We start from the raw sequence: 72,089 nt of genomic DNA, 5'->3' as shown, positions 1-72,089 counted from the left end.
ACATTTTTACCGTACGCTTTTTTTTTAATTTCCAGAATTTATTTCGTTTCCGTAGGGAAGGTCGATGTATAAAATCGAGAATTGGCTTGGGTGTGTTTCTCTTCTTATTTCGTCTTTTTTATTTTTATCATAATTCTCCTCAATCCGGATTGAACGATAAAAAGATCAAATTTAATCATATGAAAACTAAATCTTTCAAAAATGAAAACTTGTAAATTTTTTTAAACAAAAAGTTTGCAAGCATTTTTCAGTACCCCCGATTGTCAATTTCACCTGCTTTATTATAGATCGTTATCGTTTCACTCTGTTTAATAAACAAAACTGATGGAAACACTAAATTCTTTGAATGTTTTGATTTTGACAAGACGCCATTTTGTGAAAAGATTTTAAACTTGTCCTTCGATTAATTTCCTTGTAATGTATTCCAAAACAGTAAACCAGTAAACCGGAAGTAAACTTATTTTTCTTAGTATAAGCCTCCTTTAATTAGGAGCACCTCCATATGAAGTTTAACCTTAACCTTAAAAATTATCCGATATATGTACACGTTACAGTATATATACATAAACGATAATAGTGCCATGAATGGCATATTTACAGGGACCTTTTAAATAGAAATACAGGCGGGAAATTTAAAAACTTAAAATGTTTTAAAACATTACACTTTTATTGATTGCTGTCTTGAACTCTGATTCCATCAACAACTGTCAGTCCATACTTTACCAATGCCATATAACCATGCATTTCCCTTTCTTTGATTCTTAGCATAGTTTATGTGCCCTTTTGTTAATCTTTTGCATGCTCTAGGTGCCCTTTTTCATTGGGGTTCCCACTGTGTGATAGGGGAAACACTAATCTTTGAACTCTTTATTCTAACAAAACACAAGCATCACAGATAGATGTCATCAAATAAAACAGTACTAAAATATAATAAACATGATCTTCTTTTTATTAGGAATGATTGATTCCTCTCTTGAAATCTGAAAATGGTTGATGTACACTTTTTGAGGGAGGGTGGGGGGTCTGAAAAAGTGTACGTTTTGTACACTTTGGAAAATGGTTGACAATTATGGATGACCCCTTATGTATTATTCCCGCGTTTAGTTTCACAAAATATATTACGACCAAAATTATCCATGTTATCGTATGATACTGATTTCTACAAGACTGATGATCAATTGCATTTTGTAAAACGTAGGTCAGATCAAAGAGTATGCTTTTGAAAATGTTATATAACACGGACTACATTTAATGACAAAGCATTTTATGTATAAATAAATTATACCAAATTATTCATAGCATAGTGTATCTCTTTCAACAAATTTAAACATAAGATAATCTCCAGTAATGCATTTTATAAATCCAATAAGCGAATTTTTTGAAAATTAATAGTTGTAACGGAACGCCTTTGGATTTTCCTTTCATTAAAAGTAAAAATATAAGTTAGACTAATCTTACTTTTTGTGAAAAGAAAATCACACAGAAAGCTTATTCTGTGATGTCATATTATGCCAAAACATTCATTTGAGTATTTCAGTATATAAAGTTATTGGTAGAACGATATTCATTTGACGAATTAGAGAATACGGAAATAAAAGTCGTAGACGTCACAAATTTAAATGCAAACATTGATAAACATCTTACGTACACATTTCAAAAATCATTAGACATGTTAGAGACGAGTTTGAATATAAAAAGACCGTACCAGGAACAGACGTGACGTGACAGGAGCAGAATAAGACACGTTTTTTTTCATATTTCTATAAAACCCAGGGTTCATTTATTCATCGCTATTGAGCCGGTCATATTCAATTGTTTGTACAAAATAAATGAAGCCATTTAGGGATTACAAGCATGACTTGTATTTGTACAGTTAATTTAAACAAAACATAGAAGCCTCTGCAATGATTTGATTTAATGTATTCTGTAACACCAGACCAGTTTTGCGTAGTTCAGCCCACACATACTAACTAATTCACGGCACTATTTTCGAGTCTGATACTTGTTAAAACCAAATGTTTTGAACTATAGGCTATTAGAAAACTAATGTATGAAAAAAATTTAAACTATGTAAACTTTCGTATCAAACCTTGTTGGAAAATATTTGCATAACTGTCGGAACAGGGTAGCACTAATACATGGTTTATCAGCAAACACTCACTGCAATAATGAAACGCAAAACCTTAACACTAGCCCTGTGTGTGCCAAACAAACTGTATTAGCAGTTCGTAATACACTATACTTTGTTTAACTAACGCTGCTGCTTGCTTCAAACATTTTATCAAACTATTTCCTTTCCAACCTAATTGATCTGCTTCATTCAATGTCTTCGGTACAAATGACAACTTTAACTCAGTAGCTACCCACTATTAATACTAGTAACGCGGACCTCGAAGAGAGCATCTTACATGTATCAACAAACGTACAGGTGAAGAGTCTTGTATTAAACAAGGATAAAGGGATGATGTTCGATGCCGTTTTCAACTATAAGAAGACCAATGAGTAAATTTCGAGTGAAATAGAAAAATACATAACTGAAGAAATAATATACATTTGTACTAGTATTCATAAACTGTGAATTCGTTACACTATTTAATGTGCAGATAGAGCTTTCTTACAAATTGACGAAAGGTACGTATGCTTGACGAATCAAACGTAAGATTCGTTTTAGGGATCCTTTATTTTGATATATTTAAATAATAGTTGTGGAACTTCGAACAATTATCGTACATGCAACGACACTTATTAAATTGGATTTTTCTTGAGATATATTTAAGATTTCGGGACGTACGATAGGTTATAATATGATTATTGATACCAGCATGTCGGAGGAGATAACACTACAAAATATTCTAAATATAGAGTAGTCAGACAAAAACAAAATGCCCCCTAGAAAACTAAAAACCGACTCCTCCCCAACTCTTCAATATTACAATGTTGCACTGTTTTACCTAAGAAAATGGCAAAGCAAATACATTGTCTTCTGCCCTAACAGAAATACAAATACTTCCTAGATTCAAAATTTGCAACGCTCAAATTAATAAAATGAAAATGAAGAAAACAAGATGATCTTCATACTATGCCATATGATAATGCTCATTTCATAACTTTTGAATCATTGCCTCTCCACTGGTAATATGCATTGCCCCCCCCCCCCTTAATTTGATATATGATACACCGGAGCAATGGAACGGTTATTTTAGCGTATAACTGCGTTTTGTCTATAGTCCTGAACATTCATGAAATATTAGCCACTGGACGATAAGTGACAACTTCGCGTGATAGACGTGATAAACATTTGTACTGTTAAATCGTCATTATAAAATCCACAATATATATCGTGCAAAATTGTAGATTTATTGTCTTGATATACAAAGACATTTTTTTCTAGAATTATTCAACATTACTTTTTAAAAACATTGTAGCATCATTTTTTTTTAGCAAATCTCGATATTCCACTTTGACAATTTGCTGAAAGTGTATTGTAACAAATAAAAATAAAAGTGAATCTTGTCGTTAAATTTAGACTAACGTACTTCAATAATGTCATTGAAATGTATATCGTGAAACTCGTGCTTAACAAATTCCCGCGGAAATGTGTGTACTCGTGGTTTACGTAAGTAACGTATCGGACGCAAGTGTATTTGACACTATTTTTCTCTGTTTGATTATATTAAAATCGTGTATTATTTGAGATATTATTATTTTTTTAAATAAACTTGATTTAGAAAAGAATGCTGTTTTACTGGATAAAACAAAGACTCTTTTAACTGTTATTGTAGAAATGAAATACGTGCTCCCTTTACGTTCGTTCGTACCTTTCGTCAATTTGTAAGAAAGCTCTATAATATAACCTTCATGGTCATTTCTGTTATTAAACGTGTCTGTATAATAACTGTTTCTGATACTAGTATACTTTCAATATAAAAGCCAAAACTGTAAATACACTTCGTAACCTCGTAACAAAACATTATAACTGGTCATAGTAGGCAGAAGGGAGATCTCGACAATTTGATCATTATTAATTCTGTCATAATTTCGCTACCTATATTTGTTTGGTAGACATAAGCAGTTACTAACGTTATTGGGGCGGTCATGTTGGTGGCAATCAGATTCATAAAGCATAGTTTAAACTAAAATTTAAGAACGGCGATGGTAATGTTTGGTTCTATATAGCCAAATAGTTTAAGTGCCAACATTCACAGACAACGCAATACAAGTAATAACAACAACTAGTTGTGGCCCTTTGATAATAAATTATACATGTAACAAAGTAACATCAATCAACTAAAATAAATGTCAAAATTAAAAAAAGTTGCTTTGTTAGTGTAGAAAAATAAAATAAAGTTATCACAGACTAACATCATGACAACAACGGAATCACAAGTCATTATAGTATACCGTCAAAGAATTAATGTTTACAATTCAATATCCACAACCATTACGTGTCACGTTTTAAATGTCAGCATGTACTAAGTCTACCTTGATACCATGAGATATACAATTTATATTATAATTATATTTCAACAGACAACTAAATGGTAAGCTTGGTATTGTTTCATCTAAAAGGTAAACGGTAAAAATGTTTTTTTTTTTCAAAAACATCTAAACTTTGCGAGTTCTTGCAAAGTCATTATATAAATATGAGTGCCTTTCTTTGCAGTAGGATTTACGGGAATGGAGCCGTCAAAGCTGCACAAAATCCGGATATTCCACCGAAAGAACTCCATGAAACACCAGCAGCCCCAGTCGATTGCAAGATTGCGAACAAATTTCCAGCCCATAGCCCGGCTGCAATTCCATTGAATCCCAATAGTGGTAGGATTGCAGCTCCTACTACCAAACCTCCAACACCAGCTACAGCCATACAAGATGCCTAGCTTATTGGTCCTCCTGTACATACAAAAGCATTCTAGTTATTGAAAACTTTTAATTTTTAAAATTTCGAATGGCCAAAAATCATCAGAAAAAGCATAAATAAATGAGTTTTGTCATCCCTGTAATATTCTTTATTAAAACATTTTGAAATATTATATGTGCATATTTAAGGCCTTAAGCATCATATAACGGGCCTGTATTCCTCTTTCCCTGTTTTGGCGCTTCTTTGTACAAATCGGTGTACAGTCATTGGTTGAACAACCGACCTTCAATAATTTCGTTTTTGGTGTGTCCTGATAAAAGTAAATCGAGAAAAGTCCCTCGGAAATTCAATACGTTTAATTTCATTTTCGAAAATAATTACCGTAGATGCCGCTTCATATCCGTGGTCGATTGTTTTAGTAATTCTATGAAGGTTCTCCCTGTACGTATATAAGCGCTTCCAGTGTGTATACAACTCGATCTATAAATCTTTATTGTTGGGCGTTCTTGATGAAGTCCAGTAAAAAAATACACTTCGGAAGCACTAAATTTATAAAATGTCTCGATCTGAAAAATGTTTTTTACATTTGATACTCACAAATCATTTACATATTACAGGTGGCAACACATACCTCCGACAACTGGTGCAGATATTAACAGCAAGGAACAGACCAAAATAAATGACTTCTGTGAATCCATCTCTGCAATTCAATTAATGTTAAAATCCAATTGTTCAGAGAACCAGAAGTAAGTAATAACAGAGAACAGTTGAAGGTCTTTCCAACCCTTATGTTATATTTTGATTCGAATGTATAAAAATTCGGGTTAAAATGTGATTTCCTGTGTAAAATGATAGCTCAGTGTATGTTGATTCCAAATATATATATGGTTTCTTTATAATTTGGTTTGAAATAAGGCATGTTATTTCTTACTTCCGGTCTCAAAAATGTCACTTCCCATATTATTACATAGTTTATTTGACACTGATTTTAAAAGCATATTGTTCAATATACTTTTACATCAAATGAGTTACAAAAAATAGCTACTTCTGGTTTACACAAGGGCACTTCCGGTTTGCTTTTTCACAGTCATATGGCTGTGTAATCTAATGCACAAAGTCTTATATGGCTTGATAATGTATAAATATCAATAATCAAAGACAAAATCAAGAACGTCAAATTTACCTATGACCTTAACCTCAATTTCAAGGTCATAAACCAAGGACCTCGAATCAAAAGACCCTAGGTTTTTATTAGATATGGTTTATGAATTATATCATCATACGTGTAATAATAACTATAAAAGGGGAGAAACTCCCATTAAATGTCAACGTACCCTTTCTACCAAAATGCATGTGTTACTACATGTCGCAACTAACAATTTAGTAAATACTAGAACACACCCGTGATATCGCGGATCCGTGACTGAATTAAAGTATATAACAATGCGTAAGCCTTATTTTAGTATTGGTATTGTCATCTGATAAAGTCATGCCGATTATAAGATACACTGTTTTCTCTGTTTTAAAAATTTTTCTGTTTGAACCCGTCAACCTGGAACTTATCAAATATTAATACATTTATGGCAAGCCGTTCTCCTCAAAACTATGTTTAAACTATTTTTCGAAAAATTTACAACAAAGGACACTGAGATTTAAAAACTTCAAAACGCACACTGAGAATTGAAAATTACACACTGAGAATTGAAAATTACACACTGAGAATTGAAAATTACACACTGAGAATTAAAAATTACACACTGAGATTTCATAAAGACGCACTGAGATTACAAAAATGAACCAGATGCTCCGCAGGGCGTAGCTTTATACGACCGCAGAGGTTGAACCCTGAACGGTTAGGGCAAGTATGGACACAACATTCAAGTTGGATTCAGCTCTAAATTTGGATTGTGATTAAATAGTTGACACAGCATAGGTTTCTGACACAGAATGAATGTGTTCTAATGAACTTAAAATTTTTGTTTCTCTTAGAGCAATTCACTATGCTGTTGAATATTAATCCTCTCAAAAAAATGTTTGAAGAAATTTTCTTTTTTATTTATGAAATTTCAAATGAGAAAAATTGAACCCAATTTTTTTAATCACATCCCCCTTTCCCTTATTCCAAAACTAATCTCAATTAAAATTTCTAATGGAGTTTGCAACAATAACTACTCATTTAAATACATCATAAAATATTAAGATGTAAAAAAACTGCTTGTTATCACTGAATGGTAAAGATTATTTTAATTTATCAGTTGGTAGTAAAAAGTGAATATACATTGTATATTGTATATAACAAAGATTTAAGTTGATTCTGGACAAAGAAAGATAACTCCAATTAAAAAAAAATCTTGCTATTGCACAATATTTTGCAATTAGATATTTCTTGCTTACTATTCTGGACAAAGAAAGATAACTCTAATTAAAAAAAAATTTGATATTTCACAATATTGTGCAATTAGATATTTCTTGCCATTGCGCAATACTGTGCAAATGAAAAGACTTGCTATTGCACAATACTTAATATAATAATTTTAGATCCTGATTTGGACCAACTTGAAAACTGGGCCCATAATAAAAAATCTAAGTACATTTTTGGATTCAGCATATCAAAGAACTTCAAGATTTCAATTTTTGTTAAAATCAGACTAAGTTTAATTTTGGACCCTTTGGACTTTAGTGTAGACCAATTTGAAAACAGGACCAAAAATGAAGAATTTACATACACAGTTAGATTTGGTATATCAAAGAACCCCATTTATTCAATTTTTGATGAAATCAAACAAAGTTTAATTTTGGACCCCGATTTGGACCAACTTGAAAATTGGGCCAATAATCAAGAATCTAAGTACATTTTTTGATTCAGCATATCAAAGAACCTAACTGATTCATTTTTTGTCAAAATCAAACTAAGTTTAATTTTGGACCCTTTGGACCTTAATGTAGACCAATTTGAAAACGGGACCAAAAGTTAAGAATCTACATACACAGTCATGACAGTTAGATTCAGCATATCAAAGAACCCCAATTATTCAATTTTGATGAAATCAAACAAAAGTTTAATTTTGGACCCTTTGGGCCCCTTATTATGTTGGGACCAAAACTCCCAAAATCAAACCCAACCTTTCTTTTATGGTCATAAACCTTGTGTTTAAATTTCATAGATTTCTATTTACTTATACTAACGTTATGGTGCGAAAACCAAGAAAAATGCTTATTTGGGTCCCTTTTTGGCCCCTAATTCCTAAACTGTTGGGACCTAAACTCCCAAAATCAATACCAACCTTCCTTTTGTAGTCATTAACATTGTGTTTAAATTTCATTGATTTCTATTTACTTAAACTAATGTTATTGTGCGAAAACCAAGAATAATGCTTATTTGGGCCCTTTTTTGGCCCCTAATTCCTAAACTGTTGAGACCAAAACTCCCAAAATCAATCCCAACCGTTCTTTTGTGGTCATAAACCTTGTGTCAAAATTTCATAGATTTCTATTAACTTAAACTAAAGTTATAGTGCGAAAACCAAGAAAATGCTTATTTGGGCCCTTTTTGGCCCCTAATTCCTAAAACGTTGGGACCGAAACTCCCAAAATCAATACCAACCTTCCTTTTGTGGTCATAAACCTTGTGTTAAAATTTCATAGATTTCCATTCACTTTTACTAAAGTTAGAGTGCGAAAACTAAAAGTATTCGGACGACGGACGACGACGACGACGCAGACGCCAACGTGATAGCAATATACGACGAAAATTTTTTCAAAATTTGCGGTCGTATAAAAACGCACACTGAGAATTAAAAATTACACACTGAGAATTGAAAATTACACACTGAGAATTGAAAATTACACACTGAGAATAAATCTGAAAACACACACTGAGAATTGAAATTACACATTGAGAATTTAAAATTACACACTGAGAATTTAAAATTACACACTGAGATTTGTGCGCACTTTTTATGCGCACATATCTAATTAGCATACTTAATCTGAATCTATTACAAGCTTAAAACAACAAGGGGACAGAACTCGTTACTCTTTCGATTTAGTTTCAAATTATTAATAAAAAAACTTTAGAAATACAAGAACAAGAAAAATACCCACTTACTCTTATTACAAAATATAACCAAATGGTGAAAAACTTTATAAAAATTATAAGAAAACATTGGAACAATCTGCAAAAAAATGCAGTGAAATGTTTACTCAAGTGTCTATTATAGCATATAAACGTAACAAAAATATAAAAGATTAACTAGCGAAATCAGGGAAACAGTTGGAAGACTTTTGAAAAGGGACACATGTTTAATTACTGGTAGTAATGATCTGAATTATAGGCAACAAACTTATGAATATGACAATGTTAAGTCTTGAAATTTATTACGAATGTTGGTTGAAGGAATAGCATTTCATTATAATGACAAGAGTTCTTGAGATCAAGATATTAATCTGTTGAATTATTCATCTCATGAATATTCATTAGTAATTTACATATTAATCTCAGCATGTATTTTTGAAATCTCAGTGTGTAATTAACAATTCTCAGTGTGTGTTTTTCAATTTATTTCATCTCAGTGTGTTTTATTAAATCTCAGTGTGTAATTTTGAATTCTCAGTGTGTGTTTTTTTATTTTTTTAAATCACACTTCGAAAAAAGGGTTTACAGTGGCGGATCCAGAGGGGGGGTTCCGGGGGTGCGCACCCCCCCTTTATTTTGGCCGATCAATGCATTTGAATCGGGACATATGTTTTGCACCCCCCTTTGCCCTGGGCTAGCACCCCCCTTTCGAAAATTCCTGCATCCGCCACTGGGGTTTAAACATAGTTTTGACGAGAACGGCTTGCCATATACATTAATTATTTGGAAAACGAAAGGTCATGGATTGGAGTATTTTTAATCAACAGCATTGTCCTATATTACTATTTATAAGTTGAATTCTTTGATTCGATGTTTTACATCATGCCCGCTAACATGTTAAAAAATGTACCTATACGCCTTATTTTGTGTCCAGATTTTTAGTATTCGCAATGTTATCTTAGAAAGTCTTACTGATTAAAATACTACAATAGGGAACAATTTGACAATGCTTGAATTAAGTTGTGTTAACCCAGTTAATTATGACCCGTGTATATAGCAAAATCCTAAACACACCGTTTGGTGGTGCGCCTGTCAGATGCGGAACGTACAGATAAGGTAACAGGTAGCAGGTGAAAATACTATTGGTATCGGTATCAGATTCGACCCGGAACGTGTTAATTGTTGGCAATATTACTTTGTGGAAAACAAAAGGGTCGGAAGTTGTGTAATTTTTAATCGACACCATTGTCCTATATTAGCTATATATAAAATTGAATTCTGTGATTTGTTGTTTTTACCCGATGACGGCTGACAAATAGGACCTCGTTATTTTAGTATTATAAATATATGTTGTCGATATTTTATACGGATTTTGAAAAGAAGTGAAAATAATCCAAAACGTTGACCTTATTTTATTTTTATTTTTTTGGGGAACATGAACCTCAAATCAAAAGACGCTAGGTATCTATAACTTATGGTTTACCAGTTTCGCATGCATATCAAAATGCATAAGGGGAAATAACTCTCATATGGAATCTCTATACTGCTTCGGTTAGAATTAATCAAAACGTCCTGAGGATATAACGAGCGATTTGGTAAAATAATGTTCTCGTTATCTTTTACGGTTGCAAAGATGTAGTACACACAAGAAAAAAAGTGTCTGGGGAGATCATAACTCTTACAAAATATAATATTTGTTTAAGCAGTGTCAAGTAATAAAGTGCATATACACATGTCGATATCAAATACCACAAAATCTAAGCGGCATATATTGAAAAAACAATACAGGAGAAAGAAAAAAATCAGATCAAATGAATAGGTCTTTTCACGGAAAAGTGGAAAGACCTAATAAAAACCCAAGTACAGCCACGGATAGTTCTATCGTATTTATCCTCAAAATTTATCATGCATTTACACTAAAAAAAAAACACTTACCAAGCATTTTTGTCATAAGAGAATATTTACCCCCCCCTTTTTTATGCTCAATAGCCTTTAAACAAAAAAGGATTTTCAGTTAAATCAACAAATCTTAATTACATAACATGGAAACAATATATCTATTCGAGAATTTAATAAAAATGAACGGGGAAGAAATATGCTTTTTCTATCAGAAGATAGAATGATCGAGTAATGTTTTATATAAACTTTGTTATGTACTCCGCCCTTTCCCAATTAATTCACAGCACAAACGGTTAGATAATATATTTGTGTTTGTTACAAAAAGTTTAAACACAGTTTTAAAATTTAATAAACGTGTATTTATGACATTGTGATAATGTTCAAGACATAATAGTCATACCTGTTACAACACCGGGCAGCTCCAACATATACAGAAGAAGACGGCCCGTAATTTGCCTTTTATAATAGGAAAACGAAAATAAAAATAGATTTAGGTGACGTGTGTCTGCTCAACTATTTTTAGCGTTTATAGAAAATACAAAATCATTATTTGAAATGAAAAGTAGATTTTAGAGGATTAAAGACTCTTTTTGTGTATCATGATTTTATGTTTATTTAGGTTTCCCAAAAGTTAGTCTTCAATGATTATTACTGTGTCGTGCATACGGAAATTTGTAAAACATTTTAACTTTTGTTATTATCCTTGGTTTTTAGTGAAATCGTATTATTATTAGATATTTTTGGGAAACTAGTAATCTATTTCAAAACAATTATAATGATTATGCATGTTTTCAAATTAAATACAATGTAGGTTAACTTTTTTTTTAAAACTTTTTGACTATCGATGGACCTTAAATTGTTCGTAAATAATTTGCTATCATATCAAAATGAAAGAGAAGATATAAATCATTATGGATACTCAAAAATCATTACGGAAATGGAAAAAAAACAGAAAACGACAATGATTAAAGCGTTATCATTAATTCTACTCTCTTTATTCCTTACATGTGTAACATGGGTGTATGTACATTTCTTTCTAAGTTTTTGGGTAACCAGTAATGTAAAAGTTTTTATTTCACTGCCATTTACAAAAATTGTCATAGTCACATACGACAATTTGGAAGCATGCATTTCGGCAAGATTTTCAAAGCCTATTTTTGAGATTTTTTTTGTTGAAAAATTAGTATTTTGCAACATTTTGGAAGCCCAGCGACGACATGTAGCTTAATAACAGCGATAAACACATTGATTTACAACAGTTCATATACATGTACTAGTATTCAACGAATTAAGGAGAAGAATGTGTATACGTGACTTGTCACTTGTTTTCCAATCCATTGTACATAGTGTAATTGTATTGTATTTATGTACCTGTGTACGTATTTATTTATCTGTTTCTGAATAAAATATTGCTTACACTAGTATTCAACGTCATCAATGTTGCGCCTGGAACATATCATTTACATTCAACGTTTTTTATGCCCCACCTACGATAGTAGAGGGGCATTATGTTTTCTGGTCTGTGGCTCCGTTCGTTCGTCTGTGGTTCCGTTCGTCCGTCTGTGCGTCCGTTCGTTCAGGTTAAAGTTTTTGGTCAAGGTAGTTTTTGATGAAGCTGAAGTCCAATCAACTTGAAACTTAGTACACTTGTTGCTTATGATATGATCTTTCTAATTTTAAAGCCAAATTAGACTTTTGACTTCAATTTCACTGTCCACTGAACATAGAAAATGAAAGTGGTAGTTTCAGGTTAAAGTTTTTGGTCAAGGTAGTTTTTGATGAAATTGAAGTCCAATCAACTTGAAACTTAGTACATATGTTCCCTATAGTATAATCTTTCTAATTTTAATGCCAAATTAGATTATTACCCAATTTCACGGTCCATGGAACATGCAAAAGGATAGTGCGAGTGGGGCATCCGTGTACTTTGGACACATTCTTGTTTATCAGATATTTTTTTTCACTATCAATGTTGAATATCCAACACATTTCGCAATAGCACACATAAACAAACATTTTAAAACTGTTTACAAAACCACAAAATCAACCGGTAAAGACTTTACTGTAAGTCATCCGATAGGACTGGTATTTTCAAAGTTACTATACATTATGTAAGTCAGCAGCGTAAAGATCGAAAGAACGGTTCATTTTTCTTTTGACAGGTTGTAATTTAGAACTAATATCATCACCATGCATATTGTTCTCGAACAAACGTAAACTAGGAGAGAACGAATAACATTGAGAATGGAAAACGTTTGTGTGCAGTTTTTTTGTTACATTTGCGCGCATTCAATTTTCTACAGGTTAAGTCATGTGTGGCTCAAGGCACAAACATTAAGTCCATATTTCCCCAAGTATTTGTGCATTACTACTATTAATAGAATCCAGACGTACTACAAACGGTCCGGAATCATTTCATGCTCACTACAATGAGCAGAAAAATGTACAGGTCATCTATTTTACACAAGTGTCTTGTTTAAGGTACAATTATGATTATCAGTTGAAACCTTAAATTAAAAAGACGAAGAAAACGATCCTGAGGTGTCGACCCTGATAACCCTGCCGTTGAAAATAATCTATTCATTATACTGCAACAAAGGCATGGACTAGTTTACCGTTCATACCTTTAAAAATATTATCATGATTATGAAACTTATTAGTTGTTGTATTTTGATGTCAAGATAATTTTAAATGTTAACTGTTAGTGGCGGATCCAGAAATTTTCATAAGTCGGGACCCACTGACTGACCTAAGAGGGGGCCCGCTCCAGTCGCGCTTCAGTGATTCCCTATATAAGCAACCAAATTTTTTCATAAAAAGGGGGGCCCGGGCACCCTGCCCCACCATAAATCCGCCTCTGACTGTAGCGTGTGATATTTATTTTTGTGTCAAAGGGTCTCAATGAAAATATGACTAGTTCCTACTGAGTTATCCTATATTATTATAATTTGATGTATATTTGAAAGAATGGCGAAGTATGTATCTAATACATATTTGTCTATAACATGCTCCTTTATATTGTTTAATGACAATAAGGGGACGACCATTTGATATTCTGGGGGGGGGGGGGGGGCAGGAGGATTTGTTTTTGATCGGTTATTTATTTTTGCAAACTAAGAGGACAGATTATTCATTTTCTGCACTATTGAAGCAAGATTATTCATTTTTATTAAAGCAAGGGACTGATTATTCATTTTCACAACTATGTTTTTGATATTCGAAAACATACAATTTTTAAATTTTTTTGTTTATAAATAATACTTATAGTATAGTCAAGTCATTATGTAACATTTAATTAGATTAACCATCCCCCTCTACTGAAATGAATCTTTTAAATTCCCAACTGCATATACACATAGCATTAAGTTTAGTTATAACTAGGCACTTTTAAATGTTTTGGCAAACTTACTACGCCGAGCGGAGCGAGGCAAACATTTTTTTGAAGGGTTTTGGAGCCACTGAAGGCCCAAGAAGCTATAGAACAAATGATGCAAAATCATGCTTTCTGGGTGTTCGGAAGACCCTTTCATAATCTGAAAATGAAGTTTTGTTTTAATAATTTTTTGACAATATTTTGGTCTCAAAGCAAAATGTATAAATTCAGTGTAAGACTGAAGTTTCTAGGGAAAACATCAAAAGACCAATGTGCCTGATAAAGCAAAAATGGAATTTACATAGTTAAGCCTGTGGCTGCTGTTTTTTTTTTTAAACTCATGATCAAGTTCATAACAAAATTACTAGATTACAAAAGGAATGCAACACTAACAGAATACAGAATTAAGGGCAATCAATGAACAAAAGACTAATAAATAAGAAACATTGATCCCGAAAAATCAGGGCTATAAGTCTGAGGGAAAACAGAACTTTCTTCTTGCAAGGCCGTGAACACAATTTGATATGGAGACAAGCGTTTGGTTTTGAAATTTCCTACATGGAGTTACGGCCCTGTTAAAATAAAGGTGAGGTAAGGTTTCCCGAGACAATATACTTAAAGTTAAATAAAACCAATTTTCAGACATTTCAAGTATATTTAAATAATATTTATACTTTTGTTATTAAAAAATTTGGGAAGTGTTTCCCGATTTTTTTTGGGGAAAAAAGATGAATTTATGAAGAATCTGGCGAATCCGGGTCCGTTCGCGCCCATTCACGTTCGCACCCTATCACGTTCGCCCCCTTTCACTTTCGCACCCTACACGTTCGCGCCCAATTTTTATTGGTTTTGTGTTTAATAACTTTGTAATCAAGTTTTGGCTAGTGCATTTCTATAAGTATATATTTTGTTGTCATTGTCCTTAACTAACGTGTGTTTATTTGTGTTGAAAAATAATCTTAATCTTGTTTTGGTTAAGTGTATTGCTAACTTTTATTTAATTGTTTCAAAATAAAGTGAGACTATGACAACATATTTATTTGTGTTGAATAAATTTTAATCATGTTTTGGTTAGTGCATTGCTATGAATTGTTTTATTTCAATACAATCTTCAATGTTTTGCTCATACCAAGCTAAAAACCTGCAGTATGTACATCAAATCAATTAAAAACAACAATCTTCTTTTTTTAATTATTCAACTGGAATTTTATTTAAAATTGGGTGCGAACGGACCTTGGGTGCGAACGTGCGAGGTGCGAACGTGTAGGGTGCGAAAGTGTATTGGGCGCGAACGGACCTGATACCGAATCTGGTGCCATCTTAGACCTGCTGAGTTATTTATTTTCAAACTACCACAGAACAAACCATTTATTTTTGTGATTATCAAGGCTGAGTTATCTATTTTCAAAATCCTCCTGCCCCTCCCCCCCCCGAATATCAAATGGTCGTCCCCTAAAGAGTTGAAGTATAAATATAGTTAATAGCCCGGAGAATTTACATGTCCAGACCGATATGATGTGCATTTTATAAGTTAGGAAGATTTCCGGTTAAAAAAAAATATAATACAATTTCTCATTTTTGGTAAGATAAGCTACCCCTGCATGTTAAAAATACGCATCATGCATGAGCAAGCAATAGTTTTAATTTCCATTGATGAATAACTCCGTAGGTTGTAAAGTAGCGTTCCTAGTCCCATTGACACGTCATGAATTATATATGCTGTTATGTGTAGATCATATCACAGGAGTTTGAAATCCTAACAATAAAAAAATGTAAAAATATGCCAAACTCGACTATCACAATAGAGCTTCTCTCGAAGACTACACAAACTAGGGAAAAACGGGTAGCAGTAACTGTTTCTAGAAATGGCAGTGTTGCATTACAACCAAAAAAAAATAGGGTCGTGCAGCAAAAATTTACTCAAAATGAAGTTGAAAAACGGTACCTAGAATGACCGAATAACACTGTTAATATCCGAATAACACTTGTAATGACTGAATAACACTTGAAATTTTGTAGTCCGAGATTATTCTGATGTCCAACGGCTGTTTTGCCAGACAAGCTGGGGCCGTGGGACGTCAGAGCTCATCCCATATATTTTTTCACAAAGCAATGCGCAGTACAGGTGAAGTAAACTTCAACTTGTTGAAGGCAGTCATTACAGGGATGATTCCACTATATAGTTTAGGGCCGCTTAACGGCCCTTAAATCGGCCAGCGGCCCCAAAAAAAAATGTTTGTAAATATAAATTCCCAATTCAGGAAATTAAAACAAAAATCGGTATTTCCGGAAAAGTTTCCGTCACCGATTACAGCAACTATAAATTTCATAGTTTGTTGTCAAACCGTAATAAAATCCTGATAAGAATGCTGACTATGATCGCATTTTTTAACAACGATTTAATTATGTCAACATGAAGTAAACAATTTTGGCGGCCGGATTCAATTGAAGTTAAAATGTTATCGGAGTATTTGGTCTCGTAAAAGTAGATCGCTCAGCAGGTTGATCAAAAATATGCTTTTTGTCAAAATGGGTGTCAAAACAGACCTATCGGCAAAGAGCAAATTAAAACTTTGATATACCATTGATGAATGAATTTTAATGGTAAGCAGATCGCCCAGCAGAGCCAGTTATGTAATTTGATTAAAACTTGTTTTGTAAAAGAAATTATTTTATATTTTTCACTTTTTTCCCGCAAAAGACAAATGTTTGAGCGTTTTTGAAAATAAGTTGATGATAGACCATTCATGAAATAACTTTTTTTTTAACTTGTCCTGTAGGACAAGTACTTACCAAAATGAACTTGTCCGAATGGAATTTTACTTGTCCGAAAAATAATTGTGAACTTTTTTTTTCTTTTAAAAATATAGTTAATTTTTATGTTAATGGCTTGCACAAAGTGAAATAAAAGAATATAACAGTTATAGTTTATATATTTATTATCTAGTGACATCCTAGTCAAAAATGGCTACTGCATTTAGTCAAAAGGGTTCTAATTATCTAGTTGTCATCAATGTCATCATCAGAGTGAGTCTGTTCCATGTCAGGATCTGGTAGTGCTCTCAATCCTCTAAACTCATGAGGGTTGAAGCCTGGTCTTTTCTGTCTTCCACTTGACCACCAGAGATTGAAGACTGAGTTTGTTACACGTTTGGCATATCATAGTTTTTTATTTTGACTCATCAACCTTCCCATCATCGTCTGTATGAACAGCATATTTTAACCCAAGGAATTCCTCTTCCCAGCTCGGTAAATACGTCCTCTGTCTTTTAAGCTCGTATTCTTTCTTCCTTTCTTTATACTCTTCTTCGTCTTTTGTTTTTTTCTTTTTTCCAAAATGTAGTGAAACCAAATTTTGTTAAGTCTATGATTGTATCGAAGGGGTTTGTTTATGGCCCAAGACCACAATTAATGACCCCGCTTTTCGTTGTTCACGAATATAGTTCCCTTTAATTTAAGTGTATTTCTTCTTAAATTTTTTTCTTTCCTTTTCTCAAACATTTCTTAGCTTTTATAAGGTGGAAATGAAAGAAGAGAGGTGAAATAATTTTTTAGATGTTTTATTTTAACTGATTTTGATATAGAAAGAGTGATTAGGTCAGGTGCAAAAAGGTGATATTTACAGTTTTCGGAACATCTCTTGACTTGTCCATAGGGGTATGGATGTGTATTGGCTAAATTTGTAAGTTGTAAACATGCAATGTCTCTGAAACTTGGACATATTTTTGGACTTGTACTGTACATTACACACACAAAAGATCTGCCAAAAAGAACAGTTCAATTTTTTTTTATGAGACAAAACGTTATAAAGAACTAAGGCCACACCAATTTGATTCCTTGTTCGACGGACCCGCCCGCACCTATTTTTTTCAAAACAGAATTTTTTTATTTTTTTTTTATTCCCGCTTCCCGCATCTGGAAATGTGATCATGTCTATTTCCCGCACCGTTTTTTTTGTAAATATTATAAAAAGATATCAACATTGGTTTCTTTCCCCCTTACTTATATTCCCTATCAAAAAATGCTCGTTGTTAGAATAAAGTACAAAGAACTTCTGAAGGATTTGCCTTCAACTGCAATTATATTATGCTGGCAAAACAAAACTATCTATAGCCGCTGCATGTTTATGCACCTGTCCTGATTGATTCAGGGGCCTGTCGTTCAGCAGTTACCGTTTGTTGATGTTGTTCATTGGTATAATTTTTCCCGTTTGGATATATAAATTAGATCGTTGGTTTGCCTGTTCGAATTGTGTACGCTAATAATTTTGGGATCCTTTATAGCTTGCTGTTTGGTCTGTATCAAAGCCCTGTGTAAAAGGCCGTACTTTGACCTGTGTTTGTTATTGTCAGGTTGAGAACAACCCTCCCTCAGACAAGGGGTCATTTTACTGATGTAGAAAAGAAAATAGAAATACCAAGGATTTGTATAGTTCTTCTATACAAAACCTTTGAAAACTTAGAATTTTGTACTCAAAAAGAGGAGAGTTACATCATATTTTAAACTTTTTCTAAAAGAGGGGTCCACTTATTTTGAATAATATTAAACTGTTAAAGTAAATGTGTTAATTTAACATGGTTAATTAGTCCAGGAATATTACAAAATTCTTGGACATGCTTTGACCATTTAATACTAGATAGATATATAGTTCTTTGAGAAAATATGAGCCCTTTTGTACAAACAAATATATTATAACTTATATTGATCCCTTATAAAACATGTAAAAGGGATATTTATAACATTAAGGGGTTGCCCCCAAACTGATTATGACTTGGATGGAGAATTGTCTCATTGTCAGTCACACATACATAGACCAGATTTAATTATTTCTTGGTGTATAGGGAAAAAATACTTCAGAAATTAAAGAAATGTCAAAGTACAAGTTATAAATCAAGTTTAATTATTGTCAAAACCTACTATTTTATGTTTACAAAAAAAAAATATAGTCGCTCGCCTTTACTTTTCAAGCTTCGCCTCAAAAATTTGCAAATTAAATATTTTTTTATTAAAATTTTCAAATCGCTCGCTCGCCCCAAATTTTTGAGTCCAAAAATCCGTAGAACAAGAAATTAAATTGGTGTGGCCTAATAGAGGAATTAATTGTGGTCTCGGGCCTTATAAAATGTCCGTCTCGGTCAATATTGTTATTTTAATCTCAAAGCTGAGTTCCGTATCTTTAAAGCGCATCACTGATAAAGTTTCTCCACTGGAGGTTGTTCTAAATGATCGGAGGAAGATTCAGTAGTAAGAGTGTCGATGACTGGTTTACGTTTACAGAATGTGTTTTTTCTATGCCGAAGTATATGACAAGACAACAGTTTAAATTTATTATCGATTGATTTTGTAATCTTATAACAGGTCAAATTAAATGACATTTAGAACCTTATTGATTAATGAATTTCGTTTGATCATCAGAGTGGGATTTAAATTATTTTCTACAGATTATTTTACTTGTCCCATCGGACAAGCTCTACGGGGGTTTTACTTGTCCGCCCCTTTTTACCTCTGGTAGCGGACAATCGGACAAGCGTTAATGTCGAGCCCTGGACCCCCCCGCCCCTGTTTACCAAAGTTAAGATGATAGTGCATCATATGCAATGATATTCATGTATTACAACTTCCCTGGTCTGAATCCAATAAATTCTTCAATCAGTGTACAGGTGAAATTTACTTAATATTCATTTTCCGTTTTTACAGGAAAATGATATTATTTCGTCTTAGATTGTATGCATAAAAAATTCCCAACTGGGATAAAAATTCCCAATTTGATATTCAAGGGACCCATTTGAAAACACCTGGAATCATCCCTGCATTATATAGTAAAAGTAGAGATATGCCGGTCCAAAATAGATGCACTGCTTCATCGCTTCTGGTGCCATGCAACTATAGCTAACAGCCTTGGAATTAAATAAATCGGGTATCAATTTGTTCATTTTTCATTTATCTCTACATTTATGTAAGCTTCACCTACCTGCCACCCTTTGTTTTTCCATAGTTTTTACAGTGACCCATTGATTTCTGCATTTTGACTTACATTTTTAAAGATTAAAGAAAACAGTGATGATTTATGAAAATGAGCATAATCTAACACCTCGTTCATTTACGATGCAAGTAAACTAAATGTCTGAGAGCTTCCGATTGTTATCGTGGTCAGGGGCGGATACAGGATTTGACATTAGGGGTGGCGCAGAATAAAATTTCGGCAAGCAGAGCGAGACGAAAAATTTTTGAGGTTAAAATAATCAAAGTTATTTAAATATTCTTCTAGAGTTGGTGCAATGCAGATAGATATCTTGCCAAGCGAAGTGAAGCGAAAAAAATTTGTGGTAAAATGAGCGAGAAATTAAAGTTTCAATCTAAAACCGCATAATTTAAATGACAATCTACATTAACCATAATTAACAAAAAAATCTAATAGTTTCTGTTCATTGACTACCTCTATATATTTACCAGAAAACGGGACTGAACAAAAGTAAAATAGAAACAATTCTGAGTACACAAACTGATCCTCAGGCTTAAATTAAAATATTGTTTGTTTGCCCTTTACCAACCGACCCTATAAATTTGTTCCGCCTGAAAATCTTTTATTTATGTTTACCAGCAAGATTTTTTTTTTTTTTAATTTTTATTATTTATAACTTCCAATTTACAACATAATATACACAAATATAATAGCAATATATAACATATAAATCTATAGATATTATCTAATCAATACATCTTTCTATTAGGAAGCAAATTTTTTTTTTTTTTTTTTTTAAATATACAAATATAAAATAAAGAGTAAAGCAGTTTTAACACCGGAGAGAGAGAGATAGAAAGAGAAAGAGAGTGAGAGAGAATAGTGTGGTGAGTTTTCAATATAATGCATCTAGAAATTGAATTCTATTTTAGTATAGTAAATACAGCATTTTCATTTATAACATGTATATAGATTTTTGTACTTAACTAAGCATGCTAAGTAATATATCAAAAGCATTCCATTCTCTGAGAAACTGATGTTCACATTTGTTTTTCATAGCAATATTTTTGTCCATTGCATACACATATTTTATCTTTTCTTTTACTGAGTTTATTGTCAGTTTTTTTTTAAAACATCTGGAATTATAAATATATTGCTTTATGGTAAGAAAAAGAGTATTTTCTGCATTGCCTTTTGATATTTTTGCAGTGTTACCAAACAGAAAAACTTCTTTTGTAAAAAGTACACTAATTCCATTGGTTAGAAACCAATTTTCAATCTGTTCTAATAATAATTGTGTATGTTCACATTCCCAAAATAAATGTTCTAATGTTTCAATTTCTCTATTACAAAATGTACAATTTGGATTATCATAAATCTTAATTTTATGAAGAAATTTGTTTGTAGCTAAGATTCGATGATTGAATCTAAACTGTAGCCACTGTAACTTAGTATTATTTGTGACAACAAATGGCAGTTTATAAATTTTTTTCCAATGATTTTGATCAAAGCCAAAAATTTCAGTCCATCTCAACTGACTAGTGGGAACACTTCCATTTTTATTCAAAACAATATACATATCTTTAGATCCTTTTGAACTTTTAACAAGTCTTTTAATAGCAGATGGAATTAAAGGTAGTTCTAATTTGTGATTTTTTCCCACAAATGATTTTGATGCTTGATGTATAGCAGATATAATACTATTATATCTCATGAAATTCACATTTATCTGATACATTTCTTCTATCTTTTGATGAGAGAAAAAGGTCCCATCTTCATTTACAATATCATTTATAAATCTTATACCATTTTCAAACCAATCTTTATAAAAAATAGGTTTATTTGCTACCTTTATATTATTGTTAAGCCAGATTGGACTAGCAAGAAAGCATTCCCAACTGTCATATTCATCTTATTCTCTAAGAAGTTGCCATGCTTTCAGAACATCTTGCCAAAATTTATTTTTGATATGTTGCTGTAATTTTTGGATATAAACACTTCCACAACCATAAAATTTTTCAAGTTCTACATGAACATTTGACAAAAAAATATTCTGCCATTTGTTGTCTGTTTTAAATAATCTCCTTATCCATGTACACTTCAGTGCTAAAATAAATGCACTAAGATTTATCATTTTGAGTCCACCATCTTCAATATCATTTTGTAAAACATCTCTCTTAATTCTATCAATTGGTGAACTCCATATAAAATTGTACATAAGTTGAATAACATTTTTTAAAATATCATCACTTGGATTTGGTAAGGATATAAACAAATGATTTAAAATAGGCAATATCAATGTCTTTACTACAGTAATTCTACCAATAACAGTAAGATTTCGTTTTGACCATTGTCTTATTACACCTTTAATTTGTACAATTTTTTCATCATAATTAATTTTTACAATTCTATCAAGATTAACATCAAAGCTTATACCTAGTACCTTAAAACATGTTTCTCCCCATGTAAGGTTTCTATTTTGGCATAATACCTCATTACTATACTTTTTATTTCCTATCCAAATAACTTGTGTTTTAGAAAAATTAATATTTAAACCAGATATATTTCCAAACCAATCTAATTCATTTAATGCTTCATTCAAAGATTCTTCTTTACCATCTAAAATAAGAGATGTGTCATCAGCAAATTGTGAAAGTTTGTGCTCAACTTGCGTAATTGTAATACCATTTATTTTATCATTATTTCGTATTTTTAATGCTAATATCTCAGCACAGAGAATAAAAATATAAGGCGACAAGGGATCACCTTGTCTACAGCCTCGTTCTATAGAAAAAAATTCTGATAAATGTCCTCCCTGGTTTACAGCTGATTTGATATTGTTATAAAAAACTTTAACCCAATTAATTATTGATTCTCCAAAATTGAACAACTTCAAGACACTGGTTAAAAATTCCCAAGAAATCGAATCAAATGCCTCTTCGAAATCTATGAGCAGCAAAAGTCCTGGAATATCTTTTTCCTCAGTAAATTGCATAATATCATAAATTAAACGAAGATTTTTTCCAATATATCTCCCACTAATAAATCCAGTTTGATCGAAATCTATCAGTTTATCTAAAACTGTTTTAAAGCGTTTTGCTATAACTCCAGAGCCAATTTTATATACTGTATTTAATAAAGATATAGGTCGCCAATTTTTTAAGAAATGTCTAGGCTTATTTCCCTTCGGCAGGCATGTAATGATTCCTTGTTTTTGCGTAACAGATAGTTCACCAATCTCAGTACTGTAGTTCAAGGAGTTTACAACAAAAAATTTCAAATCTTTCCAAAAAAATTTAAAGAACTCTGTGGAGAAACCATCAGATCCTGGTGTTTTATTATTTTTCATATTTTTCAATATCAAACCAGCTTCCTCAATTGTTATTTCACCTTCAAGATTTTTTTTCTCATCATCAGTTAGTTTTTTTAATTTTATATCTTTCAATCCTTCTTTAAGTTTACTGAATTTATCTCCCTTTGACTTGTCTTTATTCTTGTACAAATTTTCATAAAAAGATTTTACTTCTTTTAAAATATCTTTTTGTTTTGAAATTACATCTCCATTTTCTTTTTCTACTTTTGGTATTATCTTATTTGTAAAATTTTTTGATTCTAGCCCACAAAAATAGCTAGTAGGTTTTTCACCCTCTTCTACCCATTGTATTCTTGATCGAATTATCTTCCCTTTTATTTTTTCTTTTCTTATATTTTCTAATTCACATTTTTTATTTTCCAAAATCTGTATTGAACCTTCATCTACCTTTTCTTCCAAAATAAGAATTTCATTTCTAAGATCTTTCTCTTGTTTTTCTTTTACCTTTTTCTTATAACTTGAATAAGATATAGTTTTACCTCTAATTTCCATCAACATTGTCTCAAGAAATAAGTGACTATTAATATTAAAATGGAGATCTTCATTATTCATGTCTTCAATTCTATCTATATCATAAATTACATATTGTTTTTTAACTTCTACTATTTTTTCTTTAACAATCTTTATATATTCTGGATCATACAATAATGAATTATTAAATTTCCACAATCCTCTACCTCGATCAAAAGGATTAAATTCTAGATTTAATACAACCATAGAATGATCAGAGCGATAGCTAGGCTCGATATTACAATTTTTCAAACAGCATAGTAAATCTTCAGATAAAAGAAAAAAATCTAGCCGTGCTTGTTTAAAGGGGGTTCTTTTTCTCCATGTGAAACGCTTCAAATCTGGGTAAAGTTCACGGAAAGGGTCAATGAGACACCTTTCCTGAATGATTTCTAAAACTTTCTCCCGAGCATTTGGGTTATTTACATGTAAATATTATAATAGTCTATATCAGAGTTGAGAACAAGATTAAAATCACCACATATCATATAGCTATCATTACCAAAATCATCTATAATTGACATAATTTGATCATAAAATATAGGAGTATCTATATTTGGTCCATAAATAGTTACAAATGTAAAGTGTAAAGTATCAACAACTAAGTCTAATACTAAATAGTTACCACCAACATCTTTTTTTTCTTTTAGGACCTTAAACTCAAAGTTGTTATTAAACATAACTGCTACACCTCTTGAATTTGAGCTATAAGATGAAAAATAACTATCATATCCCCACATAGCTCTTATATTATTTTCATTTTCACATAAGAAATGAGTATCTTGTAAACAGTAAATATTGTAATTCTTTGTTCTTAAATAGTTAAAAACATCTCTTCTTTTAACACTATCTCCTAAACCTTGACAATTAACAGTTAATACCTTCAGGGCACACATGATATGATGTCAGTAAATACACTAGCACATAATATGACCTTAAAAAAATCTAACAGTAATATCTGATTATTCTCAATGTGTGTAAAAATACTAAAGAAAAACATTTCACCAACATAAAGATGCATAAAAATGATAAACAGGATAACTCACCATAAACTAGACCAAAACAAAATGTAATGGAATGATATTGCAGAAATGCAATAATTAATAAAAAGAATAAAGGACTGGAAAGAAAAAGAAAGAGATAAAAACAAGAATTTAGCATCAAAATGGCAGACATTTTTGATTGAATTAATGTCAAAAAAAAAATTCTAGTTTTTTGCAGTATAATTGTTCTTTCAATTTTATATATCCTGTATATGATTTATCAGTTATGACATAGTCAACTATTTTACAAAGTGGAGACAACTTTTATAGTATTAAGATTTGTCCCATGAAAATAAGAAGAGCACTTTTAACATGTTTAAAAAATAAATCAAAGTTCATCAAGACATAATGTACATGTAACAATGAGAGTAAAGTACTAAGTTAACTACTTATTTCCTTTGTCTCAATCTAAGAAAAATGTCATCAAATATATTGAACTTCAGCTGCAGACCATCAGATGTCCTTCCATATACACCACAGTTGAAGTACCATACGTCGCTGAACCATTCAGTCTCATTTAGTCTTTTCATCAGTTCAATGTTCCTTTTGGAAATGTCATCATAGAATCTTACATGGTCTTGTAAATTCTTCTTTTCTCGCATCACTCTTCGTTTGACATCACTACTAAATAGTCTCACAATAAGAGGTTTTGGTCCTAATTTGTCAGATGGAATTCTATGGATGGCGACAACATCTCTTTCCTCAAGTTCAACATTCATGTCCCTTTTCACTTTACTAATAAAGTCCGCACGCAGATCTTGTCGCTCTCGCCATGGAAAGTTTATAACTCTTATGTTGTTTTTGCGAGAATATTGTTCATTGTAGTTGCTGCTGGTAATAGCTTCTCTTGTCAGTCGTTCATTTTGGTGTAGTTCTTTCTTTGTTGCAGATAGGCTTTTCATAGCTACCTCTGCTTTCTCCCTCAAGTTCTCATTTTCTATTGATAATGCATCTATTTTCTCTTGCATTTCTTCTATTACTTCTGATACTTTTTTATCAATTTTTGTCTCTATGGATGAAGTAAATTCTTTAAATAAATTCTTCACTATAGTAGTTACAATGACTTCCAGATCACTTGACTTAACAAGGTCTTTTGTTGCATTTTCAAGGTCTATCTTTTTTAATCCACCCTCCAGGTTTTGTTTAATTTCTTCTATGTCCCTTTGTATACTAATTATACCAGTCAGATCAACACTTGTATTTGATTCATTTGACACTTCAGAGTGAGTCCTTTTTGGTTGTTTATTAGGTTTTTCAGTTTTTTCTTTGTCAACTTTATCTAATTTTGCAGCTAGTAAAGTCTGAACAGTGTTTCCACATTTTCCACTTTTATTCACAGATTTGTTACTTGTAAGGCTGTTGCCTCCAGGCATATTGAATTAAATCCTTTGTTATCAAGTAAATATAATCAATAATAGGTGAACACTTGAATCCAAAAAAATGGTTTTCTGTAAATATCACAAAAGTTCCACCAAATTTTCCCCATAAGTTGGCTTCCAATGATTCAGCAAAATGTTATCTATCAGTCTATCCACTTTTCATCATGCAACAATTCATATAAAACACAAAAAACTGCAAAAAACTGGGAGCTGACTTTTTACAGTGTTTTCAGCTCGGCGGCCATCTTGTTTGCCCTTTACCGACCGACCCTATAAATTTGTTCCGCCTGAAAATCTTTTATTTATGTTTACCAGCAAGATTTTATTTTATTTTATTTTTTGTTCCTACCAAAAATCTTATATTTGTATTTCCCGCTCAAAACTTTTTTACCGGAATTCTCAGGTTTTATCTTTCCTGTATAAGGTCTAGTCCGTTTGGTATCACATGAGCGTTTGACATGAATGAACACTTGCATTTGGAGTTTCAAAGCATTTGTTTGAAATCGATGTTGAAAGCTTTGAAATCATGATTTAACGAACGTTACTCTGTGTCTTTATACATGAAGAGCAGGGTTCATTCAAAAAAAGTTCGTCCAATACTAAATTATCAACGTGTGTACAAAATATTTTGTAAACAGACTTTGTATCCTATGTAGGGATGGCCTTTGGTGGTCCGTAGATTAGGATGATTATGTTAATGATGCCTTCGACCAGCATTGATATATTCTGATTTATATCTGACATGAACCAAAGGTCTGTAAAGGGGAGAATATTTGGCAGTAAAATCGCCAAGTTTTTCCATACAGATCATTTATAAATGCGGTGTAAAATACGTGACAATTGAGTTTCAACTCTTGTAGCATTTTTATTGGAAACACAGGCACACACAAAAATTTAAACACTCTAGGGACTTTTTCTACTAGTAATGTACAATGTATTTATGCCCGGACATATTTTACCAGAACAAAGTTATTTCTTACCTGCTTACAGAAAAACTTTAGGTTTGAACCTTGAAGTAAGCGTTCAAGGTACAGAGTACTATTAGTGCAAGTTAAAAAATTCCAGGTATGTTAATGTTTAAAATATGCCGCACAGCCCTATATTTTGAAATATGAAAAAAAGTTGTAGTGCATATGAATTAATTTCACATTCTACATGATATTTTTTTTTCAAAACTTGGGACTATTATACTAATAGTCCTAGAAACTTATTAGCAAAAGCATACTTAAACAAAAGCAATACAGACAAAAATGACATCATGCAGATTTTGTATCTATAAAATAAAATATTATACCTACCTGCCTACCCATGACAAAAAATGTACCGAGCTAAGTTATTTTTTGGGAAAGAAAAATAAAATATTTTACCTACCTACCTACCCTGTTTCAAAACATAGGGTCGGAAAAGGGCAAACAAACAATATTTTAATTTAGGCCTCATATAAAAAAACTAAACAAATTTTATATCAATGGTTGCTACGAAAACTGGTGCTAACTGATTCTCCAAATAAAAAAACTAAACGAATTTTATGTCAATGGTTGTTATGAAAACTGGTGCTACATTACTATAATTTAATCAAATATATTCTTCGGAAAATGAAGTAGGGACTTCGTATATGCACGCATACAGACAATATTGTGAAATGAAATCGGTTAACTTAAAAATTTCAATACCGAACCAAATATCAAATGAGAATCATATATTGTCACAGAGATATTAAATAATGAGTCAAATTAACAAACTAACCTCTCGCTTGAACCATAATCTTTATCTCTCCTTTAGAAAGAATCTAACTTAGACTGCTTTCTTGGTCGTGCCATGATGAAATAACCCAAATAGCGGGTAGGGCACTTCCACCTTCTTCGTGGGAAAGTGATGTAGGGATGTTTTTGAACTTCGATTATCAAAGAAATTGTTTATTAAAACTGCAACTACAATGTCACAATTGTTTATTCTAACTGCTGAAAGCCTATGATATTTGTCATCAAACGCAGTACCGCCTTTGACACCTTCCTTTGAAGTGTAACATGTTTATAGAACTTAAATAAACAATAGATCAGTTGATTAGTAATCACGTTAAATAATTCTGTTAAATTACTGTTTTATATAGTAATACTTGTTTGAATGTTAAAACAGATTGAATGCAACGACATTAGGCTAGCTTTCGTCGTCTCTTTGGATACTTATAATGTGCGGATAACCCATGCTTTGCAAATTTTAGGGGGGGCGCACGCCCGCCACGCCCCTGCCTAAATCCGCCCCTGGTGGTTGGGACTAAACGTCTAATACCGATCTCCTGTAAAGGAGGTGTAAAATTGTGGTTGTGAAACATGTGATTTCAGAATCACTTCTTCAAGTGATTTGGGCTGTGAAATATTAAAAAAAAATCTATAAACATGATAAATAGACACAGACTTTTTAAAATCACTGAAACAAGTAATATGAGAAGATCACTTCAATAAGTATTTATAACTTTTTCTTGACATTTTTCTCACAAGCTTGATTTTTTTTATAGGTAAAAAGACAAAAATTCCATTGAAAAAACAACAATGTTCATCTAGAAATTGTCTTTTGCTTGATAAGCCTGTCAGTTTTTACAAGTTATTCGGTCATTACAAGTGTTATTTGGATAATAACAGTGTTATTCGGTCATTTGTATTACCCGTTGAAAAAGATCGTCTATTTTTTTCGCCTATTGAAAAAAGCATATTTTTTAATGGCTCAGGCATGCAAAAATTGAAGATATTTCTATACTTTGTAAAATGTGAATATGATTTTCTGCAAAAAAAAAGGCAAACAAATAATTGCATTCTTGTAACCTATAGATATATATATAAGACATGTAAGAGAGAAATGTGCTACATTTTACATGTACATGTATCAAAGTATCAATTAATTGATAAGAAATTTCATTGGTAAGTTTCGGTGGTCAAATTTTTATCTCTTAATAAAACATAATTAGCAAACCAGAAAGAACATTATTAAGCCATGTTGTGACCTCCCAAAACAAACAAAAATCATTTTTCGAGAAGTTAAAGGGGAGATAATTCAAACCTTGAAAATAAAATAAAAAAAAGCCTACACAAATGCATGTAAATTTTACATATAACTTTCATCTTCAAGTAGATAAACAAAGATTTGTAAGTTTTTAAACCCTGACTGAGTGCTCAATGTCATGTTTGTTTGGTTCTTGAGATAAAAGTTGGAACTTAAATTAAAAAAATTGAAATAAAAAAACAACTCCATGTTTGATACACTTGTTTTAGGCATATATACATATAAAAAAGAAGATATGGAATGATTGCCATTGAGACAACTCTTTACAAGAGACCAAGTGACACAGAAATTAATAACTATAATGCCTAAATGACCAAAGCCTATAACGCATAGCCCACATGTTAAAATATTGTGGATCAGATGATGATGTAAGCAATTTAAGGCATCTATATAAGGCCTTCAACAATGAGAAAAACCCATACTGTATGGTTGTCTATCCCTGTTTGACATAATGATGACAAAAATGCAGAACAAACTGCTCATGATCACTGATGATATCTCTTTCATTACAGACAATCACAATGTGTAGAAAATCGACAAAAATGTGAATGTGTACATGGTATAGAGAAACTGACCTACAATGAGTTTTGATAATCAAGAAACAGATAAAGGTTATACAGGTAAAGCGCACTTAATATTTTATTCTGCCTTTTTAACTTGTTTTATTCAAAAATCACTGTTTTTTTGGAGGCAAAAGGCATGTCTAGCATATACAGCATGGTGCTTTAATTGGTTCACATTTTTTAACAGCACTTGGAACACTGCTTGGTGATGAATTTCGTTGTCAGACTTTTAAGAACATCATTTTTGATGTTGTGTAACGTAAAATCATGAAAATCAAAGGGGAATTACTCGAACTTAACTTTGTGAATTCAGATTTTTAAACTAGAATCGTAGTGCAGTTAAGCCATTATTGATATCAACAAAAACATCAAAACGCGGAAAAGAATTGTCAGATGACAACAAAAAAGCTATCATAAGTTAATTGAAAGTGGTCATTGAGCAAGCAGTGTTTTCAAAATGCTTAGGAATAGCTAAGTCCACACTTTCAAGGCTTTTGAAGTGTTGGCGGTTGTGTGGTTATACGGAAAATGTGCCTCAAAGCAGAAGGAGAAAAACTGTCATCAAACTTGCATTAATAATTTAATATATTTATATATTATTACAGTCGATTCCACTTAATTGCATACCGCTTAATAGCATAATTCGGTTAATTGCATACTTTTCTCCTGCACGAAACCATTTCCCAATCACCTAATGTTAAATTGTCCGGTTATATGCATAGCCTTACAAGTGGCATTTCGGTTTATTGCATAGAAAATAATCGCCAGCTAAATATGCTCTGTTAAAACTGACGAGATTTTTGACCGGAAACGGCAATTTGGTAAGTATATTTTACTTGAATGCATCATAATTTTCATTATTATTTCACATTTACTTGTGTGTTATTCAAATAAAGTTTTAAAACAGTATCTTTCGTGTTTATATGATTATAAAAAAGTCCTCGATGTGTACACAGGTAAAGTTTCCCATATTCTATTTTAAGCCTCGAGGTCATAAAAATGTCAATCAGCTGATTGTTGTAAAAACACAACCATTCTATGATCTTCTATCTCAAAAGGTGTTAATTATTGATTGGATTTGAAACATTGTTCATAGATTCCATTTTGGGTGAATTTTTAAAACATTAACGCCTGCTAATTATCGATCATTATCCAATGTGTAATCTCGTAATTCAGCTTGGGTGATCTACATTTATGTTAAATATTACAGGGCTTTTATATATGGTTGAAGAATTTTATACATTAATCTTTTCTTTTTAATATTTTTTAAAAGAAATTTAACTTCTGATTATTATATATTTCTCACTTTCAACACTCGTGTCCAGCAAATAACCCGTGCATGGCCCCATCACCTGTGAACTGCTTTGCATAAACGAAACTAGCGGTGTTAAAGTAACAGTGTCACATCACTGTGTAATCGGTAAATACTGAATATCAAAGGCAGTTCATTGCACAATTATTGTTTACAATGATTATAAACTGTGTAGTATTGTTAAACAGTTTATTTTAAACAAGGTGTAACAATGTAATTTGTACATCTGGGTCATAGAAACAAATCTATTTTTAGAACAATTTTATTTTCGTATCTCAGGTAAAGGAAAAATCGGTACATAAATAAACTAAACAAAATGTGTTTATAATCTTTATTGAAAGAATACACAATGAAATAAAATGTATGACACTAGACAAATAACTTTTATTAGAATAAATAAGCATTCAATATGTTGTAAGTGGACTATGGACGTTCATCTTCCTTCTTTGTTGATCTGCACTAACGATGTTATTTGACTCCGTAATTTGGCATTTCGGATATAAGCATACTCCGCTTTATTGCATAATTTCGTCTGACAAATAGGCTATGCAAATAACCGGAATGTACTGTACCTTGTTATCCAATAGACTGTCTTGTATCATGTGTGTTACATGTATTACCTTGTTATCCAATAGACTGTCTTGTATCATGTGTGTTACATGTATTACCTTGTTATCCAATAGACTGTCTTGTATCATGTGTGTAACATGTATTACCTTGTTATCCAATAGACTGTCTTGTACCATGTGTGTTACATGTATTACCTTGTTATCCAATAGACTGTCTTGTACCATGTGTGTTACATGTATTACCTTGTTATCCAATAGACTGTCTTGTATCATGTGTGTTACATGTATTACCTTGTTATCCAATAGACTGTCTTGTATCATGTGTGTTACATGTATTACCTTGTTATCCAATAGACTGTCTTGTATCATGTGTGTTACATGTATTACCTTGTTATCCAATAGACTGTCTTGTATCATGTGTGTAACATGTATTACCTTGTTATCCAATAGACTGTCTTGTACCATGTGTGTTACATGTATTACCTTGTTATCCAATAGACTGTCTTGTATCATGTGTGTTACATGTATTACCTTGTTATCCAATAGACTGTCTTATATCATGTGTGTTACATGTATTACCTTGTTATCCAATAGACTGTCTTGTATCATGTGTGTAACATGTATTACCTTGTTATCCAATAGACTGTCTTTTACCATGTGTGTTACATGTATTACCTTGTTATCCAATAGACTGTCTTGTATCATGTGTGTTACATGTATTACCTTGTTATCCAATAGACTGTCTTGTATCATGTGTGTTACATGAATTACCTTGTTATCCAATAGACTGTCTTGTATCATGTGTGTTACATGTATTACCTTGTTATCCAATAGACTGTCTTGTATCATGTGTGTTACATGTATTACCTTGTTATCCAATAGACTGTCTTGTATCATGTGTGTTACATGAATTACTCTGATTACTCATGACTACAATTTTTCTTTTATTGTGAAAAAGACAGTTAATTAATTTTCTCACACACAACTTGTTTTTGTCTGTCATGTCTGTGTTTCCATGATTTTATACTAAGTTGTACTGTTTAAAAGAAATTCTAAAATTTTATACTAAGTTGTGTAAGACTTTTTTTTTGAAGGAGATGATGACCATGATAAACAGAACAGAAGAAAGAACTTGTTGGGGAAGAAAACGGATGGAAAGAAAGGACAGAAAGATAAAGGATATGTCATGTTTGATGAGGATGATTCTGACGAGTCACTTGTGACATCAGAGGATGTTAAGTAAGGTTATCTCCTTCATTTGTGATTTACATTTTGACGTGCCCAAAATAGCCAATTTTAAATATCGATTTCTCATACCATGGCCTGGGGTATTGTACATTGCTTATGCAGAGATTTTTAATCAACGGTATTTGGGGATATGATGTATTGATCAGTATTGACCTGTCTTGTCGCACATGTACAGCTTTTGAGCACAAACCCATGCAACAAAATATTTCTTAATATTTTAATACGGGAACCCCAGGAACTTCATCAGTTTCAAAACAAAAAACTGTAGATGAAGGGGGTAATGAGACTAACAATTCCTCCCCCCAAAATGCCAAATACAACCGGGAAAAGTGGAATTTTTTTTATAGTGTCCAAGACAGGAAACCTGCCAAGTCTTTAGCGCGAGACTCACACATTTTCATGCTAATTTGGAAGCATTTTCCTTTGATCTATTGTTTTTTCTCTTTGATCTTTACAATTTGGCCAAAAAAAAACAAGTTGGCAGAACTAGGTGGCAAGGTTGGCTGTTGCTGATGGAAAAAAAACAGACGATGCTCTGTAAAATTGCCGTTAGTGGGCCCAAGCACGCCAAGAAAAAGTCTGCTTTGAATGTGGGAACAACTAAGTTAGGTTAAACACCAACAGAATAAATAGCAGATTAACAAAAAATATAAAGTACAGTGTATAATGTCTCCTTCAAAACAAAGGACACCCACTTTGTATTATGCAGCAAACTCTTGATTTTTAATTTTTAAGGCATACTAGGGCTAGCAGGTCAGTTTTGATTGATTAGCAGTTCTTCCAACAGGGCTAGTGAAATCCTGCTGCCAATAAGTCCTGGGCTAGTAAGCTGTTACAAAATTTTTTAACCCCTGTAGTTCTTATGACAAACCTTTTTTTAAGTGTTGGTATTTATTTTCACTGATCAGAATTAAAAATCTTATCTGAATAGAAAACATGTCTGATACAATATTTTGTTCAATATTCAGGAGTCCATCAAAGTTAAAGAAACCAAAAGGATTTAAGTTTTCTACAAAGAAGAAAGACAAAGACAAGGTATAGTTGTGGTGTTTATACAAATAAAAAAGAAAATGTGGTATGACTGCCAATTCCAATGAGACAACAGTAATCTCCCCTGAAATTTCATTTGGCATCCTAGTAAACAGGGATATTTGAAATACCATCTTGTTTTCGAAAAACAGTAGCCTCACATTCATATATAACATACTATATAAGAAAAACCTTTCAAAGAGCATATATCACATTCAAGAAAAATAGCATCATATTACCATGATGCTAAAAAACCCTTGGGAGAACACTGGAGATTTCCACCAGAGACTAAATGCTGTAGATGTTATCAACTATAGGTCGTCTTAATACAGCTGTCATCAATGGGCAAAACTTATATGACATAGCAATAGGAAACTTTAAAAGGCCTTACATTACAACATTACAAATGTAAAAGAATTCAATTGAGAAAGCTCATGTCTAGATTTATGGACAAAAAAAAAAGGAAAACTGATGTGGTAACAGATAACAACCACTAAATAACAGACTCCTCACTACAGACAGACACATACATAAATTATCAGCTAAAACTAGTGTATAACATAAAACATGCCTTAAACCATGCAATATAAAAAAGAAGATGTGGTATGATTGCCAATGAGACAACTATCCACAAAAGACCAAAATGACACAGACATTAACAACTATAGGTCACCATACAGTCTTCAACAATGAGCAAAGTCCATACTGCATAGTCAGCTATAAAAGGCCCCGATAAGACAATGTAAAACAATTCAAACGAGAAAACTACTGACCTTATTTATGTAAAAAAATGAGACTTTCATGGGTATTCAAGGTTGTTATTAAAATCCTTGTTGTCATCATGAAAAAATATCCAAAATAGATATAGGAAGATGTGGTGTGAGTGCCAATGAGACAACTCTCCATCCAAATAATAATTTATAAAAGTAAACCATTATAGGTCAATGTACGGCCTTCAGCAGGGAGCCTTGGCTCACACCGAACAAAAAGCTATAAACAGTCAAGATAAAACTCTATAGGGTTATTACAGAAAATAACTTGTGTGTGTTATTACAGATACTTTCATGAGTTGTCTACTCTTTATTCCTTAAATTTTCGAAATCTGTAATAACATATGTTTGTTATTTGTAAAATTATTTCATTTATAGTGGGCTCTAGGGAACTCTTGAGACTTTGCGCAGAAACTAAATGCATAGTCTGATAACTAATTCTTTAATTAAATTAATACATTTTTGATTAACATGGTAAATCAATGAGACAAGGTTATTAAGGGATAAACTTAGCTGTGATAATAAGGCTAGGTTCTTAAAGGAATGTAACTTATTATATAAGACACTTGGGAATTACTGAGAAATTTGCGCAGAAACTCATTACATGCTCTGGTCATTATTTCTTACAATAAATTAAAATACATTGTAATTAAGCATGATATATGTCTTAGCAAATCCTTTGAAGTGATATAGAGAAGCTGTGATAACACCCTTCAGTTATAACAGGCATTTTTTTTCTGTAATAACATATATGTGTATTATGCAAAATTGACAAACTATGAACTGTTATATCTTTCAATAGTTAAGTATTCATATAGACAAAAGTAATATCAATAGAACTTTTATACATTTTAACTTAACTATTGATGTATATTGTCCCTTTGAAACATGTAACATACCGGTATGTATGTTATCACAGTTTTTTGATTTTTTAGCCAACAATAACAAATGTATGTTATTTTTCTGTAATAACCCTATAGAGTCATATCCCTGACTGATAAAGGGCCCCAAAATTACTAGTGTAAAACCATTCAAACGGGAAAACCAACGGTCTAATCTATATAAAAAATTGAGAAACGAGAAACACATATAAATTACATAAACAAATGACAACTTCTGTACATCAGATTCCTTACTTAGGACAGGTGCAAACATTTGCAGCGGGATTAAACGTTTTAATGGTTCTAAACCTTCTCCCTTTTTCTGAAACAATAGCATAACATCACCACATAGAAAACCACACGGTAAAATATAAATTGCAAGGCTTCAAAAGGCCACTCAAAGTTGATATTTAGTTTTACAGATTTGACTCACTACAAAATATTTGGAAACTGAACAAAAATATCCCCATTCTGTGAAGACTTACAGAATTTATTGCACCATTTTAATGAAACTTTTAAGTACTATGACAAACAAAATGTAATCTGGAGTATTCTTGACCTTCCCAAACAATTAATCAGTTCATGTTCAGTAAAGTCTGGCTAAAATAAATGTATTCTAGTAAAATCAGTCTTTTTAAAGGAAATGAAAACAAATTCAAATTGATTGCTTGCAGGATGAAAAGAAAGAGGTGAAAAAAGAAGAAAAAGAAAAGAAAAAAGAAGGGAAAGAGCACAAAAAACATAAGAAAGATAAAAAGAAGAACAAACCTGAGGAACAAGTAACAGATACATCTAGTAAGTACACCAAAACCTGAGGAACAAGCAACTGATACATCTAGTAAGTACACCAAAACAATAATAACATCACGTACTAGAGTACACCAATATAATACATCTAGTAAGTACACCAAAACAATAATAACATCATGTACTAGAGTACAGCAGTATAATTCGCCTAAATTTAATTCTTTACCTTTGTTTATTATGTACTAATTATCTGATAAATAGAAAAAATTGTCATCATTAGCCAATTGGCTGGTTCAGAATCTAAAGAATTATGGGTAATTTCATTGTTCGTACCTTAAAATGAGGATAACGTCACGTCATTGGATGAATTTTCATTGTTTATGACATTTTTAACCAATCATTTTGGTGTACACTTTTGAAAATATTACCTAGGATGCATTAGATTCTGAAACAGCGAATCATGAGCAAGGAACAAAATGGTGACTTCTACAAAGAACAATTTTATTTTAGAAGGAAAGCATGTTGTTGTTGTTGTTAAATAGGATTTTTTTTCAACGATCATTTTCAATGCTGAAATTTAATTGTTTTCCTCATTAGAATAGTTTAAAATCAAATAATGAATTATATTCAAGTTCTTTTTGAGTTAGATCGTAATATTTTCTTGAATGGAGCCAGCGGCTATATTGTGATCACCTAAGAAGTGTATTCCTTCATCTGTCAAACAAATCTTTTAGTCACTATTTTCACAGAAACTACTAAATAGAATGACATGATATTTGGTCAGCAGCTTGAAAACCATGAGTTATAACATGTTTGTGCTTTTTGAATCAATCTGACACCTACAACCTGTTTGCTAATACTTTGAACTACTAGTAGGGGTATGCTAAGCACAACAATATGTTCATGTATATCTCTTTAAATCAAAACAGACTTGGTAGAAATGTAGAAAAACACATACTAAAAGTTATCTTTAGAAAAAAACACCCAAAAAGTACCAAAAATCTATATGTTTTAGGTGTATATTATTATTATTATTGAATGATGTATATTTGTAGAAGAACCTGAGAAAGCCATATTTGGAGTACAACTAACCCTGGCTGTGGAGAGAAATAGATGCTATGATGGAGTAGAACTCCCAGCTATGTTCAGGGAATGTATTGACTATATTGAGGAACATGGTATGTTAAACACAATATGATATAAAATGACGTGGTATGATTACCAATAAGAAAACTCTCAACATTTATATATAGACCAAATGACACATAAATAAACAACTATATGCCACCATACATGTGTAACATGGGTTGGCATTATATTTGTGTTATTTTAGCCCTCACTATTGCTTGGGAAAAAATAATCATGAATATAATGCCTACCCATGTTAAAACTACAATAAAGTTTAGCTTGCATCAATTATTTCTTAAATATAAACATAAGATCAATTTAATTGTTGAAATCTTAATAAATGCTGCAAATAGATAATGGTATAAAACTTTAGAATTATACTTTTTATTTTACACCTATTCCATTGCATTTTCACACTAATCTACTAAGGAACTGTTTGAGAGCCGTGGTGTAGTGGTTAGTGCATTGGACTACTATCACAAAGGTTCCTTGTTCAATTCCCGTTTAGGATGAAAATTTCAGGGACTGAATTTTTGGCTCTCCATTGACACCATTTGCAAGTATGTTCTTGAGGAAACGATGATAGTCCTTCGTAAGGGGACGATAAATGGCTGAACCGTGTTAAGAGAGAGAGCCATATCTCTTTCACGTTAAAGACACCCTTGTAGATTTCGAAAAAGAGCAGGCTAATGCCGCTACAAGGCAGCACTCGCACCCGCAAAGTGGAAAGGGATTAATATAAGTTGCAAAACTTGTTTCCCAATCCACTATAAATAAATATGTTTAAACTAAACTAATCTACTAATTAAAAACATCATTTATAATCTTACAGGGCTATCTTGTGAAGGGATATACAGAATCTCTGGTGTGAAGTCTAAGATCCAGCTCCTTAAGGACTGTTATAACAAGGGTCTGCCTGTGTTCCTAGAGGAACATGAACCTAACATTGTGGCAAGTCTACTAAAACAGTTCCTTAGGGAGTTACCAGAACCTGTCCTTACAGCATGGCTGATGCCAAAGTTTGAGGAAGCTTCAGGTAGGAAATAACTTAAAGGGTTGGTCTGCCCTGTTATTGAAGCAATTTATATCTGTGTAGGCTACATCATTTGGTCTTTGGTGGCTAGATATCTTATTGGAATTAGATATAAAAAAATGTGATATGAGTGCCAATGAGACAACCAAGTCATAATTTTTAAAAGCAAACCATTATAGGTCAAAGTACGGTTTTCAAAACGGAGCCTTGGCTTGCACCAAACAGCAAGCTATAAATGTACCTTGAAAACTTTTGAAAATTATATTTTAATACACTCAGCAGGGAATTTTGATTTAGCAACCAGTTGTTAAGTTTATTATTTGGTCCGTTGATCATGTTGATACACAAGTGTGTTCATGAATATTTTTTTTTTACTTAATTTGTTATATGAGTATAATCATTTTGAAATCAGTGATATGATTTTGCTTAGATATATATACTAAGTGATTATTGTTTGAGCTGCCAAAATTTATCGTTTTGAAACAGATATGAAAAACACTTAGTAAATATATTTTGTTATATGTTTTATGTGATAGGCTTTACAGGTATTTGGACTGATATTTGAAAGGCTTTTAAATCTTTACATGATTTACTTTCAGTTCTGAAAAGTGAAAAGAGTAAAGTTGAGAGGTTCCATAAACTAATTCATGATTTACCCAAACCTAACAGAATGCTGTTATCCTGGATGATAGTGCATATGACACATGTCATTGAAAGGGTAGGTAAAAACGTACAATATATGACACATGTGACTGGATGATAGTGTGTATGACACATGTCATTGAGAGGGTAGGTAAAAACGTACAATATATGACACATGTGACTGGATGATAGTGTGTATGACACATGTCATTGAGAGGGTAGGTAAACACAGACAATATATGACACATGTGACTGGATGATAGTGCATATGACATGTCATTGAAAGGGTATGTAATAACGTACAATATATGACAAATGCACAAAAAAAACCTCTTTGAATCAGGATTTACTCAAACATAATAAGATGTTGTTATCCTAGGTGACACATAAAGTATATGACACATGTGACTGCATAATAGTGCATATGAAACATGGGATTTAGAGGGTATGTAAACATATACAATATATGACACATGTGACTGATGATAGTGCATATGATACATGAAACTGAGAGGGTAGGAAAAGACTTAACTTACCAAAACATAACATGATGTTCTTATCTTAAATGATAGTGCATATGACACATGTGATTGAGAGATAAACAAATACACATGATTTACCCAAACCGAATAAGATGTTGTTATTCTAAATGATAATACATATGCCACATTTCATTGAGAGAGTATGGATACATATACAATATATGACATATGTGACTGATGATAGTGCATATGACACTTGTAAATGATAGGTTACAAGGTAAATACTTAAATTACCCGAAAATAACACATATAAAATCAAGCCATTTTTTTTTATTCATTTATTTTATTTCAGCAAAAAGAAAATAAGATGAGTTTACAAAATGTGTCCATTGTACTGAGTCCTACCATGCAGATTAGCCACAGAGTGTTAAATGTTCTCTTCTCCCATGCCAAACAACTGTTCAAACATACAGAACTCAAAAAGTAAGTTCAGATTAGTCACAGAGTGTTAAACGTTCTCTTCTCTCATGTCAAACAACTGTTTAAACATACAGAACTCAAAAAGTAAGTTCAGGCCTTGAAGGCATAAAACTTTGCTCAGTGCTCGGAGCACAAAAATCATGCTCGAAACATGAAATCCAGCATTTTGATTGGTTGATTCTTGAGTCTGAGTACAAAAATTGTGCTGAAAAGTTTTATGACCGCTAGTCCAGATTAGTCACAGAGTGTTAAACGATCCCTTCTCTCATGTCAAACAATTGTTCAAACATACAGAACTCAAAAAGTAAGTGAAAAACATAAAACGCCATAAAGTAATTTGAATTAGTATTTTTTTTTACATGACTGTTTACAGAATCTATGACAGCCAGAGAGAATATTTCAAGGGGCAAAAATGTTCCGCTTAGTACCCTACAAATAACTAATTATTTCTTTACTTTTGGTACAAACTAGGATAGATAGAGTAACTTTATTCAATAAAAATACTCAGGAAAGTAAGAGCTACAAATAATTTAACAAGATCAACGATGATAGATAGAGAGAAATTTTAAATGACATGTTTAAATACATATATACAATAAACAGCAAAATATTTCTAGCCTTGATCTACACAAAAAATCCAGGTGAATGAATCTGGCTCTAAGTAGCCTCGTCTTTTTATCTCCAGCATTTATCGACATGTTGAAATGACAATATGGATCCTACCCTGATATACACTATCTTTTTCGGGTAATTTATACTGATAGCGTTTGACATTTTCAGCTAACAAATTTATCAATTTTACATAACTTAAATTATTGTATGCTGGTTCATATTCTGGACGCCAATCTTTGCTCCTTTATTATGTAATTCACTAACAAAACAATTATGAAGCTTAGAAATGGAAAAATACTAAATACTAAACTTGTTCAAAGGGTATCTACACGTCTCAATCTTCAAAATCGGTTATCTAAAAATACTACCATCGCTAACATTTTTAACAATAAAAATCGTGGCTACCCTTCTATCGATAAGTGTCATGCCAAAAAATGACTTACATGTCCCCGTCTTTCCACCAACAATACGGTAAGGTCCACGTTTAATTGTCGCACATTTTCTTTAAATTTTGAAACTGATATAACTTGAAAAACAAACAGTATTATTTATTTACTCACATGAAACAAACCGGGGTGTGGTATTCAGTACGTAGGAGAAACTGGACGATATTTATCTAAACGCACTCAAGAACATCTGTATCGTTTTAAAAGACCAAATAAATTCAAAAGTATCATTTATCAACACCTTAAGAAGCACAACCATCCTTTTAAATATTTAGCAGTTCAACCTTTAGAAGTAGTAAATAAGCAGCCTGGTGAATCGCATTCAAAGTTTGTACGATCACGGAAAATAATTGAATTAAATTGGATTAAAAAATTACAGACAGTTTACCCTCTCGGTCTAAATGATAATATCATGGGAATTGGTAATATATCTAGAACCAATTCCGTTAACATTTTGGATATAGTTTCTAAAACTGTTCGTAAAAACCGTTCTCACGGTCGTAGAACAAATCGCAATCAAAGAAAATTTCGGGCCAATCATACCAATATTTCGGACCTAATTTCTATTTCAAAAAACAACGGCAGACATTATCTGTTAACAAAACTCTGTTCGTTACCGGTTAATAAGTTAAATAAAATTTTGGAGGATTGCAACACAATTTCATATAGTAGTCCTAAGTATGAAATTGTTCAAATTATTATGGCATATTGTTATTCTAAATTATTTCCCAAAATTGATCGCCCTGAAGATCATAAAAAGCATTTTATTAAAATTAAGTATGTCAATAAAGGCTACGATTTTGTAAATATTGCCGGTATATTTAACGACCATTCTGTTAAAGAACAAATTCCATTGATATTTTGACAATACTGAGCTACCTCTTATTTGTTATATTTACAAGAAATCTACCCGGAAATTTGTGTTTAATTATAGTCAATTGTGTAAAGATGTTAATATCAGTGAAAATACACCTACTTCATGTAATTGCAGTAATTCCGAATATATTTATGGACCCATTTCCCATGTTATAACAGGAGATCTTAACATCGTTCAAGACCGAGAGTTAAAATCATTCCTCAGTAAAGGACCTAAATATCGTCCCCCGTCAATTATTAATTGGAATGAGTGTCGTAATATCATCCACGACTCACTCCATACTTACTGTATAAAATGGATAAAACGGGAAAAAGCTGACAAAAAATCTTTGGACTCTTTTTTTAATTCAGTAATGAAGATAGTTGATATACGTATTCAACATTTTAAAGAACATTTTACTATTAACAATAACCAAAATAAACCTATTTCTCGTATCAAACATAAACTAAAAGAATTAGCCAAGGAATTTGTTTTTGTCCCGGCCGATAAAGCTGCTAATAATATTATTATTGTTTGACGTAAATTTTACATTGAGGTTCTGAAAAAGGAAATCACCAATTCACCAACATTCCAACTGACTCCATTTTCAGAAAACGAAATCTGTAACAAACATAAACTTTTAGCCACAGCTTTACAAGCAGAGCCAAATACAATGAAAGTCCCAACAATGTATTGGCTTCCGAAGCTACACAAAACCCCTTACAAATATAGATTTATTTCGTCTTCAAGCCATTGTTCAACTACTAAATTGTCTATTCTTCTTACCAGCACACTTGGTACAATTAAAAACCTTATAATAAATTGTTCAAATAAGGCCTTCGAAAATAGTGGAATAAATTACTTTTGGAGTGTCAAGAACTCGTTGGAAGTACTTGATAAATTGCATGCTTATATTGGTGATTTTGAATCTATTCAAAGTTTTGATTTTTCTACCCTGTATACCACATTGCCTCACATTCTCATTAAGAAAAAATTCACACACCTAATTAAATGGGCATTCAAAAAATCAGAATGTGAATATATATGTTCAAACTCTTTTAGGTCATTTTTTAGTAGCAATAAACAAAAAAACTATGTTAATTGGACATGCTTTGATACTATATATGCCCTTGAATTTTTACTAGATTACATTTTTGTTCGCTTTGGGGATTCCGTATATCGTCAGATTATCGGAATTCCAATGGGGACTAACTGTGCACCACTTATTGCGGACCTCTTTTTGTATTGTTATGAGTTACAATTTATGACAAAAATAAGCAAAGACCCATCAAAACAACATCTGATAAACAAATTTAATAATACTTTTAGATATTTGGATGATATTTTGGCTCTCAATAATGACGACTTCAGTATGTATATTAATGAAATTTATCCTGCTGAACTTACTTTAAATAAAGCTAATACTAACAATGACCACTGCCCTTTCCTCGATCTTGATATCTATATCACTAACGGAAAGCTGAATACTAAAATTTATGATAAAAGGGATGATTTTTCATTTCCTATCGTTAATTATCCGTTTTTAGATGGTGACGTTCCCTTGTCACCATCTTACGGTGTTTATATATCTCAACTTGTACGATTCGCTCGTGTATGTAACAATGTTTTAGATTTTAACGAGAGAAATTTATGTATTACTGAAAAATTATTACACCAGGGTTTTCGATATCACAAACTAGTCAAAACATTTACTAAATTTTATCATCGGTATAAAGACATCATTCGTAAATATAGCTCAACATGCAGACTTCTTATACGTTCAGGTATTTCACATCCAATTTTTTATGGAAATATTCTTTATAAAGCACAAAGGTGTCAGTATTCACCTCAGAAACTTAAAAAACCTTTGAATAGACTTATTAAGAAGGGATATAATTACGATACTGTTGTCAAGTCATTAAAGATTGCATATTTTGGCGTTAATATTGAGTCACTGATAAGGTCTTTGCGTCGGAACTAAACACATTTATTCTAAAAACAGTTGTTGGCATGACACGGGTTATGTTCTTCTCATATATGTTATGATGGTATGATACTAAACCCCTAATGGGAAGGATTGTGCCTGATGTACATATGATGAAATCATAATCTTTCAGTCAGTTTAATTGAAGTCTGGAGCTGGCATGTCAGTAACTGCTAGTAGTCTGTTGTTATTTATGTATTATTGTCATTTTGTTTATTTTCTTTGGTTACATCTTCTGACATCAGACTCGGACTTCTCTTGAACTGAATTTTAATGTGCGTATTGTTATGCGTTTACTTTTCTACATTGGTTAGAGGTATAGGGGGAGGGTTGAGATCTCACAAACATGTTTAACCCCGCCGCATTTTTGCGCCTGTCCCAAGTCAGGAGCCTCTGGCCTTTGTTAGTCTTGTATTATTTTAATTTTAGTTTCTTGTGTACAATTTGGAAATTAGTATGGCGTTCATTATCACTGAACTAGTATATATTTGTTTAGGGGCCAGCTGAAGGACGCCTCCGGGTGCGGGAATTTCTCGCTACATTGAAGACCTGTTGGTGACCTTCTGCTGTTGTTTTTTATTTGGTCGGGTTGTTGTCTCTTTGACACATTCCCCATTTCCATTCTCAATTTTATTGTTTACAAAGTGAAATAAAAACATATTATGATTAGCAGTCCAAAAAAAAGTAAAATCACAAAAATATTGAACTTAGAGGAAAATCAATTCAGAAAGGCCATAATGGCAAAATCAAATTAACAAAACGCATAAAAAACGAATGGACAAGAACTGTCATATTCCTGACTTGGTACAGGCATTTTCAAATGTAAAAAATGGTGGATCATCAAATTCCGTTATATATACATTGATGCGTTAACTAAACAGACATAATAAATAAAATAGTCAAAATATGGGTACATCAGTCATCATCGTATCAAAGATACATTGACCTGTACACCAGTGAAGAAGACATAAGGCTAGGTTTAAATTATTTATTAGCTTTATTGAATAAAAATGATTTTACTATATATAGTCTAATTTTATATAGGTACAAGCCACCCATCAAACCAGCTCATTCCAAGTGGTCACTAGAACTACCGGACAGCCCTGCACAGCTGGAGGAAGAGCTACTAAAGCAGGAATCGTTACTGAACAGTTTACATGAACAGTTAAGAAATGGAATATCTGACCAAGACAAAGAAGAACAACTGTGGGAAGTACAAAGAGTCGTTACTCAGCTGAAAAGAAAGGTAGACAATGATGTCACGTGTTGTATTGAATATAATAACATTTGTTGCAATAAAATACTTATAATGATAAGGGCTATTCCAGAAAAAAATGTATGGGGGGTTGGAAGGCAGTTTTTGTCAGCACCCGCCACTCAGACAATTGTAATTGAGAATTATAGTGCATTATAGTGTGAAAAGTTGCTCCTATACCCATCTCCCATGTATTATTAATACAATGTGCCTTCCAACCCCCCATACTTTTTTCTGGAATAGCCCTAAGATAATTAGACTTAAGAAAAAACACATGTTTTTTCACTGTACTCCACTATACCCTAATTTTTGAGAGCTGACCCCAACTTTTTTTCATTGAAAATTCTGCAAATTTATTTTCGTCAGTGGTATAAATTATTTTTTGACAGCAAAAATCATCAACAAGTATTGTGTTAAACCATATCTGACTGAAAAAACAACTTCCACAAATGGCTGCTTACGAGATGTATAGGTAAATGAAATATTTGCCTATATCTGGTTTTGAAGTTCATTTAAAAAATAAATATGTTGCTGACCGATAAACCTTATTTTTTTCAGACTGTTACCATAAACAAAGATATTTGTTTTACTTGGCTATGTGTCATGTTACTCCTTTGCATTCTTTTCTTTCATATTTTATCATTTTCCTCACATTTGTGAATTCTGAGGCATGCAGATATCATAAATCTGCACTATTTTCTTGTACCAAGTAAATGATTTAATTTGATTTCTTTCAGATAAAAATGGCAAGTAAAGGAAGTGATATAAAGGAGAAAAGAAAATCTGATGATGTCAAAAAATCTAAAACATCACAAGATGAAGAACTGAAATTAGAATTGAAAGAAATCCCACATAAAAAACAAGCTCCTCAGCCTCCATCTGAAACAGCCAATGATCATCAACAAGACAAATCAGAAGAACAGAATGAAGCTAGTCTGAAAAATGATGAGAAAATGGAAGAGGCAGTCAAATCTAAAGGTGATGCAGCCCCAACACAAGTTACAGTTGCTGTTATTGAACAAAATAAGAATGAAGAAAATGTGGAGTCTGCCAAACTGGAAGAATCTCATGTTGTAGATGAAAACATACAAGATGAGCAAGAAGAAGTTGAAGAAAAAACTGAAGAAATAACTGTTAGTGAGGAAAAATACGAAGAAAAACCTCCAGAAATGACTATTATTGAGGAAAAATTTGAAGAAAAACCTTCAGAAATGACTGTTATTGAGGAAAAAGATGAAGACATTCAAGATGAAGATATGTCTGAAAACCAGACTGGAGATAAAAAGACAGAAGTAGAAAAGGTAGACATTGTTAGTGAAATAGGAGAAAAAACTGAAGAGGCAGAGCAGTTACCAGGAAATGATGAAGAGAAACAAAAATCTGCTCAAAGTTCAGATGATGAATTTGAGCAACAGGTAAAAAATATCATACATGAATACAGTTATGAATAAGGAAGACAATTTAAATGCTGTTGTAGCTAACCTTAGGACTATAAATTTGGTCTGAGAAACCACAATTTAACTCATATAATTTCACTTTTTAGGAGTAGAAATAGCCACAGGATATTTAGAGTGCTAGCCAATTCCAATTTGAGACAACAAAAGTTAACTGTAATAAAAACTATTACTTTGGTTCTCCATTCATGTATAAAATAAAACATATAATTTGATAATAGTAATAACCATGATAACAGATAATAACATACAAATACATTGATGATTGTTCCCCTGACAGAATATTAATTCCTGACCCATATCCTGCTAACGGGTGCGGGAATTTCTCGCTACATTGAAGACCTGTTGGTGACCTTCTGCTGTTGTTTTTTTCTATGGTCGGGTTGTTGTCTCTTTGGCACATTCCCCATTTCCATTCTCAATTTTATTAAATTATTTTAACCTTTTCATAAGTTGAGAAAGAGTTGTTTCCCTTGATCAATCAGACTTTAAGTATTCGTTTCAGTCAAAATGCAAATATATTGAAACAATTCTCTAGTAGAGACAACTTTGAGATAATGAGAGTATATTAACCAATCAGTTGATAGGACAGGTATTAGAAATATGACTGAAAAATCTGTTTAATCAGCTTTTTATTGATAAAATATGGAGATGTAGTCAGATTGCCAATTAAGACCAAAGGACCAGGCTGTAAACACATTCCAGATGGCCTAGCACAATGAGCAAAACCCATACTGTGCATTAACCTAAATGTAAAATAGTTTTTAACTGGATTTCTGAAGGAGAATATCAGTTATTAGTTGATGTACAGTCAGTGGTTGACAGCCAGGTAGGTGGATTTATTTGCAGTGGATTAATTATTAGATACCAATTTTCTTTGATCTCAGGGGTAAATGTTAATCGGGATTTAAAATGTTCATTGAAGTACAAATTTTCAATAGGCGTGTAATCTGACTTTGACAAAACCAGGCAATTAAATACCAATTAAAATGCAATATTTTCGCAATCCATAAAAATTGGTACACACGAAAATAAATGAATCCACAGTATAAAAATAAAGGGATGTGGTATGATTCCCATTGAGACAACTATCCACTTAAGTTCTAATGAGGTGGATGTAAGCAAGTAGTTTTAATCAGGAAATAAAAATTCATTGAATTCTTGTTTAGGTAGAGGATATCTTAGAGCAACAGAAGGATATACAGGCTAGAGAGTCTAGCGAAGACAGTGATGCAGGAACTATAGAGGAGGATGTAGATGTAAGGGAGATAAGCCAGGAACCATCAACAGAATCTACAGGTAAGATATACAGACTAGAGAGTTTAGTGGAGACAGTGATGCAGGAACTATAGAGGAGGATGTAGATGTAAGGGAGATAAGCCAGGAACCATCAACATAATCTACAGGTAAGATATACAGGCTAGAGAGTTCAGTGGAGACAGTGACACAGGAACTATAGAGGAGGATGTAGATGTAAGGGAGATAAGTCAGGAACCATCAACAGAATCTACAGGTAAGATATACAGACTAGAGAGTTTAGTGGAGACAGTGATGCAGGAACTATAGAGGAGGATGTAGATGTAAGGGAGATAAGCAAGGAACCATCAACAGAATCTACAGGTAAGATATACAGACTAGAGAGTTTAGTGGAGACAGTGATGCAGGAACTATAGAGGAGGATGTAGATGTAAGGGAGATAAGCCAGGAACCATCAACAGAATCTACAGGTAAGATATACAGACTAGAGAGTTTAGTGGAGACAGTGATGCAGGAACTATAGAGGAGGATGTAGATGTAAGGGAGATAAGCCAGGAACCATCAACAGAATCTACAGGTAAGATATACAGACTAGAGAGTTTAGTGGAGACAGTGATGCAGGAACTATAGAGGAGGATGTAGATGTAAGGGAGATAAGCCAGGAACCATCAACAGAATCTACAGGTAACATATACAGGCTAGAGAGTTCAGTGTAGACAGTGATGCAGGAACTATAGAGGAGGATGTAGATGTAAGGGAGATAAGTCAGGAACCATCAACAGAATCTACAGGTAAGATATACAGACTAGAGAGTTTAGTGGAGACAGTGATGCAGGAACTATAGAGGAGGATGTAGATATAAGGGAGATAAGCCAGGAACCATCAACAGAATCTACAGGTAAGATATACAGACTAGAGAGTTCAGTGGAGACAGTGACACAGGAAATATAGAGGAGGATGTAGATGTAAGGGAGATAAGCAAGGAACCATCAACAGAATCTACAGGTAAGATATACAGGCTAGAGAGTTCAGTGATGCATGGACTATAGAGGAGGATGTAGATGTATAGACAAATCTATGTCATCTTTATTGGGAAAAAAGCCAGTAGATGGTCTTCGTCTCACTCAACCTGTTTGGTCAAAGACTGAGAATCTCCTTCGTAGTGCTTCTCAAGTTCTTGGCACAGCCGAACATTTTCTAGCTGCAACCGGACATTTGCTTAACAGCGAAGATTCGGTTGTTCCAACAGAAGTACGATCCTTCTTACTTCAACTGGATAAAGCTTTAGGTTCATCTCAGTTGCTTTTAATGGGTTCTATTGCTAATTGCACCCTATCTAAAAGAGCAGAGTTTCTTGAAAACATTTCTATCGCTGAGCCTTTGAAAGATTCTTTACTGAAATCTCCACTCTCTGACAAGATGTTTGGTTTACCCTTACAGCGGGTTCAAGAGGAACTCAGCAAAAAACCCTCCTCCAGTCAAAGTTAGTGTACAAGTTACTAATGGCAAGAGGTCGGTTAATGCTACATCTAGTTCTAATAGTACTTCTGCTTCAGGTGGTCCTCCTTCTTCTGCTAAGAAAAGGAAGAATAACTACGGCAAACCGCAGAACAAACCCAATAACTCAGGAAAAAGCTCAGGTAAGCCTTCTGGTGGTTTTAAGGGTTCCAAGAAACCTGGGTCTAGTACCTAGGTTCTTGCCCCCTTGTACGTTATTGACAGCTTCCCCAGGGGAAAATTTACAACAAGTTCCTCAAAAATCAATACCAGTAGGGGGGAGGTTAAGTTTTTTCCTAAATCAGCGGAAGAAAATTACCTCAGACTGTTATGTGCTGTCAATAATTCGAGGGGGATTAACACTTAAGTTCAAGAACCCACCTCCTCTATCTGCAGTTCCAATAAGTTTGTCTCATACACAAGACCCAGTCAAGTGTCAACTTCTATCAGTAGAAGTGGACACTATGTTACAAAAAGCTGCAATAGAGGAGGTGTCGATCTTAACTCTGTCTCCGGGATTTTATTCCCGTCTTTTTCTGGTTCCAAAGAAGACTGGAGGAATGAGGCCAGTCATAGACCTATCTATTCTGAACAAATTTCTTATTGTTCCCCACTTCAAAATGGAAACAAACAGATCCATCAGGGCTTCAATCCTTCCAGGAATGTGGACTACTTCTCTGGATCTTTCAGACGCGTATTTCCACATTCCCATTTCCAAAACTTACAGGAAATACCTTCGCTTCGTTTGGAACAACAAAGTTTTCCAGTTCAAGGCTCTCCCTTTTGGCCTGTCTACAGCCCCTTTGGCTTTTACCAAAATCATGCAGGCAGCTATAGCTCACCTACATTCCCTGTCTATTCAGATTCATTCCTATCTGGACGATTCCCTTCTCAAGGAATTTTGCCCAATCAAATTGAGGGTTCAGACAGACTTGGTCATCAATTGTTTTCTGTCCCTAGGCTTCCTTATCTCTTGGAAAAAGTCAGAGATAATTCAGTCTCAAGACTTTGTTTTCCTGGGAGAACATTTCCTAACCAGTGTAGGCCTAGTCCTCCCACCAGAGGAGAAATTTACAAAACTATGTCAGAAAATACATTTATTCCTGACGGTTCAATCAGTCACAGCACGTCAATTCTTGCAACTTCTGGGTCTATTGAACTCTCTGGCAGATGTAATTCCATTGGGACGACTTCACATTCGTCCGCTTCAGTTTTATCTGCACAAGTTATGGATTGCAGCTTCACAAGAATGGGAAGCATTGATTCCAATCACTCAGCCTTTATTTCCACACCTTCAATGGTGGTTAGTACGGGAAAATGTAATGAGGGGCCTATGTCTGTCCCCTCAAGTTCCCAGTCTAACATTATTCACAGATGCCTCCACCCTCGGTTGGGGAGCATATCTGGAGGGGCTTACAATCTCGGGAGTCTGGAGTCCAGATCTTTTGGAAGAGCATATCAATGTATTGGAAATGAAAGCAGTTCTGTTTGCACTGAATCATTTCCAAATGTCTCTAAAGAATCAGTCTGTCATTCTGGCCACGGACAACACAACAGTTGTAGCTTATCTCAAGAATCAGGGAGGAACTCATTCACCTTCTCTTTATCAGATAGCCAGAGACATTCTCCTTCTGTGTTTTCAACTCCAGGTTCATCTAGTGGTGAGACATATTGCGGGGCACCTCAATATTCTAGCCGACACTCTATCCAGATCCCTTGCTCCAGTAAACACGGAGTGGGAACTACTTCAAGTAGTTTTCAAAGCTGTGACTCTTCATTGGGGGTCACCTCAGATAGATCTGTTTGCGACCAGTCTCAATCACAAACTTCTAACATTTGTGTCTCCGGTTCCAGATCCAAAATCTTTTGCGGTAGACGCAATGAGCCTATCTTGGAAAGGAATGTTCGGGTACGCCTTCCCTCCTTTCAGGTTTCTCTCCCCAGTACTTCAGAAAATAGCAGGGGAAAATTGCAAGATCATAGTTATTGCTCCAGCATGGCCAAAACAGTCTTGGTTTCCAGACCTTCTGCGCCTATCATGTGCTTGTCCTCTAGTTCTACCTCTGAGACCAGACCTTCTGTCTCAAATCAAGGGCAAGGTTCTTTATCAAAATCCAGAAAAACTTCATCTACACGCCTGGCTTCTCTCAGGGTTAGCCTCAGAAAGAGAGGTTTTTCTGAAGGAGCAACCAAGCATCTCACAAAGTCTGTCGGAGACTCCACTAGCATTGTCTATGATGCAAAATGGTCAATCTTCTCAGATTGGTGTAGTGAGCGGGAAATTGATCCTTTCCAAGTCACTGTACAACAATTAGCAGACTTTCTAGTTTTTCTTTTTGAATCCAAAGGATTATGTCCCTCTACTATTAAGGGATATAGATCAGCTATCTCAAGAACTATTCATATTTCTGGTGGCCCAGATTTTGGAATCAATGAGCATATTTCTCTTTTGGTTCGTAGTTTTAGTCTTGAAAGACCAAGACAAAAAACTTTAGTTCCTAAGTGGGACCTTGGACTAGTTTTATCCTTTTTAAAACTTCCTCCTTTTGAACCAGCAGAAACAATAGATTTAAGGTTTCTTTCCTATAAATGCTGTTTTCTTTTAGCTTTGGCTTCTGGACGGAGAAGGAGTGAAATCCATGCCTTCTCTATTTCTGATGCTTGCCTTCGATTTAACAGGGATAAATCTTCTGTTACTCTTTTAACGGATCCTGCTTTTTTGGCAAAGAATCAGATTCCAGATAAGGGTGCAGAACCAGTTGTGATTCCTGCACTCCCTAGCGATTCTATTTCTGTACTTTTATGTCCAGTAAGAATCCTATCTATTTATCTGGAAAGAACGTGTAGTTTACGTTCTGTTTCTAACTCAAGACTCTTTATTCCTATTAAAAAAGGAATCTCAGATCTTTCTGTTAAAACTATTTCTACTTGGATATGCAAATGCATATCTTTAGCTTATGGTTCTTCTAAGGCAGAACTTTTAAATAGTTTTAATGTTAAAGCTCATGATGTTAGGGGTATCTCTACATCCTGGGCTCTGTTTAACAGTGCATCTTTAGAAGAGGTACTGTCTGCAGGTTTCTGGAGAAATGAGAACTCTTTTATATCTCACTACCTCCAATCTATGGCTACTTTTGCCGAAAGTTTATACTCTCTTGGACCTATAGTTTCAGCACAAAGATTGAACTTTCCTCCTGTTTCTTCTGTTACAGGGGATTCAGCTTTACGTTAGATTCTGTTACTCAGAATTTATGATGGTAACGTATTTATAGCTATAAAATATTCAAATTTTAAAGTAAATTTGGATTTTATTAGATAAATACTTACCATCATAAATTATAGGTCCCACCCACCTCCCCTTCATCCCCTTTCCTTATGTTTCTGTCTTGAGGAAATTGAATGGAAGAATATGGGCAAACAGGGGTATATGTCCGGACCAGTGAGAGTACGTTTATTTTTAGTTGGGATTTTCCATCTGACCTATGACGCAATTGGGGTTACACTCAGAATTTATGATGGTAAGTATTTATCTAATAAAATCCAAATTTACTTTAAAATTTGAATATTTTATCATCCTACAGAAACTATTCCTTCAATTACTGTTAATGGTGTATTTCACAAGGCATAAATGGACCACAGATACCATAAATATACAAACTATAGATCTAAATTCTTTTTTCTTTTATTGTTGCATTTAATTTTGGCACTTTAATGAAATTTGACTACTTTAAAAATATCTCAATTATTTCTTTAAAAAAAAAAGCAACTTTAGTTTAGATTTGTTTTCAATCAAGTTTACCTCCTAAGAAGTTTAGTATACTCTCATTACAGTATACCACTAAAAGGCTGGTTTATAAACACATATCAATTTTTTTTGGTAGTAGGAAATTCAATACTCCATACAAAAAAGAAAAACTAACCTTACCTGTTTTCTTTTGACTTCTAGTCCTGCAGTAAAGTGGTTACGTGCTTGATTGAGTTTTGTTAAGAAACAGTCATATCCAGTGGGTCTCATTGGGGTCTAAGCGTGACGCGGGATTGCCGATTTTTTGTAAGCATGACATGTGAAAGTCAAACTATTGTGGCGTGAAACGGGAAATGAGGTCTTGCGGGACCCGGGAAATGACAAAAAAATGAGAATTGCTTACGTACAGTGTAAGCGGGATACGGGAATCTGACAAAACAGTAAGCAGGATCCGGGATCGGAATCCCCCAATGAGACCCCCTATCCAGTTGGAGATGTTTAGACATGACCAAAGTCCTATAAATATAGCACAGGTCCGTATCCTATTAACTTTTCACACCATAATCAGTTGATTTATTCTTTCCATTTTCAGTTGATGCTGATGTCACAGATTCTACTGAGGCAGTTCAAGATCTTAAAGAGGAAGTTCAGGATGAAGTGGAATCTCATCTACCACAACAGTCCCTAACTGAACAAGTCACTACTGCTGAACAGGATGTGGCCGAGTTTATAAATGTTCAGGAGTCTGACTGTATGTATGATATAGATTTTATATTGTTCAAGCAATTTATAATTTTATATAAAAAAACATTTAACAAAAATACTGAACTCCAAGGCAAATTCAAAACAGGGGAAGAACAAATCACTGACTAAATCAAAATCTATCAATCAACACAAGTGAAAACAAGTGAAATATTCCTGAGTTGGTACACATATTTTCCAAAGAAAATAGTGGGTTAAACCTGGTGTTATATATAGCTAAACCTCTCACTTGTTCTATGTTCTTTGGTAAATGTTGATATTTCATGGTTTGGTCTGTTTTTCACATACTTAAATAATTATAAACAAAAGGCAAACTATATTTGCGTTAAAAATTAATAGTTGTAAGGTTTTCATGTCTGTTTGGAAGGCATTTTTTTGGTTCTTTCAAGTCATTGGTCAATGTTTAATTTTCATGGTTCTTTCAAGTCATTGGTCAATGTTTAATTGTCATGGTTCTTTCAAGTCATTGGTCAATGTTTAATTGTCATGGTTCTTTCAAGTCATTGTCAATGTTTAATTTTGATGGTTCTTTCAAGTCATTGGTCAATGTTTAATTTTGATGGTTCTTTCAAGTCATTGGTCAATGTTTAATTGTGATGGTTCTTTCAAGTCATTGTCAATGTTTAATTTTGATGGTTCTTTCAAGTCATTGGTCAATGTTTAATTTTGATGGTTCTTTCAAGTCATTGGTCAATGTTTAATTTTCATGGTTCTTTCAAGTCATTGGTCAATGTTTAATTTTTATGGTTCTTTCAAGTCATTGGTCAATGTTTAATTTTCATGGTTCTTTCAAGTCATTGGTCAATGTTTAATTGTGATGGTTCTTTCAAGTCATTGGTCAATGTTTAATTGTGATTGTTCTTTCAAGTCATTGGTCAATGTTTAATTTTTATGGTTAGGCCTTTCTCTCAGATACTTTAAGCAATAGATAACTAAATTCACAAATTATTGCAAGGTTTTTGTTAACGCATATTATCTGACTAAGTAAGTATCTTAATAATAAGAACTTGCATTATGATATCTGATACACATATCTATTCAACCTTTCCTGAAATCGTAATAAGTTATCTCACATTTTTTCCAATTCTTCAAAATTTTCAATGATAAATGCATGCAATAATTTCTAAATTTACAGTAACGAATTTTGGGTATGGATTGATTGTAATGTGTACATGTTTGTCTTGCATGCTTCATCTTATCTTGATTGATTGATTGATTGGCGAATGCTTTATGCCGCATCAGCACAAAAAGGCATCTTATCTTGACCTCATTGTCATGGTTTATTGTTTAGCATTGAGTTTTCCTTGTTTGTTTGGTTTTTAGTACCCTACCGACGAAGTCGAAGGAGACTTTGGTTTGCACTCTGTCCCTCTGTCTGTCTGTCCATCCGTCAGTCCGGCAAATCAGTTTTCCACACTTTTTCTTCGTGCTTGAAAATATTGATTTGATATTTGGTATATTGTTTGATCATGTCAAGTTCGAATTTTGTTCCGACAGATAATTTTGTGCAGAGTTATGGTCCTTGGACTTAGAAAAATCACTTAAATAATCTGTTTTCCACACTTTTTTTCATCATTCTTGAAGATATTGACTTGATATTTGTTATATAGTTTACACCATGGCAAGTTATGGATCAAGTTAGCATTTTGTTCCAGTACAATAAATTTTTAACTGGTAGGGGACTATGTATTGCCATGCAATACTCTCAGAATGCTTGTTAAGATACCATTAGTAATATAGCTATAGGTGTATCTACATTAGGTGCATGAAATGATTGTAATGTGTACATGTTTGTCTAGTAAGGTTTATCTCATCTTAATCATGATCAGTAAATATGGTGAGAAATTTCAGCATGTGCACAGTTGCCTTTAGTTGCTAACATCCACTTGAACTTTGGTGGATAGTTGTCTCATTGATAATCATACCACACCTACTTATTTTTATACTCTTAATTTGTTCGTTTATTTTTTGAAAGCAAATTAACAGAGGTAATTTCCTATTTTGCTTTATAATCTATTGTTAACACAAGTGCTTTTTCCATGTATAGTTTAGAACATACAAAATCTGACAATGATGACTGTGAAAGTACTTTTAATTCGCCGTTACAGAATCTAATGCATCCTGGGTGATATTTTCAAAAGTGTACACCAAAATGTCCTGATTGGTTAAAACTGTCATAAACAATGGAAATTCAACCAATGACATGACGTTATTTTCATTTCGGGGGTACGAACAATGAAATTACCCATGATGCTTTAGATTCTGAAACGGCCAATTGTGGGGTACCAATTTTCATAATTTTCGTGAAAGGCTTTATTTATCCACGAATTTAGATATCCAATGTAATATAACAACTGTTGTCCATATTAAGACATGGAGAGACCCCATGTAGGTTTGACTACATTGATACGGGCATATAAACTAGAGAAAACATTGAATATCAGCACACACACTATCAACTATATGTAGTGGGGTAGCACCAGTGAAGCAAACATGTACAACTTCAGTTGGATTTTAATCTTTAATATCCTAAGTTGTACGACTTTTAACTTTTAAATTCTCATGAAAAATTAGTTTTGAATGATTTAAGTCAAACTTCTGGTGAAGATATATGACGATAAAGTGTTCATTTTATCTCCTCATAATTCTGGCTCTAAAAAAAAAAATAATTTCATATTGGGCCTTCTTTTTTATTTCATACTTCAAAGTACATTTGTAGCATTTTTTATGCAACCTTTTTCTTTTGATGGCATGTTTATGGCCTAATTAATGATGATCGTTAATCTGTTTATCATTTGATCTCAGGTTAATTAGTGTCACCAAGTCTGATTACACAACAATGAAAATGTTTACTTTGTAATTTCCTTCAATGAGACAATTTGTATTTAGAGATGAATCAGCTTATTTCTTAAAGCAAATTAAGATATTTAAAATTTCATGAATGTTGTCAGAAATAAAAGACGAACATGAAAGTGAAAATGAACACCATATTATTATTTTCAAGAATCTTTGTTTCTGATTCTTCACCTGAATTTTTTTTAAAGAAAACTCAAATCCACTGAATTTAAGGACCCACAACGTTTGCTCAATCCAGGAAAATTGATACCAAGGAATAAAAGTACTTTCACAGTATGCACATCCTGTAGCCAGAAAAAAAAACCTTGGTGACCCATACTCTTTATTATATTTTTGAAATAGTATGATATGAACCTCATTTTAGCATAGCTAGTATAGAAAATATCTATCACTTTTAATTTATACCCCCATCTACCTAAAGTATATTTACTTTCTTTAGCTGTGTTTTTGGAGGACGATGAAGAATTGATTGAACTACAAGAAGAAGAACACAGAGTAAAATTAGAAGAGGAAGAACTCATAGCTATTGGTAATGTTCTCTTTTATTCATACTGTGTATGTCTCTACACCTATGTGTAAGGACTATATTGTTTTTATGTGACCGCCAAAAATTTTGTGGTCATAAATTGATATCACGTTGTCGTCGTCCGAAGACATTTGGTTTTCGCACAATAACTTTAGTATAAGTATATGAATAGAAATCTATGAAATTTAAACACAAGTTTTATGACCACAAAAGGAAGGTTGGGATTGATTTTGAGGTCTATGGTCCCAACATTTTAGGAATTAGGGGCCAAAAAGGGGCCAAAAAGGGGCCAATTTAGTGATATATGTACTACTTTCCAGTACGTTCTCTCTACTGGGCATGATTTCGTGGTGTTGCATCTTACAAAATCTATCAAAATTATTTTTACAAAGAATTCTGCTCAAGCCGTTGCTAAGGGCTGTCTTAGACTTACAGTGAGGTGAGAGTTTTTTTACTCCCCGTGTTGAAGGCCTCACTGTGACATTGAGATGAAGAACAGCAATAAAAGCGCTGTTCCTTTGCTTTTTGTGTGTTTTTTGCTGTGCATATACTGATTTTGTGTCATGGCTGGATACCCCATATGTTTTTCTAGATATAAAGTTATTGAGTGATCATTTATTAGACAGCAACCCTAGTTAATGGAATTTGAAACTTGAAAAAGACATTTTGAAGACCATTTTCAGTTTTCTGATTAAAAAAATCAGTACCACAAGCTCTTATTATCCCTTAGTATCTCAAGTGAGTTTGGCAATATACTTATCAGATGATGATGGCTGCTTAATGACCTACGACAAATTAAATACATATTCAGGACCAGAACATGCTATTGTAATATGAATATAAGCCTTGTTTTGTACTAGACTGACACACTGAGTGAAATTTGTAATGTGTGTGCTTATTAACAAGGTAACCGTCTAAAGGAAAACATGTCACACATTATTCTGACTCCAAGTCAACCTTCTTTCATCTGACTCCTTCATGTCCAATGTTTTAGCAGAGAAGCAGTAAATGTCAACTTTAGAGTCTTTGGTTTGACCATGCCACGGTTCAAACTAACTATGTCTTAAGGTGGTATCTAACCCTTCAGGGAGATAACTCTGTAAAGTCAGCTAAACGTTTTAATTACATGGTGGTGTTAAGGGAATATTAAGCTTCTCAATGATCAAAATTGGTGTTTGTCAAACTGCTATATAACCAGTGTAATTTTTCTGATAAAACGGTTGGTTCAAATTTTGAAATTTTTATATTTTTGTTCAAGGGTCAAAGTAAATACTTTGTCAAAATTTTATGAAAATTAAACGAGCCAAATTAATTTGAGTGAAAGTGTTAGGTACCACCTTAAGTATAAGATGATATTATATTATTACTCATAATACTCCTGTGCAAGTTCATGTGAGACTCTAGTTTGGTAAAGAGTGTACTGTCTTAAAGTTGAAATTACTGATTTAAAACATTTATTTTATCATCATTGATCATCGAAACATTTTGTTGCTGTTTATTTATATTTATCTGCATAGAAATCCACATCAAGTAGTTTGTTATGTTTTACAGAGGGTTGCCTATAATTGCTTACATCCACTTCATTTGAACTGGGGTGGAAAGTTGTCGCTTTGGTAATCATACTTCATCTCCTTATTTTTATATGAAGGAAGTTAGCTACTCTATTTTTTATGTTTTTTCAGATATTTGAAATAATTTAGTTTTATCCATGTAGTGCCATAAAAAATTATGCCTGTTAACCCTTACTTGTATCTTAATAATTTTATAACATATTGTTTAAAAATCAATTTTTGATAATCTTATAAAATCCTGCGTATAAAATTTCACATCAAATAATCAGCGTTTAACAATGTTGTGTTTTACAGAGGGAGAACTCCGAACCAAAATAGAGACAGAGAAAAACGAGATAGATAGACTACAACAGGAGATTACTGAGTTACAAAATCTACGTCAAGACTCAGACCTGGAGGAATACAGCTCTTCCTCAGACTCTTATTAATACAATGTTATATATTACAGAGGGAGAACTCAGAACTAAGATAGAGACGGAGAAGAATGAGATAGATAGATTACAACAGGAGATTACTGAGTTACAATATCTACGTCAAGACTCAGACCTGGAGGAATACAGCTCTTCCTCAGACTCTTATTAATACAATGTTATATATTACAGAGGGAGAACTCAGAACTAAGATAGAGACGGAGAAGAATGAGATAGATAGATTACAACAGGAGATTACTGAGTTACAATATCTACGTCAAGACTCAGACCTGGAGGAGTACAGCTCTACCTCAGACTCCAGCTCTGACGAGGACGAGGATGAGGAAGATCTACAAGAAATACTCAATGATCTGTTAGAGGACAATGAATCGCTAGAGGTTAGTATTTAAATATGTACAAGGATTTTATTTTAGTTTGACAACTCATGTTTTTGTAAAAAGACATATTTTTTTAACCATCCCCTTTTTGTTTGACAACTAATGCATGTATAGGGACACATACGGTTGGACCCCCCTCATTTTGAATTGACTGGATCCACACTTGTGATAAGAATTGGTATGAAGCTACTATATCTGGTTTATAAAGGTAAATATTGATGTAAGATTAAACTTGATTAAGAATCACCAGAGTAGCAACTGTGACTAGACTAACAATTAAATTTGAATAGGGCTTGCATAATGAACCATATCATGTGCACACGGAAAAAAAAGATATCCTCTCCTTTAGATTTTATATTTCCCAAGTTCTGGAAATATAACTATATAACTAAAAAATGCTTGAGCAATTTTCATGAAACTTTGGTGCAATGTTTATATGTATTGACTTAAGTTCCATTTCGATTTAAAAAAAAATCTGATTTTATGTTTTGGAGTACTGTAAACCGGGGAAAAGTTTTATTTTTTTGCTATTTTCGCGGTAGCAGTTGGTATGAAAAAATAAAACTACCGCAAATATTTAACTGGAAAAGATGTGTTTCCAACCTATATCGCCCTATAGTCATTAAACAAAATCTACTCAAAGCACATGATCGGAAAAAAGTATATGTCGACGACAAATGTATACCAACAACTTTTTACTGGACACTACTTTACCTTTGATTCTAAAAGTTTTTATACAAAGACATTTGGTAATAAAATATTTATTAATAATAATGACAAATGGATTAAAAATTATCTCAAGTCACTGATAAAATTGTTATAAAAACAACACACATTACAGTTAGGTAAAGTACACCTGTAAATGGATAAATACCGATTAACACATTGTAGCCGTCACATAGATCAAAGGATTTATTGATTAACTTTTATCCCTGCGGCTTCGAAAGCGCTACGAATAAGGTCATTCTTTGTTTCTAATTGTTTTTGTGTTTTCACTAGCCAGCTGGCGTACAGTGGTTTAATAACGCTTAATCTCATGTCAATTTCACATTTATCAAGTTTTTTCTTTTTTTTGAGAAATTTTGCCACTTCGTCTGCATACCAATCTTGGAACTTTGTCCTTAAAATATCTTTATACACTTTGTTGACACGTAAATTAAGGGGCTGTAACTGGTCTGTACATCCAGCTGGAACATACACTACTTTAATGTTGGCTCTGTGTAGAGCATCTAAAACGGATGCATGTCTATGAGCACTAAACACATCAAATATCGCTAAAGCAGGCTGTTTTAAGGGTAAATCAAGTTCATCACGTTTATCCGTTACATACGGCACAAGCAAATGTTCTATGTAATGCAACATAGTGTCAGTATTGCTCCAATGATTTTCTGAATGGTAAATATTCCATGACTTAGGAAACCCATATTTTGGATGACATTGTTCAGTTGTCCCGGCATAAATAATCTGTGGAGGAAGAAGAACACCAGACTTAGATATTGTTAACAACGCAGTGATTTGACGTTTATCATTTATGCCAACAATATAGACCTGCTTACTGCCTTTAGCGTCCATTGTCCAGTCACCACCGGGAATAAGATTTACACCAGTTTGGTCCCAATTGAAAATTAAATCATCTGGAATTTTATTTTCCCCAACACATTTTTCAATTCTATGAATGTAATCCTGTTTTGTTTTTTCGAAGTCTTCTGGTTGGGACCTTGCTGCTTTCGTTCCCTTACGTTTTGTATATCTCAAACGATGTAACACAGATTCAGCCCAAGTTTTCGTTAAATCTAAGGTTTCTAAAAGTTCAGAATCATGATATTTGAGTATTCCTTTAGCAGACGAAATAACTAGTTGATTATTAACTATCCCACAGAATGCTCGCATGCTTTTTATATAATCCAACAATTCTGCATCGTACTTCCCAAGAAGAAGAGGTCTACCACCATCTTTTTTAGGAAGTTCGGCTGCATTTTCAAATTGTTTATGTAATCCACGTCTCATATATGAAGACTTTATGCTCCGAATATTGATTGATTCACAGGACTTCCAAGATCAGTTGTAAATTTCCTTGCAGTATTTTGAACACCTTTTTCAATAGCATATTTTGCCATTTTAGCACGAACCTCTGGTGAATAATTATTGTAATTTCCCCGCTTACATTTTGTGCCACCTTTACCAACAGGTGAATTATCTACCAAGATATTTTGAACTTCTGTATTTGCACTTTGAAATGCAGGATTGTCCGTTTTCGGAAGTAAGGGAGGCCTCGGTGATGAAGTTTTAATCAGAAATTTATACATCTTTCTACTAAGATAGCTTAAGAAACACCTAATGAATTTAGATTTTATTTTTATTTACAAATGAAAACTATTCACTCGTCCAAACAATTTATTGATTGATATCAGATTAAGTTACTACCGACATACGAGTATAATATTTACGGTACACAAACAAATGTGCAGTTTTAAAATTTAGAGATATTTTTCGGGACATCGGAAAAACACGAATTTAAAACGACGTGAATCTAGATTGACTTGGCAAATCGCGAAATAAAGACGGCGGGAAAATTTCCCGTTTTACAGTATTAAGACTTAATTCATAAAAAGGAAGGGATTTTCTTGTTTTTGTTTTTTAATGAAAAATCCGCTGAAACTTTGGTGACACTATTATATCTATTGAAATAAGCTCCCTTTTATTTTTTATAAATTTCTGATATGAAATTGGGGAGTAAATATGGAACTTTATTCGATGAAAATTTGTCAAAAACTGTCCATTTTTCACACTTTGGACTATTATAAAATTTTATTGGTTTAAAAATCAAGGCCACAAATTTAGTTAAACATGATGAAGCCTTAATCATGCTAAATTATTCATGTTTTGTGTCAATGGGTACCACTGTGCGGGCTCAGCTCTTTATATGTTTTTTTTTGCATAATGCATAATGCATTATTGAATGTATAAAATCATTACTCTGATTGTTGTAGCAGAATTCTTTCAGGCAAGCAAACAAATTTCAATTAATTCCCCGTTGAGTAAAAGCCAGAATTGGTGTCTTCAACGTATGCATACAGATACAGATTCCTTAGATATCACCCTATTAAATACCCAAACAAGTATCATGCATCTGCACATTTTAAAGACAAAATTTGAAAAAGAAAAATCCCTAACTGTACCCAAATCTACTTACTTAATTTTGCCCTTGCATGAAATATGGGCAACATATGGTGATATACCCTATATCAGGTTTCTTATGTTGTACTGTTACACCAGATTCACAGGTTAGGGGAGGGTTTGGATCGTGCTAACATGTTTAACCCCCCACATTCTGGAGCTTGTAATTCAATGGTTGTTGTTTGTTGCTGTGTTACATATTTGTTTTTCGTTCATTTTTTTTCATAACTTAGGCCGTTAGTTTTCTTGTTTGAAATGTTTTACATTTATCATTTCGGGACATTTTTACCTGACTATGCGGTATTGGCTTTGCTCGTTGTTGAAGGCTGTATGGTGACCTATAGTTGTTAATTTCTGTGTCATTTGATCTCTTGCGAAGAGTTGTCTCATTGGCAATCATACCACATCTTCTTTTTTTATATAGACTTCTACACTTGCGAATAATATCTCTTAAATGTATAGAAGGTAGAATATTGAATGATAAAAGAAACTAATTGTTTGTTGTAGAATTCATGTAAAACTGATATATGTGACAAAGGTAACGAGTCATCATTACATAACTCAGTTACTCACATTATCATTAAATCTAGCATGTACTTTACTTTAAATATTATTTGTTTTGTAATGTTTATTCATAATAAGCAGGGTGGTTACATTAAATTAAGCCATAACCTATATCTTTACCATTCTTGGTTTGATAATTAACTCTTACGTTAACTTGAACTTACTGTCAAAAGATCAAAGACAAGGTCACAGCAGCTAGTAATAGATTATAATTTGTGCAAAATGTTTGGGTTCTGGTAGTTATCTCTGAACCAAATTTTGAATACCAAATTAAGTTTGATAATAGTCCATTTGATGAGGAACAAGTCAATTGATTTGAGGTGACCAGATCAAGGTCAAGGTCAAAGTAGTAACTGGTTGACTAGCATTAGGCCACAATTTTAGTTCTAGATCATTGCTTTTCAGGCAATGGCATCATCAGGTTCATTGTTGTCATCAACAATTATAAAGTTTTCTGCTTAGTTTGTTTGATAGGAACTACTTGTTATAGATCAATGATATTTTGTATGAAGTTGCATTGCTATCAGTATTTTGAGTCCCTGTTCCTGTATGTCATTGTCAGGTGACTTTCAATTAAAAAGTTTCTGCTTAAGTTAGTTTGATAGAAACTACTTACAATAGACAACAAAATTTTCTATAAAGTTACATTACTGTCTGTACATCTTAGTTTGTCAACCGTTTCTAAGCCCCGCCCACTAGTTCATAGTCCAGTGATAATGAACTAATTAGCATAGCATAGTCCATCAGATTGCCTTTTTCTGAGTTTGATGCCGTCAGGCCAGACATATCTCTGTGTCAACAGTTTACTTATTTTATCAATCTTATCTGTTGATATTTATAATCACATGTCTATTCTCTATCATCCTAAATATTTAGAATAGTTCTATGTTATGTTCTTCATCAAGACAGAAAGAGATTGTTACCTAACTATTGTACCTTTTGTCCAAATATATATAAATTTCTTCAACAATTAATGAGCTTAAGTAACTTTATTGTTCTTGAAAAAGAATGTAGATTTATATAAATTATAAATGTGAGGGTCACTCCTACTGGTCAGTCTGTAATTCAATACTTTATATCTGTATTGTTCACATGTGTTTTAATATTTAATGTAATTGTTTATACATAGATTCCACCACAGTAACTAGTGTGTCACAATATTTCTCTACTCAATACACTTAAATTTTATTATTTCAAGCGTGAGGCTTGCCGAGGACTGTAAATAATTAAAATTTAACTGTTGAGAGTGGAGAAATTAAAATTTCATCTCATTGGTTAAATCAATCATGATGAATAAAAGAAGCAGAAGATACCAGAGGACATGGAAAAAATAAAAACAAAAACCAACACTAATCAGGTCTAAAAACACTAGTCAGGTCTATAAAACACTTCTTAAAAAAAAATAAGACTGACAACACTAGCACACCTAGAACTGATTTCAGGTGATCTTCACAATAAGAAGATTCTGTGCTGCATGTGGGAACCTTTGTGTTGCTTTTACAAATTTCTAACACATGAAATTCTTTTTTTCAAAATTGTGGGTTTAGTCAGATTTATTAGAACCATGTATTATACATACAATAATCCTGTCCATAATTTGTCAGGGGAAAAAACATGATATTTTTTTCATTATGAATCTGTAGAACAAACATAGACAGAAGTGCAGGGGGATTTAAAAAGAATTGTATAGATTGGAAAAAAGGGAATTTGGAATAGCTGACAATCATTATGATGCAGACAAATTGATAATGTTAATGTAATTGAGAATCAACATTACTACCATGGACAAAATTAACCTCTGTCAGAATTGTACGATTTTAGTTTTCAAATTGTTTAACTGAGTTTCAATCTGTATTTCAGAAAAAGAATGCTGATTTGTGCAATAAAATTCATGAAGAAAGGATGATTTGTTTAGCAGTCAAAGTTGAAATTAGAATGTTACAACAAAAACAATTAGAAAGTTCGGGAGATTTGGAGAAAGACTTATTATGGTGATTTTGTTGTATCAGATAAAGGATACATGTATACATGTCACTGATTGGGCATAGAAGAACATTGGAAAAGTCCTCCAAGTAATCTCTAAGAGACATTAGTAGTAAATACTGTAGAATTAATATCATTATTTATTATTGTGACTCCTTCAATATCATCCTTAATAAAATATTAGATAATGTGGTATATATTTACTCAAAGATATCATTATCATTATTACACTCAACTACAGGCCTGCCAGCCGACATGTAAAAACTTCTCAGCAGACCAATAGAATGTAACTACAATTTTTCGTAAAATTCTGCTTAGTCATGTAGATTCCAAAGTTCATCTTGAAGACTGACTGACTAACTGGTTACAGTTTTGAAGTACAAATTCATCTGTCATCATTAATGTATGGTAGTTGGTTAATAAACTCGTTAAAATGTAATCAATATAATATAGCTTACTGTGTATACATATCCATTTTTCTGTAAATGATAAATTAATGCAGGTTTAGCATTGTTAGAAAGCTCTTAGAAAAAAATAGCTTGATTTGTATGTTTTGTGTGTAAAAATGAACACACTTGTTTTTACATTTACTGCATCATGTTAGTTGATTCATTGATCTTTAAAAGTGTGGTCAAAATGATGTTGGGTGAATGCACGTGAGGCAACCATGTGGTTAAACACCAAGATTGGACAAATGTGTTTATAATTGTTTTATCATTGTTTAGTGTAAACCTTTTTGTTGTTATTGTCCTTAACAATTAGAAAAAGATGTTATTTATTTTTAAACTTTATTTTCTGCAAGTTCAGTATAGTAATAAATAAATATTTGAAGGTGATGTTCACATTATGTAATTATCATGTTAATAGTGCTATAATAATATACATCATTCCAAGTAACTATTTAGATTGAAGCTTTTACTATCTTAAGTAAATATTTTTATCTTTGCCATATTGAGTAAAATCCTGTTTTATTCATGTAAAAAATTTAGATTTCTAAATGCGAGTTTAAATTATTGAGATTATAACCATGTTGATTTCTTTGCAGTAATAAAAACATCGCAATAATTTCTGAATTCACATTATGTATTATCATATTAATAGTGCTATTATAATATACATCATTCCAAGTTACTATTTAGATTGAAGCTTTTCTGTCTTAAGTAAATATTTTGATATTGAGTAGAATCATGGAAATATAAATTGATGAGAGAAAAGTGGGATAAAGGTGAGGGAACCATAATTTAGTGGAGAGATGAAATACCAAAAAAGCAAGAAAGGGAGGGATGAAACTTTCTATTTAATCTCACTTGCCTACAATATAGTGTTAACTAACCCTAGGTTAATAGAAAAATGACCAAACACTGTAGTTGAGCTGAAATATTAGTGAATAAATTAGGTTGAAATGTTCAACTTGTTCAACAATTGTAAGTGTTTATCTCAACCACATAAATGCTTCTTGCATTTGGTATTGTGTGTGCAATATTTTGTATTGTTTACTGTATATTACTAGTATTCTGATTGTATTGTGCAAATAAAAATACTACTAAGACTTTTGTCTTCATTATAAGGGCTGTATAATCTCAATTAAAACTATCAGTTACTTTGTTCTTGTTAGATGTTAATCAAAGTTTCATACAATTACTAAAAATTTCAGTTGCCTGTTTGTAAGTGGAGTATAAAATTATTGCTTACTATTTATGCCTTAACTAGGATATTGTCAGGTTTGTTGATTTCTGGACTGTGTGTCTGTCTTTTTTCAAATCTTTAGTCTCATATCAGGTTAACGTGTTTGTTTATAGTACTTTAGCATAAAGCTGTGATGACAACAGATTCAAATTTATTTGTTGAAGGGGCAGGGTGTCAAATGGACAATTATTTATGGTTTCTTTCGTGTGTTTTTTTGTTTTTGTTTGAGTTGACTTGTCATTTTAACACAAAACAAAGCCTTAAAACATTTTTTTTTCTGTTTGTCCAGCGAAGGTTATCATCATTGAAAGTTTTTGACCAACACTTTCTATCAAACACAAATATTCTTCCTCCATTGTATCAATTTTATGCAAAAATGCTAGGTGAGTGATGCAGGTCTCATGCATATATATGTGTATTGGTCTTCTACGTATGTATTTCAGTGATCCTTGGTATCCGCTTTGACTTTTTAAAGTAGATTATGCAAAAGACATTTCCAAAGTGAAAGTGTGGATGGTTCTAATAAAATAGTGTTATGTCATTTGTTGAATTGTATTTTTAGCTCACCATTCCTAAAAGTCATGCGAAATTTTGCCATCACCTATTATCTGTTGTCTATCGTCCATGATCGTTAATTTTCAATAAAATCTACAAAACTACTTGATCTGCATGTTCCTTACTGTATCTTGTTTAAAAGATGGGAATTTGATCCATCCACAATTATGGCAACTGTTACTTAAACATATGTTAAAATCCAACAGGAATGAAATGCTAATTTTAAGTTATATCTAAAAATTAAAAGCAATTAGTGCAAATCTGACAGGGTAAAAATTAACAGTATGTCGATGTCTATCTCCTTCAGGATTTTGAGAAAAAAGGACAATTATTACCAAATTTAATAGTTTTGGGTAATTATCTTGAAAGATGTAACATAAAGAGAGAAATTTTCAAGTCAAAATAGCCAGAAAAATAAGTTCTACAAAACTATAGACAGAGAGAAACTTTGAAAGTAAAAATGTTTCACAAAATATGATCTACAAATAAGTTATCATGAATGAATTGACTCCTTATAGGAGTTATTGCCCATTAAAGACTAATTCTCATTTTTGGTGTTATCTCCCCTGGATAATGATTTAATCCATTTTTGCATTTTTGTCGGAGAGAATATTTAAAAATCAAAACATATCAGCCAAATATAATCTACAAGAAGTCAACATGGCAATATTATTACACTCGTTATAGTATTTATTGCCATAAAATGACGTTTTATTTAATTTCAAAAACTTTTATGGAGGTAGAAACTAAATATTAAATGCATATCATCATTAAAGACCTACAAAAATGCCACAAAATAAGATCTACAAATAAGCAAGCATAAGTGATTGCAATAAAGAAAAAAAATCAAAATGGGATATTTTTTTACCGATTCAGCCTCTTGTTAAAATTCAGCCCAATCATGTATACAATATTATTTCGACAATTACAGTTTAGGTATGCAAATTGTAGAAAACAACGATGGTAATAAAATCCAAATTGTATTCCTTTTTCGTTCTAATTGAAAATAATTGTTATTTTCTCATTTAACATTTAAGTATGAAGTAAAATCACAAAAGAACTCCGAGGAAAATTCAAAACGGAAAGTCGCTTATCAAATGGCAAAATCCAAAGCTCAAACACATCAAACAAATGGATAACAACTGTCATATTCTTGACTTTGTACAGGCATTTTCTTATGTAGAAAATGGTGGATTAAACCTGGTTTTATACTAGCTATATGGTAAATATAAGATAGTGGTTATAAAGCATATATATACAGAAAAATTTGAAATTCAACATTCATAAAATGATCTTTTTATATTGAAGATCAGCCATCTTTTACGCTCTGGCATCAGTTATGTTCAAACGATATTCGTGATATGGCTCTTGAGGTATAGATGCAAAAAGAACACACACAGGTTTGTATTGTTTTTATTTACCTAAGGAAATCAAAATTAAGCATACAGATTGAATTTTTCATATGTACGACGAGACTGCGTAAATATACTTAATACGGACCACAAGAAAACTCATGTTTGTATACTGTCCGACGTTATAATTCAGGATATCCCACTCTTTTAAGTTGACTTAATATCCTCTGTTATCTAAGCGATATATTTCCCATCTTTTAAGTTTATGGTTTGGTTTTTGTTCTATCAAATCCTTTAATAACATCAACCTGGTAAGCTGTTATGATAATTAAATTTTACAATAAATAAAAAGGAAAATTCAATCAGCAATCAAACATCCATCTACATATAAGAGAGACAAACAATTTAATATACATGAGTATACAAAGCAACAAATGAACAACATGATTTAAAATTAGAAATATCAACATACGTATTCCTGATGATTTTGTACATAAATCATGTTGTATATTATTTTAAACATAGCTTGATCACTTAAACCTACTTTTTCGTTATAACAAAATGCAATGTACCGATTTCTCAGCGAATTTTACATTTTCTGTAAAAACATTCACCAGGCGCGAAAATGTTGAAAAATCTAAATACCTAAACAATATATGGAATATCAACATACAACATTAAAATATGATGTTTGAAATTCTTATCGTCAATAAACAAAAATGGCTTTATATATATACCTATCACGCCAATGTTTGCTTAAAAAACCTTCTTCATGTACGCACGAGCTAAAAAATGATCCTAAGCAAATAACATGAATAACATACGCAAAAACGCTTTATAGATAAATGCCAAAAATGGATCTTGAAAGTATCAGAAGAACATTTTTGAAATAAATTGTACAATATCAAGAACACGGTTTAAAAATAACAAACGATTCTAATTCAGCTGGTCTTCTACAAAAACTCCTCAATAAGTTCAGAATATTTGTTAAATATATATAGTAAAAGACGAATATATTTTGCAACGCAAACCTATACAGTAAAAGGCATATATATTGTGCAACGAAAACATATATATATATGTAAAAGACAAATATATTGTGCAAAAAAACATATATAGTATAAGACAAATATATTATACAACGGAAATGTATATAGTAAAACATAAATATTATATTGTGCAACGAAAACATATAGTAAAAGACGAATATATGTAATCTTACTGTACATTAAAATGATGAAATAAGATTGAGAATGGAAATGGGGGAATGTGTCAAAGAGACAACAACCCGACCGTAGAAAAAAAACCAGCAGAAGGTCACCAACAGGTCTTCAATGTAGCGAGAAATTCCCGCACCCGGAGGCGTCCTTCAGCTGGCCCCTAAACAGTGATAATGAACGCCATACTAATTTCCAAATTGTACACAAGAAACTAAAATTAAAATAATACAAGACTAACAAAGGCAAGAGGCTCCTGACTTGGGACAGGAGCAAAAATGCGGCGGGGTAAAACATGTTTGTGAGATCTCAACCCTCCCCCTATACGTCTAGCCAATGTAGAAAAGTAAACGCATAACAATACGCACATTGTTAATTCAGTTCAAGAGAAGTCCGAGTCTGATGTCAGAAGATGTAACCAAAGAAAGTAAACAAAATGACAATAATACATAAATAACAACAGACTACTAGCAGTTAACTGACATGCCAGCTCCAGACTTCAATTAAACTGACTGAATGATTATGATTTCATCATATGAACATGAAATCCTATCTTATGAGTGACTATTGTTGTCAACGTATATTTGCTCAACTTAACAAAATGTCACTTGGAAACTTTGTGATAAACAATGTCATAATATCTGTTCCTGTCAGAACACACAGTCTATACCTTTAAATCCGTAAGGAACAAATACTGTAATATTTGGTCCAGTGGAAATAATATTGTAGAATGTTTCTTCCACTTGAAAATTATATTGTGAGTGAAGTTTTATTTCGTGACATTGTCGCCTGCTTCAATGTTGTTGCCTTTAATGTAAAGGAGTAGAAGCAAAATGGCTCTATTTTGGCCTAAAAAGTATTGCAAACGAAAAAGTTTCCATACATATCTATAACCTACGCTAAGGTACAAAGTGTTCAGAAAATAAACAAAAAAGTAACATTTAACGAGTTACCATGGTAGCATACCATGACATTTTGTCTATTTTGAATAAATTCTTGATTATAGCTTGTTTTACTTCTACGTTTGGGTATATATATATTAATTTAGAAAAGTATGTGCGCACCCGAGAAAACAACTTTATATTTTTTTGAGAATATTTCAATAGTTTCAATAAAGAGTCTTTTATGTTGTTTTTGACTGGGCACTATATGTTTCCAAAAAGGAAATATAATGGAAAAAGGCATAAACTATGCAGTTTTCTTTGTCTTCACTAAAAGAAATGCGTATTGTGACGTTATGCCATTACTCCTGTTATCTATCTTATATGATTTTTGTCGTGCCTGCGACTTTTATCGCAAAAGTGAGACATACCGATCCTACATGCCTTCGTCGGCAGCGGCGGCGTCCACAAATATTCGCTCTGTGGTTATAGTTTTTGGAATTTAAACTTTCTTAAACTATCCAAGATTTCAACCAAACTTGGACAGACACTTGTTTTATGATCACAAGATAGTATACTTATCTACAAATTATTTTCATTTACCTGTGTCTAATTTTGATATAACAAAT

General features: G+C 32.6%; 1 protein-coding gene and 1 long non-coding RNA gene across 4 annotated transcripts; one reads left to right on the top strand and one right to left on the bottom strand.

The window, feature by feature from the left end:
* Nucleotides 1-4,483: 4,483 nt before the first annotated feature.
* Nucleotides 4,484-5,564, bottom strand: LOC143052834 (uncharacterized). Its single transcript, XR_012971265.1, has 2 exons — nucleotides 5,493-5,564; nucleotides 4,484-4,893 (listed from the first exon to the last, which is right to left on the bottom strand). It is a non-coding gene; the product is annotated as an uncharacterized LOC143052834 (long non-coding RNA).
* Nucleotides 5,565-30,044: 24,480 nt separating this feature from the next.
* LOC143052833 (uncharacterized) lies at nucleotides 30,045-67,318 on the top strand. 3 transcript variants are annotated; one of them, XM_076225942.1, is made up of 15 exons: nucleotides 30,045-30,152; nucleotides 33,071-33,215; nucleotides 34,193-34,259; nucleotides 36,579-36,699; nucleotides 37,707-37,829; nucleotides 38,612-38,815; nucleotides 39,412-39,530; nucleotides 40,289-40,419; nucleotides 45,359-45,560; nucleotides 46,307-46,984; nucleotides 48,193-48,322; nucleotides 54,115-54,273; nucleotides 57,580-57,669; nucleotides 59,840-60,045; nucleotides 65,647-67,318. In XM_076225942.1, the coding sequence occupies exons 1-15, from the start codon at nucleotides 30,113-30,115 to the stop codon at nucleotides 65,779-65,781; spliced, it is 2,550 nt and encodes an 849-aa protein (XP_076082057.1). In that variant the 5' UTR covers nucleotides 30,045-30,112; the 3' UTR covers nucleotides 65,782-67,318. The 3 variants fall into 3 exon arrangements, with proteins under 3 accessions (XP_076082057.1, XP_076082054.1, XP_076082056.1); XM_076225939.1 differs by lacking the exon at nucleotides 65,647-67,318 and having other exon boundaries at nucleotides 59,686-60,045; XM_076225941.1 differs by lacking the exons at nucleotides 59,840-60,045; nucleotides 65,647-67,318 and adding an exon at nucleotides 59,532-59,677.
* Nucleotides 67,319-72,089: the final 4,771 nt, after the last annotated feature.

The sequence above is a fragment of the Mytilus galloprovincialis genome, chromosome 11, assembly GCF_965363235.1.
Source record: "Mytilus galloprovincialis chromosome 11, xbMytGall1.hap1.1, whole genome shotgun sequence".
In the NCBI taxonomy this organism is placed as follows: domain Eukaryota; kingdom Metazoa; phylum Mollusca; class Bivalvia; order Mytilida; family Mytilidae; genus Mytilus; species Mytilus galloprovincialis.
The sequence above is the reverse complement of the archived record's forward strand: the minus strand, read 5'-3'. Positions and strand labels throughout refer to the sequence as shown.

Excerpts from the sequence above, each read along its gene's own strand:
- LOC143052833 (XM_076225942.1), top strand. The coding sequence starts at position 30,113 with ATGAGTTTTGATAATCAAGAAACAGATAAAGGTTATACAG. Across the intron at positions 39,531-40,288 it reads TGACACATGTCATTGAAAGG|CAAAAAGAAAATAAGATGAG; the intron begins GTAGGTAAAAAC and ends ATTTTATTTCAG. Across the intron at positions 40,420-45,358 it reads AAACATACAGAACTCAAAAA|GTACAAGCCACCCATCAAAC; the intron begins GTAAGTTCAGAT and ends AATTTTATATAG.